The sequence below is a fragment of the Acipenser ruthenus genome, chromosome 34 (genome assembly GCF_902713425.1).
Source record: "Acipenser ruthenus chromosome 34, fAciRut3.2 maternal haplotype, whole genome shotgun sequence".
NCBI classification, from domain to species: domain Eukaryota; kingdom Metazoa; phylum Chordata; class Actinopteri; order Acipenseriformes; family Acipenseridae; genus Acipenser; species Acipenser ruthenus.
In genome coordinates this window covers 12,844,311-12,906,722 of record NC_081222.1, presented here as the reverse complement: position 1 = coordinate 12,906,722, position 62,412 = coordinate 12,844,311, and the positions used below count along the sequence as shown (strand labels likewise).

The window sequence follows — 62,412 nt, the reverse complement described above, 5'->3', positions numbered from 1 at the left end:
TAGACTTAAAAAAGAGATATCATAGAAAGGGGGGGGGGTGAGAGAGAGAGGTGGATAGGGATGGAGGGGGAGAGGAAGGAGAAGGAGCGATAAAAACGCAAGGGTACAGTGAGACAGAACAAAAAGTGTCCCTATTTTAAAATCTTCATATAAATGTACAGAGCTGCGCATTCTCCCGCTGTCACCCGTCACTACAAACCTCTCAATGCTCGTCTACATGTACTATACTAACTGAACAGACTGACACTGCATTGGAGACGTTTGTTTTCGTGTGCTCGGTGCTGTCCTGGGTGTGGTCGACAGAACACATCTGGAATGTGAATCTGGGGGGGCTGGGGGCTCGTGCTGTGTTTAGCGGGTTACACAGCTGTGGAGGGGGGGGGAGGGGGGTCTGCAGCTTTAAGAAAGCCGCTTTGCATTTCATTCTCGTAGTTTTTTTTTTTTTTTTTTTTCCTGTCCCCTTCAGTTTGTACGATGCTCTGATAATTCTGTCGAGGTGCTTTGCCTGTGAGTTCAGGAGCTGCTCTTCAGTTCTGCATGTCAGCCACTGAACAATGCCTAGTGCAGGCAATTACTGACACAGAAAGAGCAGGCTAGGGGCAATTACTGACACGCAGAAAGAGCAGGCTAGGGGCAATTACTGACACAGAAAGAGCAGGCTAGGGGCAATTACTGACAGAGAAAGAGCAGGCTAGGGGCAATTACTGACACACAGAAAGAGCAGGCAGGGGCAATTACTGACACAGAAAGAGCAGGCTAGGGGCAATTACTGACAGAGAAAGAGCAGGCTAGGGGCAATTACTGACACGCAGAAAGAGCAGGCTAGGGGCAATTACTGACACACAGAAAGAGCAGGCTAGGGGCAATTACTGACACACAGAAAGAGCAGGCAGGGGCAATTACTGACACACAGAAAGAGCAGGCAGGGGCAATTACTGACACACAGAAAGAGCAGGCTAGGGGCAATTACTGACAGAGAAAGAGCAGGCTAGGGGCAATTACTGACAGAGAAAGAGCAGGCTAGGGGCAATTACTGACAGAGAAAGAGCAGGCTAGGGGCAATTACTGACAGAAAGAGCAGGCTAGGGGCAATTACTGACAGAGAAAGAGCAGGCTAGGGGCAATTACTGACACACAGAAAAGAGACACAGCAGCCCAGCCGTGTGACTGAACTGGGAAAACACCCTGGAGGCCTGAGGCGTGTGTCCTTCCATGAAGAGCACGAGCTGTTTATTAGGGGGCAATCAGAGAGTGTCGACAGAAATGAAAAGGGAAGTGGTTTGATTTGAAAGCAGCTGATTTCTAAGGGCGTTCACCCCGGCGCCTCAGCGTGGAGCCGCACTCGCTGGCTTTGACCCACAGCACAGAGGCACTGTCTGTCCGCATTGCCATCGGAGAGCATTTGAGAAGGTCGGCTGTGGTACAGCTCGGTCCCATTCTTTATCTCTCAGTCCATTTAAGAACGCGTTACAGTGGAAAGGTCACAATATCACATCTCAAGACAAAGAAGCAACAAATACATCTAATAAAACATTGCTTGACCACACAGGCCTGCGAGCAAGACGGCAGCCAGCTAGTAGATAAAACATGATAAGAACTGTTAGAACAACGGAATTCATCACCCATTCCGAATCACTGCAGGTTCCAGTTCCACAGACAGGTCTGACGTGACGTCATCCACAGCGTCTTTGTGACTGGAAGAGCCAGCACCATCTAGTGCAGAGTGAATAGGGAATGGGAGTGAATAAAGGGATTGAGGCTCTGGAAGAGATTGGTATTGATGCTTCTTATCTCTCTGGTGTTCCCTCCCCTGCACAGATCGTGTGTGTGTGTGTGAGAGAGAGTGTGTGTGTGTGTGTGTGTGTGAGAGAGAGAGATCTCTAAAATAAGAACCCTTGGATTCCCTTCTTTACACCCCGTACTGTATAGTGTTCACTGCAGTTTGCACTTTGCTGATTCAGATAACTATTTCAGCTCATCTTAATAATGATGATGACTACGTGTCAATTGAAAATCGGAACTCTGCTGCTCTGAGGTGAATCGAATAATCATGGTCTTCTAAAGGGAGCTTGAACACTGTGCTGCTGCTACTTTTAAACATAATGTCCAGTAATTATTATTATTTATTACTTAGCAGACTTACAGTTGTTACAAGATATCACATTATTTTTACATACAATTACATTATTTTTTACATACAATTACCCATTTATACAGTTGGGTTTTTACTGGAGCAATCTAGGTAAAGTACCTTGCTCAAGGGTACAGCAGCAGTGTCCCCCACCTGGGATTGAACCCACGACCCTCCGGTCAAGAGTCCAGAGCCCTAACCACTGCTCCACGCTGCTGCCCTAATTAAACGTCTATTGATTCTGTATGTATCGCTGGTGTGTCTATATAGTAAAAATCTCTGTGTCTTAAATCTTAAACCCATTTTGGACTTTCTGTCCTGTCCCACACACCACCATATCCAAAACTGCCTGCTCCCTCCTTCTCAGTTCCCTTTGGTCGTGTCGCCTCAATAGTTTTCCCAGAGTTCTCTGCTGTTTCCATTGCCAATCCATTATCCAGCTGGTTCTCCAGCTCCGCTTGGCCACCCTGGTGCTGCTTTCCAAAAACAACATGGTCACGTGACTCGGGATCCAGAGATGGACCTCCACCTCCGTTTTGCAAATCAAAGCCATGGTTCATCAGTTCAGGAGGTTGATCATCTCTGATTTCCATAGGAACCTGGTGGACCTTTTCAACCCTCCCCAAAGACTCCTCGTCCTCAAGGCACAAGCTGGGTCCAAGCTTGAAGGCATCTCCACTAGGTTCCTGACCCTTTAACCTGCTCTCCTCAAAATTCTGATGTTCACCTCCGTCTTCCATTGTTTCAGACGTCCCTCCTTCTTCCATAGCAACACGGCGACTCTCTTTGATGGGTAGTTCTGGTGTGTCAGTGCGGTTGCCACCAAGAGCCTGCTGGGGTTTATAAAACAGCTCTCTCGTGTCTGCAATGCTGGTGAACTCCAAGCACTGAAGATCACCTGCATGGAGTCTGGTGGGCTGGTCTTCGATGTGTGAGGAGCTTCCTGTTGCATTGTTCTGGTCTGTCTTCAAAAAGACACGTGCATTTTCACTATCTGGATCTGAGATTAGTCGATCTGATCCATGTTGGCTCGTGGGTCTTTCTGTCTTCAAGACTGATGTTGACCCGGTGCAAGTTTTTTGGGAAGCCTCCTCAGCTTGATCACAGCTCTTTTGCTCTCCTGGATCCTCCCCCAGGGTTTTGGGTATGTTGTCATAGGACCCAGTACTGGAGTCTGAAAGGTGATTGGATGATCCTCTCCAGGCAGTGGTCAGCTGGTTGTCCAATTGGTCGGTGCTGTCAGGTATACAGGTCAGAACTGCCAATCAGAAAAGGGCACAGTGAGTAAAGCTGCAATCTCATTGGCTGACTCAAAGGGGTTTATATAACTTTTATGCAAACAGAATTTTAAGTGGTTGTAGCTACCATTATCATTCTATAAATGTATAGAGACCACAACTGAAAAACACTTTTTTAAGAAGGTCAAATAAATGCGTTTATTCTGCACCGCCTGATGCCTTCCTTATTAGGCAGCGAGCGCCTTACCTTCATTGATCTCTTTCATCAGAGCCTGCACCACGATGTCTTCATAGATATTCTCGATGTGAATCACTGTGCTGTAATCTGCAAACACCATCTCTTCATACTGCGCCAGCCCCTGCCCGCCAAGCAAACACACTGATTAAGAACAGGGATTCTGCTGGGGGTTTTTAAAGGTCTATAGAACAGATTGTAGTGTTAATAACAAAACCAATGTGATACTCCCCTCCCCTCCCCTCTCTCCTCTCTCCAGTCTCTCCTCTCCCCTCTCCCCTCTCCCCTCTCTCCTCTCCGCTCTCCCCTCTCCCCTCTCCCCTCTCTCCAGTCTCTCCTTTCCCCCCATCTCTCCTCTCTCCCCCTGCTCCCCACTCTCCTCTCTTCCCTCTCTCCTCCCCATCTCCCCTCTCCCCTCTCACCAGTTTGCAGCTGGGTTCCAGCTCTCTCAACAGGACCGGCTGAGCAATCAGAAGCAGGGCCTCCTGGAACAGCCGGGTCTCAGCCAGCCTGCAGTCATGATCCAGCTTCTGAGAACACAGACCCACAAACAAACCGGCCAGTCAACAAAGCCTTTCTTCAATGCACATTAAAGTTCAACCATGGGATGGGATATAACAGTTATCCAAACTGTCATCAAAGTCCAGTTTACCTACGACCAGCGTAATGTAATCTTTATCCTGTTAAACGCAACTGCATCAGCAGCTGTGCTAGGAGAGAAGCCGCGTTTAACTGCAACCGAAAAGGACGCTACCTTTGCCACTCTGCCGCGGACCCTGTGCAGAGTGCGAGAGAGCTGGGAGGGGCTCCGGGACTCACTCAGCTGCTGACAGAGAAGACTTCTGAACGTGTAGACTGCACTGTCCAGGAGCTGGAGAGGAGAGGGAGAGGAAGAGGAGAGGAGAGGAGAGGGAGAGGAGGAGAGGGAGAGGAGGAGAGGGAGGGAGGGAGGAGGAGAGGGAGGGACAGAAAGAGAGAGGAAGAGACAGAGGGGGAGAGGGGGAGAGGAGAGGGAAAGGAGAAGATAGGAGAGGAGATGGGAGGGGAGGAGAGGCAAAGGAGAGGGAGAGAGGAGAGAAGAGAGGGAGAGGAGGAGAAGAGAGAGGAGAGGAGAGACAGGGAGAAGAAGAGGAAAGGGAGAGGGAGAGGAGAGAGAGGGAGGAAGGGAGAGGGAGAGGAGGAGAAGAGAGGAGAGGAGAGAGAGGGAGGAGAGGAGAGAGGGGGAGAGGAGAGAGAGAGGGAGGGAGGGAAAGGAGAGGAGGGAGAGGAAAGGAGAGGGGAAGGAGAGGGAGAGGAGAGAGAGAAGAGAGGAGAGGAGAGGGAGAGGAAGACGAGAGAGAGAGGGAAAGGGAGAGACTAGCAATCAGTGTCATCAAGTATTTCAAGATCCACAGTTACAATAACTATGCAGTGATGAACATCAAAAAGGGGTGTCAGCCTAAAAAATAAAAAAAATATCTGTTCTAATATACTTGAAACATACTATATAACACTTAACATTGGTGATGTGGGGTGCCGTGTGGCACAGTGTTCTCCAGTGTGTTCATTCGTCAGCCCCCCAGTGTCCCGTACCTGCTGCAGTGTGTTCTGGGCCCGCAGGGTGATCAGCGGCGCCCCCTCGACCCCCAGCCACTCCCGTAGGACCCCCAGCCTCTCTGCAAGGAGCTCCAGCAGCTCAAAGCTCTGTCCACTGCTGAGCTGAGACAGGGGGGCAGCCAGCTGGACAGACGAGAACCATCCAGCCAGTTAATGAGAAGAGAGAGCTGGTCTCACAGAACAAACACACGTGTGCCAGAGCGCCGGAGTGCGAGCTGGGCTGCTATACCTGCTTCCTGTTCAGTTCAGGACTCCCTTTGAAATCCTGCTTACTACTTAGAAACAGTTTCTGCTACAGCGGTGGCACAGTGTAGTGTAGTATAGTATAGTATAGTATAGTATAGTATAGTAGAATGGCTTTATTTCATGTTATGTTTCAGTTCAAATGGATTCCAGTGATACCATGTACAATATGTTTTCCCTCTCAGGCTCTCCTGTGGTAATAAAATCAGAAGCCCCACCTCCTGCGCTGATTGGCCACAGCGCCCAGTTCTGATGATGTCATCGCAGGCGTCTGTGAACAGCTGTCTGATGCCGATGAAGCCGGATCTCAGGGGCGGGGCTAATTTCTGAAGGACCAGTAGGAGCGAAGGGGAGACTGAGCGTGTCACACCCCGCTCAATCACTGCAGACATGTGATCTGTGACACACAGACATGTGACCTCGTGTTAGCCGTCCCTTTCGTTCCAGTATAATTAGCAGTTCCTTCAAATTCCTTTAGAAAGGTTGAAGTATCCCATTTAAGACCCTTAATGGTTTTAAAAAGACTCTGTCTTATGTACCTTGGTAAAAGGGTAAAAGCATAGCAATGTGTAATAAAGCCCAGTGAAAGCATGGTGAAGCATAGGTAAGCATTGTAGAGCCCAGAAAAAAACATGCATGGTAAAACTGAACACCTTTATATGGGTAGAAGCAGTAAAAATCCACTGCCCCCCCCCCCTCACCACCACCCCCCCTCACCTGCCAGCCTGCCTGCAATGTCTTCCTGCAGCTCGACGATCTGGTCCAGGTTGGGGCGAATCCTCCCGACCAGCAGGGGGAGCTGCAGAGTGTCCTGTTCCTTCAGAACCCTCAGCTCCACAGAGACCTGCTGACTCACCCGGCTATGCACCTCCCAGACCAGCTGTGGAGACACACAAACACACACCCCCACCCCCATCAACAGAGCAGCGACTCAGTGTGTGTGTGAGAGAGAGAGAGAGAGCATCTAGCAGGGGGCGCTGCAGATCCAGAGAGATCTGCTATAACTCTCCATGCTATACAGCTCAGTACAGCCTAACTGCCTGTTGCCTGTGTGCCATTATGGAAGTCTACATTATAGGGCTGTACCTCTGTCTGCCTCCATTGCATAAGATAGGAGAGAAGCAGCATGACAGTAACCTGCTGGATCACTGTATGGCAGCAGTCTGTTGGGCTGTATGATCAGGAGGGGGTGTTGGGGGTTCTCACCTGTATCCAGGTGCTGCTCCTCCTCCCCTGGGACACTCGCAGCTGGGGGAACACCTGGGTCCTCAGCCAGGGCAGCAGATCCTCCATAACCAGGTTACTGAGAACCTGAAGGGAAAGCGGACAGACAGAGCCCAGGTCAGGGAGCTGAGGACTGGGGAGGAATCAGGGAGATGGGGCTTCTCTCCTCAGAGAGCCACACATGGCTACGTGGCTTACTAAATGCATCACGCCATGTAGAAAACTGTAACAAACCATCTACAGGCACTCACCTCCTCCTCTGAGCCCAATGTCAGGACCCCGCTCCCATAGCTGCCCTTCTCCTGCCTGTAAAAGCGGACAGCCTCCAAGAGGGCCTTGGCTTCGTAGCTGTGTCTCCTCTGCAGCGCTGCGACAGAGAGGTTCAAACAGGGGAGAATCACTGGGTTTACTGGGCCTATTCATTGCCATGGGACATGAAAATACATTCAAATGTGTCAGGGTCCCCGAGGGTCTCCTCTGGTGAAGGCACGGCCGCGTGGTGTGCAGGGGGGTGTCACACAGTCAGGGGAGCGCAGGGGTCCCCGAGGGTCTCCCCTGGTGAAGGCAGGGCCGCGTGGTGTGCAGGGGGGAGTCACACAGTCAGGGGAGTGCAGGGGTCCCCGAGGGTCTCCTTTGGTGAAGGCACGGCCGCGTGGTGTGCAGGGGGGTGTCACACAGTCAGGGGAGCGCAGGGGTCCCCGAGGGTCTCCTCTGGTGAAGGCACGGCCGCGTGGTGTGCAGGGGGGTGTCACACAGTCAGGGGAGCGCAGGGGTCCCCGAGGGTCTCCCCTGGTGAAGGCAGGGCCGCGTGGTGTGCAGGGGGGAGTCACACAGTCAGGGGAGTGCAGGGGTCCCCGAGGGTCTCCCCTGGTGAAGGCAGGGCCGCGTGGTGTGCAGGGGGGTGTCACACAGTCAGGGGAGCGCAGGGATCCCCGAGGGTCTCCCCTGGTAAAGGCACGGCCGCGTGGTGTGCAGGGGGAGTCACACAGTCAGGGGAGCGCAGGTTCCTGTCTATGTGAAGTTGTCAGTCTTTGCTGGGCATTCCACAGGAAGGGAACACAATTGGACTTTCTACACTGGGTAGAAAAACAGGGGCACCCAGACAGACAGACATGGTCCAATTACTGTCAATATCAGCAAGTTTAATCTCAATCAGATTGGCGTTTCTCTGGTCGCTTTCACAATCCTCTCTCTGTATCCTTTCAATGCCTACCTGAGCTGTGGTGCCTTACTGCGCTGCCCAGCACTCTGTGCCACCCGCGCTGGTCCTCTCTGGAGCGGGCACATACACACACCGGGGCGCAGTAGGGGTGCAGGAGGAAGACGGGGAACTCAGAGGGGCAAAGGGGCAACTCACCACCCCCTGGAGAGACAATACAAACAGGCAGGGACTCAGAGAGGCAATGCACACGGACTGTGGCTCTGTACTGAGGGGCAGTGGGTGGAATGGGTCCCCAGTGTGCTAACTACCCTCCTCAAACCATCTTCAAACAAATAAACAGAGGCCAAGACTTACCAAGGCTTTAAAACACATTCTCTTCTGTGTTATTAGCACAAGCAGCATGATCAGCGACCAAGGGTTTCAAAATCATTCCTGAAGGCATTAGCGAAACTCTTCTGTCAGCCTATAGTCTAACGCGGGTGAAGGCATTAGCTGGCATTCTGAGTTTTAGTCTAATTTTACACTGATGAGCTGCAGTTAAATCATCGTTTACGGCTTCTTTCAAAAGCAGTTTTAGGCTGACTGTGCTCAGCTGGTACCTGTGGTGTAGTGGCAGGACTCCTCCAGTAGGAGGTGGAGTTGCTGAGGGGAGGTGCAGATCTGACAGGCTGACAGGAGCAGTGTGGACCGGGCCTGTAAACAGAGGGCAAATGAAGTAACTGAGGAATGTCATGACCAAGTTTCACCGGAGTGATTTAGCGCCACCTACTGGGCTGTACTGTGGAATATCTCTCAGTAGTGAGGAAGACAGACAGCTGTGTAGATGTACATGGGTTAACTAGCGGGCTGAATAACACAAGTGCCGACTCTGTGACGTGCGTTCTAGAATGGAACTGTGGAAACTAAGGAAACTGAAGAACTCTGTGACGTGTGTTCTAGAATGAACCTGGGAAACTAACAAAATTGAAGACAAAAAGGATTTTATATCAAAAGACTAAAAGAAAGGTAATCGCTTATAAACTATACATGAGTTTTGGTTCGTTAGAGACCGCATTGCTTTGTTTTATTCTGTTTAATTGATGCCTAACAACTTAAAGCACACTATTCAGAAAGTTTCGTCACAGCCCTAGTAAAAACAGCCACATCACATGGTTCTATGAAAACCCTTTTTTTAAGCCTTTTACAGCCTCGTCACACTGTGAGCCCAGTCTCAGAGAAACGCTTTGCTAACAGAGAGACGCCAGCCTGTCCTTCTCTGCTCACCTCTTTGGAGCCATAGCACTCCACTGTCAAGTCTCTGGTCACCTGCAGATGGCGCTCTTTCCACTTGTGATCCTGGAACAGCAGCAGGGTCCCCTCCCGCAGCACCTCCCCCGGGGGCACAGCATCCTGGGATACAGGAGGAAAGAGACGCCTCACATGTTTCAAAATACCTGGAGAGAAACACTGTGTGGACTCCCCTCCTCTCTATACCAGTGAGTACAGCAGCTGCGTGGACTCCCCTCCTCTCTGTACCTGTGAGTACAGCAGCTGTGTGGACTCCCCTCTCTCTGTACCTGTGAGTACAGCAGCTGTGTGGACTCCCCTCCTCTCTGTACCTGTGAGTACAGCAGCTGTGTGGACTCCCCTCTCTCTGTACCTGTGAGTACAGCAGCTGTGTGGACTCCCCTCCTCTCTGTACCTGTGAGTACAGCAGCTGTGTGGACTCCCCTCTCTCTGTACCTGTGAGTACAGCAGCTGTGTGGACTCCCCTCCTCTCTGTACCTGTGAGTACAGCAGCTGTGTGGACTCCCCTCTCTCTGTACCTGTGAGTACAGCAGCTGTGTGGACTCCCCTCCTCTCTGTACCTGTGAGTACAGCAGCTGTGTGGACTCCCCTCTCTCTGTACCTGTGAGTACAGCAGCTGTGTGGACTCCCCTCCTCTCTGTACCTGTGAGTACAGCAGCTGTGTGGACTCCCCTCCTCTCTGTACCTGTGAGTACAGCAGCTGTGTGGACTCCCCTCTCTCTATACCTGTGAGTACAGCAGCTGTGTGGACTCCCCTCCTCTCTGTACCTGTGAGTACAGCAGCTGTGTGGACTCCCCTCTCTCTGTACCTGTGAGTACAGCAGCTGTGTGGACTCCCCTCTCTCTGTACCTGTGAGTACAGCAGCTGTGTGGACTCCCCTCCTCTCTGTACCTGTGAGTACAGCAGCTGTGTGGACTCCCCTCTCTCTGTACCTGTGAGTACAGCAGCTGTGTGGGCTCCCCTCCTCTCTATACCTGTGAGTACAGCAGCTGTGTGGACTCCCCTCTCTCTGTACCTGTGAGTACAGCAGCTGTGTGGACTCCCCTCTCTCTGTACCTGTGAGTACAGCAGCTGCGTGGGCTCCCCTCCTCTCTGCTCCACCTCATTGCGGACGTGCTCCAGATAGGCAGCTGCGCTCTGCCTTTGATAGTGTGGGATGAAGTTCTTCAGAACTGCGACCGTGCGACCTGCAAGAGATCACAATGAGACTCAGACCCGGATCTGCAGATGATGCCGTATTAAGAGGCTCTGTGTTTGAGTTGAGGGGGATCGGAGCGTCTTTTTAATCTGTTATGGTAGCAGATAACAAGCTTTGCAATGAGAAGAAATGTTTTGCTATATGAGGTACAGATCTTGACCGGATCCCCTAATCAATGGAAATGCAAGACCGGTCCAGTTTGTCTCTAGAAGATTCTGTGGTCCGATGGAAAGTCCTGGTCAGCCCAGCTCTGTGTGTGTTTCTGGGCTCCACACAAAGACTTCTCTCAGCTCTGAACTCTGTCCTTCCCGAAGGGACGCTGGAGAATGTGACTCCAGACACCACGGGGGAAACAAAACAGCAAAACAACTTGAAATCCTGAAAGAGGGCTTTTGTGCACAAAGAATACCAGCGTTGGGACAGAGTGGGGAGGAAGGCTGGCACTGAACCAGACTGCAGCCAGCGTTTCTGCTTCTAGTCCTGTTTGGTTTTAAAGACCTTGTGTGATGCACAGTTCTGTCCTGGCGCTCATAAACCTCCAGACAGGGGGACTAGGGGAGTGTGGGGTCAGCAGGACTCTGTAAGGCAATTTTCAAAGTAAAATACCTGCAGATATCAATTTGATACAGCCACTTAAGATCCACAGCTAAGTTTGACAGCTCGGCACTGCCTGGATTCAAACCTGCTCTCACATGACTGCATGACACACCCTGATGAAGGCACAGGCGAATCACTACTGATCTGAAACAGGATCTGTTTCCTCTTATAACCAGAGTCTGTTTAGTAAACAGCACAGCTAGGACTGTCTGCATGAGGCAAGGTCAAATCACAAACTCGTATATGTGACATCTGTATATGAGAGACGCTCTCCTTCAATCTGTACCCCTCTATAGTGTAACACAGCCCCCAACTCTCCCTCTGTCTGCACCCCTCTATATTGTAACACAGCCCCCAACTCTCCCTCTGTACCCCTCTATACTGTAACACAGCCCCCCTCTCCCTCTGTACCCCTCTATACTGTAACACAGCCCCCAACTCTCCCTCTGTACCCCTCTATACTGTAACACAGCCTCCAACTCTCCCTCTGTACCCCTCTATACTGTAACACAGCCCCCAACTCTCCCTCTGTACCCCTCTATACTGTAACACAGCCCCCAACTCTCCCTCTGCACCCCTCTATACTGTAACACAGCCCCCAGCTCTCCCTCTATACCCCTCTATACTGTAACACAGCCCCCAACTCTCCCTCTGCACCCCTCTATACTGTTACTAAACTAACTTGAATTACTCAATCCTAGCCTGCAGACATTATGAAAAGCTGTGTAAATGCTTGACAGCAAATCGCCTACAACTGAAACTTGTATGACAGCATTTGAGTTTGCTTCAGTTTCTCCGCAATACCAGCTAGTATTAAACACCAGTTTCTGACACTTACCTGCTAGGTACTTGCGTTGCTTCGCATCCAAGTAGCTGGAGTGAAACACGCCCATTTTAACACAGGATCCCAAATCCCATTCACTGATTCCAGTAGTTTTTAGAAATGCTTTATTTCTTTAAGAAAACATCGTTTTTTGTTCAGCCTCTCAGAATCAGACCTGACAGCACGGACGGCATCAGCGAGCTGTCTTTTCAGCGTGTGTTTACTGGGCAGTGCGTGAGATTAATTCTCGCTCTTCAGATACTTTGAGTTTCAGTTTGTCCTGGTGGACTCCAACCGGGCTCAGTGTTCCCAGTCCTGCGTCTGTCCCCTGTCTCTCTGCCTTCCTTCCACTCCCCTTCATAAAGCCAGTTATCCACTGTAGTCTTTTCCAACACTTTCTCCTCTCTCCCTCTCTTCTCAGTATCTGTCTTTGACTTCTCTCTTCCTAAAGTATCACCTAGTCTAGTTACTGTTCCTGTTTTGTTTATGTATATATATTGTTCTCTCTCTCTCTCTCTCTCTCTCTCTCTCTCTCTAAGGCACTGGCACAGTCCCTCTCTCGTCCTCCCTCGCTTTCTTCACCTACAGATCTCTCTGCTAAGTTACTGCAAATGTAACACATGCGTTGTTGGCATGATCTCACTGCCTCTCTCCGTTTCTCTCTACTGCTGTGACGGTCCTTTCCTCTCACCCGGGTCCAAGTCTCTAGGGGCTGGCAAACAACCGTCACTCCTCCTCCAGTGACTCTGAAACTGAGAAGCATTCTTCCTCAGCCAGCTGTACATGTTGAATTAATATTGGCAACCATTTCCAGTGTTTGTAAGCTGCAATATAATTGAGGAGTATTTAGTCCTGTCCTCTACACTAGACACAGGGTCCTCCACAATTAAAGCACGACTTTTAGTTTGTTCCAATGGACCCCCCTTGACTCTGCAGACAGCAGTTCTGCATCCCCAGGGGCTCGGCTCTCTCCCGCGGGGGATTCAAGTGAAAAGCTGTCACGGCCGTTTGGGCTCAGTTCTGTTTTCTGTGTTCAAGTGAAACTCTCAGAGCAGGTGGGTCGGGGGAGGTGGGTGGGGAGACTGTGTGTTACAGAGCAGCGAGGATGCCGTGTACCGTGTCTGACTACGATCTGAGAATAACGCAGTGAAGCATGCAGCCTCTACAAAACCAGCAGGGCTGTTTGAATGATGATCCGCTCCCTCTCTCTCACCCCCTGAGAGAAAGGGTGCTCCCTGCAGTCCAGGGCAGGCTTGAGGCACGGAGACTGAACTGCTCCCTCCCTCACCTCCCTAAGAGAAAGGGTGCTCCCTCCAGTCCAGGGCAGGCTTGAGGCACTGAGACTGAACTGCTCCCTCCCTCACCTCCCTAAGAGAAAGGGTGCTCCCTCCAGTCCAGGGCAGGCTTGAGGCACGGAGACTGAACTGCTCCCTCCCTCCCTCACCCCCTAAGAGAAAGGGTGCTCCCTCCAGTCCAGGACAGGCTTGAGGCACGGAGACTGAACTGCTCCCTCCCTCACCTCCCTAAGAGAAAGGGTGCTCCCTCCAGTCCAGGGCAGGCTTGAGGCACTGAGACTGAACTGCTCCCTCCCTCACCTCCCTAAGAGAAAGGGTGTTCCCTCCAGTCCAGGGCAGGCTTGAGGCACGGAGACTGAACTGCTCCCTCCCTCCCTCACCCCCTAAGAGAAAGGGTGCTTGAAACAAAAAAGAAACAACGCACCAATATTCAGTAATGTGTTTATTACAAAATACACACAGTATTCTGCACCAGTTTACACTCATTTTGTTCATACTGTAGAGCAGACTCTTGTCTTGGTCCTAGTCTATTCAAACTGAATCACAAATTCAATCTACTAAAACAGACCTTCACATCCACTCGCTCCAAAAAGAATTGGTTTTGAAGGCTCTGGGTTCAACAGCGCCCCCTGCCAATGGAATGTGTGCAGTGTGCAGCTCTGTATTCGTCACAGTGCCCTCTGCTGGTCACAGTGCTGCAGCGCAAGTTGGTCTCTCCACACTCAGGGTCAGGCTCCCTGCAGCCGAGTCGTCCAGGAACCAGAGCAGCTCTCCAGGGGAGGGGAGAACTCGAGCAGCAGGCAGGGCAGGGGCCTCCTTCCCTTCTAGCACTCGCTGTGAGGAGAGAGAGAGAGAGAGAGAGAGAGAGAGGGAGAAGGGAGAGATTATTGTCGATCAGAACCCGTCCAATATTGCACTTTGATGCAGGGTCGGAGTCTCACCTTGAGCACGGCTGCTTTGCTGCCCCCGGTGGTCACGAAGGCGACACAGCGCGCTGCGTTCAGGACTGGCAGAGTCAGGGTGACACGCTGGGGGGGAGGTTTGGGGGAGTCCTTGAGACCAGCCACCAGCTTCTCACTCTCCTGGAGGAAAGAGAAGAGCAGTTCACAGCCCAGACACCAGGGGGAGTTCTTCACAAAGGCATTTCTCTGTGTTTCAGATTCTATTGTGTCGCACGGGCTGCAGTATCACCTATGGGCTTCAGTGCACAGCGCAATGCTACTACGCGCTTGGAAATAAATAAAATACCTGTTTGCTATAATATGTGTTTCTTTCAAAACTGTGCACAACCGTGGTGAAATTATTTTGGTGTCCTGCTCTTTTACCTCCAGCAGGGGGTGCTCTGGGAAGAGTGAGCAGGTGTGTCCGTCCGGCCCCATGCCCAACAGCAGCAAATCAAACACCGGGATCTCCTCGCCTGGGAACGCCTACACAAAGACACGGCCAATAGAAGACGAGCAATGTGACGTCATCCTCCAATTGGAAAGCAACGTTTGGACACGACAGGGGAGAATTCTCTTTCTTTTTGCTGTTATCTACAAATACTTTAAAGTGTGTCAGGGACAAATCTGCATGCAGTCAAAACAAAACAATAACTACTGCTGTTGAAATGACAGCGGACAGGGTTAAGCAGAGCTGTAAGCGTGCAGGTAGCGAGTGGTGGAGCTCAGGGCAGCAGCGTCACCTCTCGGAGTTTCGTGGCGTAATCCTCCGCGGCCTCCTCCACAGGCAGCGAGGGGTTAATTGCCAGCACCTGGCTCTCTCGAACGGAGATCTTCGGCAGCAGGCTGGTCTGAAAGAGAAACGAGGAAGAGTGAAGGGCAAGCATGCAAGTCCACTTCGATGAACTGAATCTCATTCTCGGCTGTTTTAGAGAGGGCTACATGCTTATTCTCACTTTGCAAAGCACTGTCCAACCTCAGAGAATGTCCAGAACACTCGTCAAACAAACGCACTGTGGACAGGGTCGTGAACTTATAAACCTGCGTGCCTCACGCACGCTAAACCCCGTTTCAGAAGCGCGTGTGTGGCGCTGGGACCGCAGCAGGGAGCGTCTGAATATTCTCTTATCTTGTACAGTCCGTCAGGGAGCGTCTGAATCTTCCCGTACCTTGTACAGTCCGCCAGGGAGCGTCTGAATCTTGCCGTACCTTGTACAGTCCGTCAGGGAGCGTCTGAATCTTCTCGTACCTTGTACAGTCCGTCAGGGAGCGTCTGAATCTTCTCGTACCTTAGACAGTCCGTCAGGGAGCGTCTGAATCTTCCCGTACCTTGTACAGTCTGTCAGGGAGCGTCTGAATCTTCCCGTACCTTGTACAGTCCGTCAGGGAGCGTCTGAATCTTCACGTACCTTGTACAGTCCGTCAGGGAGCGTCTGAATGTTCACGTACCTTGTACAGTCCGTCAGGGAGCGTCTGAATGTTCCCGTACCTTGTACAGTCCGTCAGGGAGCGTCTGAATGTTCCCGTACCTTGTACAGTCCGTCAGGGAGCGTCTGAATCTTCCCGTACCTTGTACAGTCCGTCAGGGAGCGTCTGAATCTTCCCGTACCTTGTACAGTCCATCAGGGAGCGTCTGAATCTTTCCATACCTTGTAGAGCCCGTAGCTGCTCTCTGGGTCCTGGAAAGGGACCAGTCTCTCGTCACAGAAGCCCAGCAGCCACTTCCTGCAGTCCAGGCCCGGGACAGCAGGCAGGTCCCGGGACAGCATGGAGACCAGGCTCCCTCCAGAGAGACCCAGCGTGAAGCGGGCTCTCTCAGAACCACAGCTCTCCTGCGCCCGCACCGCGATGAACCGGGCCAGCGCCGGACCCAGCTCCGAGGAGGAGGGGAACACGAGCACCCGCTGAGAGGCAGCAGCCATGCCAGGACCTGAGGGGGCACCCGGGAGAAGCGACAGGGAAACAAACTAACAGATTCATTCTGTGTGTGGTGCTCGAGACAGAAAAGGGTTCATTGATCTCCATTAGGGAGCGTCGCTAAATTATCCTCCTTCTCATAGATACCGTTTTTATCCGTTAGCCTTATATCTGTAGTTATCTAAAACAGTTTATAAACAGCTAGTGCAAGTTTAACATACATTATTTTAAATGGCCAGTCGAAAGTCGAGTTTAATAACTTACATACAAGTCCAAAAATCCGTACTTTATCCCAGGGAGTGTCGCCAAAGGTTTTTATTTGTTTGTGTGTTTGTTTTTTTCTGTGAGTTTCATTAATTCGTCTATATTCTACTCTTAAACGGGATTTATTCAGGCTGCATCAATGCGATTCAGAAACCCGGAGTCGTCTATTCTACATGGATAACAGGTCAGTTTATAACAGTTCAGACGTTTCGTTTTCACAGATGACACACGTGCGCTAGGGTCTCTAATAAAACATATGACGTAGTTCAACTGCCTGTTGAACTACGTAAATATTTTCCTATTTTTACTAACCTGTGCAACGCTTTCTTTCCGGATCGAAACAGCTGATTATTTCTCCGCACAACGTTTCCTCATCAATGTTGAGAGACCGTGTAATCTGCAGGACCCGGTAGTGCAAAACTGTGCACGAAATAAAGCCCGCCCCCAGCCAGGCACACTGCGAGCCAATCACACGGTCGGATCTGTCAGCACCGCCCACACAGCAACGCCAAGCTCATGAATAATTCATATCCGGGCGTGTCATCTCTATATACATTATTCAGCAGGTCCCTCCTTTAGACTTGCATTATATGACGCAAGAAACCACCCATAATAACTGTAAGCACCGAATTTCATCCATGCCGGCTGACACAAACCCCGCCCACAAAGCATTTGATTGGAGCACGGCTCCTCACTCTTACCCTGTCAGAGCCTCTCAATACGAAGCAGCGTTGCCAGACGTACGATAATTATCGTATTTGTACTATAATTTCAATCCTTGTACGATGTACGATCAATAATGGCAAAAAAGGCCAAACATACGATAATTCAGGCATGTTTAAATTCCTTAAAACTTTTCTCACAGTTGTGCAGATTATGAGCTACGTCACCACGTCTCTGGCTTCAGCAGCACGTGGTGACGTAGGGCAGCAGTGTGGAGTAGCGGTCAGGGCTCTGGACTCTTGACCGGAGGGTCGTGGGTTCAATCCCAGGTGGGGAACACTGCTGCTGTACCCTTGAGCAAGGTACTTTACCTAGATTGCTCCAGTAAAAACCCAACTGTATAAATGGGTAATTGTATGTAAAAATAATGTGATATCTGTATAATGTGAAATAATGTATAATGTGATATGTTGTAACAATTGTAAGTCGCCCTGGATAAGGGCGTCTGCTAAGAAATAAATAATAATAATAATAATAATAATTGTGTACTACTGAGGCTTTTCACGTGACGTCACCGGCTGCTGAGACGCTGGGTGCGTTCACGACATGCAGACTTTCGTCATTCTGCGCAGAATCTGCACAGAATCGGAGCAAGTAGCCAATGAATTTTCAGAATCTGCGCAGACTTAGCAAAGTCTGCCTCTGGTGAACGCACCCACCATGTTAAGAGTTAACACGCAGGCAGGCACGCACTACGTATGTTGTTAATTAAGCGCGACTGACACTCGCTACCTGGAGGCTGGGCGGTAGAGACGTGTGACGACCAAGCTTAGCACAGTAAAATAACAGCGATTCCGATGTGGAATTGGACAAAATTTAATACTATACAGTTATATTATAATTTAGAAAACGATTGAGTGTCAACAGCCAATCAGCGTCCCCCGCTGGAACGTTGAAGTGAAATCAGGATAAAACTATTAGAAAACCTTTTTAAAAAAAATGTTGTTTAAAGTTTCTATCTTATAATAGCATCTAATAGTCTCGTTATGTTAACTGTAGTAGGCGGGCGTTACCACAAGATTACGTGTGTGCTGTATGTCGTTTCTTTTTATTCATACATGTAAGGGAAGTTGCAATAGAACACAGTTAATCCAAATGTCTTGTGATCAGCGCGGTGTCAAGCAGTTCAGTGCAGTGTTTTTTTGTTCATTTCAGTGTTGGTGATGCAGTTTATCAGGTAATGTGATGTCACATATTAAGGATGGAAAAATAACACATATATTCTTAAAGTTTTACAGTGTACTATAATTTTTCTGAAAATACGATAATTCTGAGGGTCCAATACGATATGTCAACATTTCAGATCTGGCAACGCTGATACGAAGTGCCGCGCCGCTGACGCAACGAGGAGCACGCTAGAGTTCCTTCCTCGTACCTGTCGCGCTGTGTCTATCAGCGCGATGTACAGAACCGCTACAGGTGCTGCTGTAAGCGGAAGTGATCGAGACACACTCAGTTTCCTACAGTCGCGTTTTCCATGGTTATTATTTATGTATTTGGCAGTCATATTAGGTAGTCCAGGATTAGTCACCTGTCCCTGTTCTTCCTGGATCGTCCCGGTTTTGAGGAAGGTGTCCCGGGACATTAAATGTCAATACCATAAACTGAGCAACTCAGATCAATCAGGACACAATATCACTGCAATAGAAGCGCAATATGAATGGGTTATCAGCACTATAGCAGTGAAATTATTACTGTTTTCCATTGGATCAATAGAGGCTTTCTAAAGAGTTTAAACTTTTAACAATACAAAAAATTAGCAAAAAACACGTCAACGTTTAACTGGACTTATCTTTAGTACTGTCCTGTTTTAAGCCTTTTCTTGCAAAAAAAAAAATTTGCACAGTGCATGGACTGCACCACTGAAGTTAACATACATGCTTTTGTATTGAGATGAATGAAGAAAACCACAAACACAGTCCACACAAACTTACATTAAAATTTTAATCAACATGAATTCGTCAGTTAAAAACAGGTAGTTAAAAATTCTGTCAGTTAGAAACTTATTTTAAAATGTGAACGAGAAAAAGAAAACATTCAGCACCCTTTCTCTTAGGGGGTGAGGGAGGGAGCAGTTCAGTCTCCATGTCTCAAGCCTGCCCTGGACTGGAGGGAGCACCCTTTCTCTTAGGGAGGTGAGGGAGGGAGCAGTTCAGTCTCCATGCCTCAAGCCTGCCCTGGACTGGAGGGAGCACCCTTTCTCTTAGGGGGTGAGGGAGGGAGCAGTTCAGTCTCCATGTCTCAAGCCTGCCCTGGACTGGAGGGAGCACCCTTTCTCTTAGGGAGTGAGGGAGGGAGCAGTTCAGTCTCCATGCCTCAAGCCTGCCCTGGACTGGAGGGAGCACCCTTTCTCTTAGGGAGGTGAGGGAGGGAGCAGTTCAGTCTCCATGCCTCAAGCCTGCCCTGGACTGGAGGGAGCACCCTTTCTCTCTGCACTGCAGGGAGCACCCTTTCAGTCTCCACGCCTCAAGCTCCTAGTAAATGCAAGGCCACAGCTTCTCCAAGTTTTAGTGTAATTAACGAGCATCTCTGTTTGAGACGCTCTCGTTCACTATAGCAGTTTAACCAGCCCTGCAGATTCAAACCTGGCGCTACACCTCCCAACTCCACAAACCCTTGAACACACGGACCCATCAGTTATACAGTGTGGAAACTCAGATGAAAGAAACTTGAATTTCACACGTTCTGTATAATACATGGAAGCCCTAAATACTTGTCTGAATGTTGTCGTCAAGGCAACATCCTGACGGTAGCATTTATACCAGGTGTTGCATCAACTAATGTTTCAAAAATAATAATATATATAAAAAACGAGTTAAGAATCCAGTATTTAACAGCACTTTCATTTAATCAAGTTAAGATATTTCACTATTCCCTTTTTATACCCGCTAACGTTGGCACATTTTAAAAAGTAAAAATGATACAAAACAATTAATTTGTTCCGGTCGTTTTTCTTTTTAAGGTTTGGAAGTCTCTCCATCAGAGGAGACTAGCAATCGAGCGCAATGCTGCCCTCTAGTGGATACTGATAAAAGTGCACATGAGACATTTTAGCATCAGTTGCGTTGCATGTTAGGGTTCAGCGATTATTATTTTTGTGACCGACAGGCAGTCCGTCTGTCAGTTTCTGTTTTAATGACGTTAACATGTACTTCTTTCCTTCTATTAGCTCTCAGGAAGGACAAAGCGACGGCAGTGAAACACGGTCTGTGCGAATATCGACCTATACTTGCTGAAGTACAGCTTACAAAGCCACGTGAGTAACCTGCAGGCGCGGCCATCGCGTCACACCGATCTCACGTGATCCATTAGAAAAGACGCTCCCAGCATGGGGAAGCTGCTATTCATAGAGCATGCTGCTGTGTTTAAACAGCAGCTTGGCCTGGCTCTGGAGTATCACAGGCATCTTATCCAATGTCGTCTTCTTGTTTAGAATCACTGTGCGTGTGTTTGGGAGGCAGTGTGGTCCAGTGGTTAAAGTCCAGTGCTTGTAACCAGAAGGTCACTGGTTCAAATCCCACCTCTACCACTGACTGTCTCACTGTGTGACCCTGAGCAAGTCACTTCACATGAATGTGTAGTATTTTCGGATGTATAGGAATTGTTTTCTTCAGTGTTATTTTATTGAGTTTGGTCTCCTAGGTCTCTCTGTATCAGTGCTGCACTATTGAGATATACCTGTGCTGGCCCTGCCTGTGGACACACAGTGAATACACTAACAGACTGAACTAAACCAGCCTGCCCCCTTGTGGATGTGAGAAGGTTGTATTTCTTCCACCGGGGGCAGTGTTGCAGGGGGGGACATGCTAACGGTTACACTCTGGTGTGCCTGCTGTACTCAGAGAGAAGACGCGTTTGCGAGCTCTATAGAGGACGCAGGGGAGCGTTAAACTTCAGGGATGAACGACAAACACAAAACGACACACAGTGACTCTAAACAACATGACCCATGCATGGCTTAAGACTGCTGTGTTACTCCATGAATACAGTGAATTGCACTTGAGATTTCAATCTGCTCGCAGACAGGGCTCTGCAGGGGACAGTATTTGGCACGTATCGATGTGAAAGCAGGCTGGTGTCAGGGGACACTATTTGCCAGGGGTCAGATTCTGGCTGCAGTGTGGCGCAGTGCCCCTGTCTGTCTGTCTGTCTGTCTGTCTGTCTGTCTGTCTCTCACACAGACACACGCCCCTCCAGTATGGCTCTGTGCAGACCCTCATCCAGGGGATCATAGCGTCCCGCCCGCGAGTTCAGGAAGTAGATCTGGTCGGGGGAGTGGCGGGGGTCGAACCCCTCCCTCTGTAAACGAGTCTTCTGGATCTTGAAAGTGCCTGGGGGAGGCAGCACAGAGAGGGGGGGTCACGTAATCAGTGCAGGACACATTGAAATGAACACACAGTCAGAGAGCCCGCGGGCCTGAGAGAGGCAGGGCGCTGCGGCCCACTGTCCCTACCTGTGGTGGCCACCTCGGGGGAGATCCTCAGGAAGACGGGCCGGGCGTACGGGGGCAGAACCTTCTGGATCTCTGTGTAGAACTGAGCCGGGTCAAAGAGGCCGTCCTGCACTGCAATAGAGACCATGCCTGCCTTCCCCTCAACACCTAGAGAAGAGATCAATACAGAGATATAGAGAGAGAGACACACCTTCAACACCTAGAGAAGAGATCCATACAGAGATATAGAGAGAGACACACACCTTCAACACCTAGAGAAGAGATCCATACAGAGATATAGAGAGAGAGACACACCTTCAACACCTAGAGAAGAGATCCATACAGAGATATAGAGAGAGACACACACCTTCAACACCTAGAGAAGAGATCCATACAGAGATATAGAGAGAGACACACACCTTCAACACCTAAAGAGATCAATACAGAGATAGAGAGACACACACACACACAAATAATATCAAAGCACTGAATAAAATGACCTCCCATGGTAGCGCACTGATCACAAGACCCAGATAACCAGCTTGACTGATCCTGCAGGCTGGTTCAGGATGCTGCAGTCAATATCAAACCTGACTTCAGATTCATTTTCATCCGACAGCGCTGGCCACACATTTCCACTCCACAGGGTGATGCTGTACCTGGCACAGGGACCCCGTACACGGCCACGTCGGCCTGGTTGAGCAGGGAGCTCAGGGTCCCCTCCACCTCTGTGGTGGAGACGTTCTCCCCTCGCCAGCGGAACGTGTCCCCACTGCGGTCCCGGAAATACATGTAGCCCAGCTCGTCCATCACCAGCACGTCTCCTGAGAGAGAGAGAGACAGAGAGAGAGACAGAAAGAGAGAGAGAGTGACACAGAGAGAGAGAGCGAGAGAGAGAGAGAGTGAGAGACAGAGAGAGAGAGAGAGACACAGTGAGAGAGAGAGAGATGGAGAGAGAGAGAGACAGAGAGAGAGAGGGGGAGGGAGAGGGAGGGAGAGAGAGAGAAAGAAAGAGAGAGAGGGAGAAAGAGAGAGACAGGCAGACAGAGACAGGGAGGGAGACAGACAGACAGACAGAGAGACAGACAGAGAGAGAGAGAGACAGAGACAGGTATTTCTATTAAAATTGGCTTCAAATGAAAGCAGTGAATAATCACAACAATTATTATGTCTCTAAAATATCAATTCCAATTCCTTCAAAGGGATTAGAAATGGAACTGGAATTGATTTTAAAAGGAATTGGAATTGGAATTGATTTTAAAAGGAATTGGAATTGGAATTGATTTTAAAAGGAATTGGAATTGGTTTTAAAAGGAATTGGAATTGGAATTGATTTTAAAAGGAATTGGAATTGGAATTGATTTTTAAAAGAAATTGGAATTGGAATTGCTGCAGGCCTGTCCTGGGGGTTTGCAGAAGGACAGAGTGCTGACCTGAGAGGTACGCTGTGTCTCCCTGTTTAAACACGTTGTTTCCGATCTTCTTGCTGGTCGCTGCCTCGCTGGCGTAGCCGTCGAACCTGCGCAGGGGGTCCTGCTGATTGATCCGACCCACCAGCAACCCGGGCTCTCCTGCAGACACGCAGAGAGAGAGACCGTCACACAGAGAGACACACAGAGAGACATGCAGAGAGACACCTTCACACAGAGAGAGACCATCACACACACAGAGACACGTAGAGAGACCGTCACACAGAGAGACACGCAGAGACACCATCACACACAGAGAGACACGCAGAGACACACAGAGAGACACGCAGACACAGAGAGACACACAAAGAGACCATCACACACAGAGAGAAGCACAGACACGCTCACCAGGTGTGCAGGGCACGCACAGCCCGTCCTGGCCTCTGATCAGCTCCATGGTTTCCTCGTTCACCTTGACCAGTCGGATGGGGTAGACATTGGGCAGGATCATGCTGTTGAAGCCACACGATCCCACCTGAGTCAAAAACACAGCACTGTCCACAGCCGAGTCAAAAACACAGCACTGTCCACAGCCGAGTCAAAAACACAGCACTGTCCACACCCAAGTCAAAACACAGCACTGTCCATGCGTTGAGACAGCGGCTCACTGCCTGAACTCTGCTCAGGACACGTACTCACTGCAGAGAGAGGGAGGGGGGGGGGACTCACCTTGCCGTCCATGTTGGCGATGCTGCAGTTACACTCTGTGGCCCCGTAGAACTCCCCCACTTGCTTGATGCTGAATCTCTGAGTGAAGGCCTCCCACACGCTGGGCCTCAGCCCGTTCCCCACGGCCAGCCTCACGCGGTGTCTGCTCTCCGGGGCTCGGCGCGGCTGGCTCAGCAGGTAGCGGCAGATCTCACCGATGTACTGCACCACCTGCAGCCACCACCAGGGGGCAGCACAGACAAGCTGGGGTTTATCCCTTAGGCAAACGTTTCTGTGATGCCACCCCTTTGAACGGATTCATTTTCCAATTCAACTGAAAACTGCAGAAGGGGAGAGAGAGGAGGAGGGAAAGAGAGAGAGAGAAGAGGGGGCAGAGAGAGAGAAGAGGGAGGGAAAGAGAGGAGAGGGGGCAGAGAAGGAGAGAGAGGGAGGGAGAGAGAGAGAGAAGAGGGGGCAGAGAGAGAGAAGAGGGAGGGAAAGAGAGGAGAGGGGGCAGAGAAGGGGAGAGAGAGAGCGAGAGAAGAGGGGGCAGAGAAGGAGAGAGAGGGAGGGAGAGAGAGAGAGAGGGAGAGGGAGAAAAAGAGAGAGAGGGAGAGTGAGGGAGGGAGGGAGGCAAGAGGGGACAGAGAGAGAGAGAGAGAGAGAGAGAGAGAGAGAGAGAGAGCGAGGCAGCGGTGATACTCACAGTGCAGTCGTATTTGATGCAGTCCTCCCAGAATTTGCTGGCTGAGAATTTCTTTTTGATGACGACAGTGAGACCGTTGATCAGACACTGCCCCACTCCCATGATGTTCCCTGAGAGGCAGAGGAGACAGGGAGAGCAGCCGGTGTCAGAGAAGTGATCAGAGAAGCACACCGAGACCAACAGCATGGCTTAGAAAGGCAGGCAGGCAGGCAGGGTACCTGCGGAGTGGTAGAGAGGGAGGCAGTCGTACAGCACATCATCAGGGCGCATTCCAAAGGCGTGGTACCCGAAGGCAGCGATGCGGTAATACCTGCGGGACGAGGGGGGCACAGACAGCAGCACGCTTTAGGATCGGGAGCATTGCAAAGTCACAGAGCTGCATTACAAGGACGCGTGTCTCTGCACTCACAGCCAGGACAGCGCAGGCTGTGACTCACCTGCTCTGCACGACGATGGCTGCTTTGGGCAGGCCGGTGGTACCAGACGTGTAGATGTAAAAGAGGCGATCTGGAAGAGAGGGGGAAGAGTGTGAGAGAGGGAGGGAGAGGGAGAGAGGGAGAGAGGGAGAGAGAGAGAGAGAGGGGGGAGAGCGAGAGAGAGAGAGAGGGAGAGGGAGAGAGGGAGAGAGGGAGAGAGGGAGAGAGGGGGAGAGGGGGAGAGAGAGGGAGAGAGAGGGAGAGAGGGGGGAGAGCGAGAGAGAGAGAGGGAGAGAGAGAGGGAGAGGGGGGAGAGAGAGAGGGAGAGGGGGGAGAGCGAGAGGGAGAGAGGGAGAGCGAGGGAGAGAGACAGGGAGAGGGAGGGAGGGAGATAGAGGGAGAGAGACAGAAGGAGAGAGAGAGGGGGAGAGAGAGGGAGAGGGGGGAGAGTGAGAGGGGGAGGGAGAAGGAGAGAGAGGGAGGGAGATAGAGGGGAGAGGATGAGAGGGAGAGGGAGAGAGCAAGAGAGAGGGGGGAGGGAGCGAGGGGGAGGGAGAAGGAGAGAGGGAGATAGAGGGAAAGACAGGGGAGAGGATGAGAGCGGGAGAGGATGAGAGCGAGAGAAAGGGGGAGGGAGATAGAGGGGGAGGGAGAGAGAGAGCGTAAGAGGGAGGAGAGAGTGAGAAGGGGAGGGATACAGGAAGAGAAAGGGGGAGAGGGAGGGAGGGAGGGCGAGGGAGGGAGGGAGGGAGGGAGGGAGAGGGTAAGTTTCTGCTTCCCCTGGTCAAACATTCATATCAGAAGTGGAAAATACACTTTGCCTGGCTATTGATTCTGCTTACAAATGGTTGGTGATATTTTTTGTTTTACGCTTCAACATTTCAACTGGGAAAGAATTTGGTACTTTGAAAATGTTAAGTAAGACCGTTGCTTTGTGCAGAGTTTTCCAGCACTGTGTCCCAGTATGAGTGATCCAGTGTGTACGCCTAGACTGTCACATGAGAGTGATCCATCTGAAACCTAAGAGACTCTTATATAAGCAAGAGATCGATTACAAAGCACAAGCCAAACTGGACTTCCGCAACACTCAATGGAAAACAGCACTAGAAGAATCTTCTTATTGAAACGCACTGCGCTGCTCCTTTAAATCATTCGAGACACACAGGGACAGACCACGCTTAACTGGGCAGTGACTGGGCACCGAGAAGTGGGGTGATTGAGCCAGTGTGCCAGGCCTGTGTGTGAGAGAGAGAGAGAGAGAGAGAGAGAGAGAGACAGAGAGTGTGTGTGTGTGCGTGCATGTGAGCGTGTGTGTGTGTGTGGTTAGGACAGGCACTCGTGTGCTGGCACTGTGGGACAGCATGACTGTGATGAAACTGGGGAAAAGGTCAAACTGAGGTACATGAACCAACCAGAGCTGTCCACAACGCTGCCCGACCAAAAACCTTCCCAAACAATTCACAAGAAGCACTTTGGTTTTTGGTAAGTTTCGCTGCTTTGCTCCTCCAGTGAAGCCAGTTTGCAATGTTGAAGTGTTTAGTGATGAGCGCACATCAAGTGTGCAGAGCATTTCTCACGCACGCTGGGTCATGTCTGCTCTGTCACACTAACAGAAAGTCAGAAGAATGAGTTACAACAGTTACTGACAGTACAGATCAACGGTCTCGAGAGGGTTTAACCCATGAAGTGCCTCTGTCCTCATTCAGGACAGGATGCTTTGTCATTATTTCGGAGTGTCTTTAACTGGCCTCTCCCTGCTATTTAAATGTTCTCTTTAACTATATTCACTGAAATCTCACTGGACTCTCCTCCAACACATGCCATGTCACACTTGTAAAAGATTTCAGCGTTTGAGAACGGAAGCACACTGAATTAGAATGCATCACATTCCAGAAAGACAGTTTGGGTTTTGATTTCCTCAAAGAGAAACGTATTTGGTACTTGAAGGCGCTGAGCGTTCGTTTTTTTGTTTTTTTTTTGTGAAAGCTACTACCCTCCAACAGAATGAGTTTCCGTAGCAACCTGGAGTATCCCAATATTCCGGGGTGATTTCGCTCTTCAGTTCACAGTAACAAGGCTAATTATAGGAGCTGAATCAGTGGCAGTGTGTAGGGTTGCTGTTCTCAGTCTGTCAAAGTGTGACTGTGTGGGTGAGAGGGGGGGGGAACTAGGGGAAAGGTTACATTCCGAGCGAGTGCCTGTCAGTTTGTGGAGAGAGAGAGAGAGAGAGAGAGAGAGAGAGAGAGAGAGAGAGAGAGAACTCTCTCCACACAGGAAGATGTGGTTCTCTCTAGATTGTATACAAATATTTGGACCCTTTCAGATACTGTGTGAATATCCTGAGATCTTGAGGAGGCTTCACCCTCAAAATCAGGGCCTCTAGTGTTTGTAAAAGTTGCTCCAGAAATGGAAAGAACAGAAAACATGTAAACATTGATAAGTCTGATCACACACAGCTCTGCCCTCCACGGCACTCTCAAACTCAACCCCAGTCTGATGTATAACCATGGTGCTGTCCCACCTGCACGTTCTGTCCTGTGTGGGGGTGCACGGCACTCTCAAACTCAACCCCAGTCTGATGTATAACCATGGTGCTGTCCCACCTACATGTTCTGTCCTGTGTGGGGGTGCACAGCACTCTCAAACTCAACCCCAGTCTGATGTATAACCATGGTGCTGTCCCACCAATTCTTAGTGTTTCTGCGCTTGCTTCATTAACACCATCAGAATATTCTACCAAGCCTTTTTTAATTTTTTTATTTTCATTTTCAGAAATTTGAAAACAGTTTGTGTGAACGCTACAGAGTTTGAGAAGTTACCAAAACTTTGAAAATTATAAAATAGATCCTTACAGCCCTGGCCAACAGTGCTGCATCACCCTCTAGAACAAACTCAGTGTGCTTCATGAAGTGGAACAAAACCTGCTGAATGATGTGACTGTAACATATTGAATTACACACCGCTTTGGAGTTTCCCACATCATAAAAAAAAAAACTGACAAAAAACTGAAAAATGTGACATTTCGAATTCTAACATGACTACTAGACTATTATTCTGGCTTCCAGTAGACTTTTGCGATCTAAATTAAGTTCAGATCATGTTTTCTTGTTGTTTTTTAAATTAAGTGTCAATCCTATAATTGTTTGGGGCAGAGCTGCAGATAGGAAATGTAGCAACAGGATGCCATGCTGCACACAATGACTGAAGAGGGAATGAGGGCAGCAGAGTGTGGCAGTGAGACAACCAGGGTGTGTGTGTGTGTGTGTGTGTGTGTGTGTGTGTGTGTGTGTGTACAGTGTAGTGAAGGGTTCTCTGTCACACTGTGTGTGTGTGTGTGTGTGTGTGTGTGTGTGTGTGTAGGGTAGTGTAGTGAAGGGCTCTCTGGCACACTGTGTGTGTGTGTGTGTGTGTGTGTGTGTGTGTGTGTGTAGGGTAGTGTAGTGAAGGGTTCTCTGGCAGACTGTGTGTGTGTGTGTGTGTGTGTGTAGGGTAGTGTAGTGCAGTGCAGTGCTCTCTGGCACGCTGTGTGTGTGTAGTGCAGTGCAGTGCAGTGCAGTGTAGTGCAGTGCAGTGCTCTCTGGCACGCTGTGTGTGTAGTGCAGTGTAGTGTAGTGTAGTGTAGTGCAGTGCAGTGCAGTGCTCTCTGGCACGCTGTGTGTGTGTAGTGCAGTGCAGTGTAGTGTAGTGCAGTGCTCTCTGGCACGCTGTGTGTGTGTGTGTGTGTGTAGTGCAGTGTAGTGCAGCGCAGTGCTCTCTGGCACGCTGTGTGTGTGTAGTGCAGTGCAGTGCAGTGTAGTGTAGTGTAGTGCAGTGTAGTGCAGTGCAGTGCTCTCTGGCACACTGCGTGTTTGCTGCACTCACCGTTGAAGCCCTTGCTGTGTGTGACTGGGGGAGGCAGTTTGGAAGCCGAGGCCAGCAGAGGATCCAGGGGCTTCGCTCCGATCTGAAGCACTCGATCAGGGCTGACATCACCAGTGCAGAGGCACAGCATGTCTTTACTGAGGGAGTCTCTCACCTCCCACATCGCTGACACAGAGACAGAGAGAGGAGAGAGCCAGTGAGGGTGAGAGAGAGGGAGAGAGAGAGAGAGAGAGAGGAGATACAGAGAGAGTCTGAGATTGCTACTAGTGATCCACTTACCTCCCACACTGCAGAGAGAGAGGGAGAGTGTCTAACAGATACAATACAGAATACATGCCAAAGAAACCACAGCAAATGAATCAGCTCAAATATTCACTTTGACTGCGACTTAACTGGCAGCTTTCCTCTCACACACTCGCTCTTTTTCTCTGAATGCTTTTCACTTGTAGAGTTTTTAATATAAAGCCAGAGCACTGTTTCTCACATACAAGGACTGTTTTTCCAAGGAATTTCAGTGTTAAAAATGGTTATTTCAAGAGAAGCAGAAATATTTTCAATTCAATATCAATTATACTGCCGAAACTAGGATAAAGGGATAAAGACAGACAGACAGACAGACAGACAGACTCCACTCACCCTCTGCTAGCTCCGCCCCAAAGATGACAGCCCGGGCCCCGGACACGCCCACACAGTGCAGCAGCGAATCCCGTCGCAGGTTGAAGTTGATGAGGGCGGCCTCCACGCCCACCTTGGCCATGCCCAGCCACAGAGCCACGAAGAGGGGCCGGCTCTCCATGAACACAGCCACCACGGCCCCCGGAGCCAGTCCCAGGGACAGCACAAGCTGGGCCACCCCGTTGGACATCTCGTCCAGCTGGGAGAAGCTCCACACCTCCCCGGTGCCCTCCTGGATCAGGGCGGGCTTGTCCGGGTGCCTGCGGGCCGTGGCGCTGAAGATGGAGGGGATGGTGCTGCCGGCCCGGAGGTGTCTGTAGAGGCAGAACTTGACTCGTAGGAGCACGTACAGACCACTGCGGAGGAAAACAGCAAAGGCTGGAGAGGTTACATATCTGTTGGTGGTTATTATAACTGGGGGTGTAATGTAATAATCCTTGTGTGTGTGTGTGTTTGTACTCGCATGACGTCTCTCTTGGTTGTGTTACAGTAACGCTGGTGCAGTGCAGTGTGTTCCTGTGTGTGTGTGTGTGTGTGTTTGTACTCGCATGACGTCTCTCTTGGTTGTGTTTCAGTAACGCTGCTGCAGTGCAGTGTGTTCCTGTGTGTGTGTGTGTGTGTGTTTGTACTCACATGACGTCTCTCTTGGTTGTGTTTCAGTAACGCTGGTGCAGTGCAGTGTGTTCCTGTGTGTGTATGTGTGTGTGTGTGTGTTTGTACTCACATGACGTCTCTCTTGGTTGTGTTTCAGTAACGCTGGTGCAGTGCAGTGTGTTCCTGTGTGTGTGTGTGTGTGTGTTTGTACTCACATGACGTCTCTCTTGGTTGTGTTTCAGTAACGCTGGTGCAGTGCAGTGTGTTCCTGTGTGTGTGTGTGTGTGTGTGTTTGTACTCACATGACGTCTCTCTTGGTTGTGTTTCAGTAACGCTGGTGCAGTGTGTTCCTGTGTGTGTGTGTGTTTGTACTCACATGACGTCTCTCTTGGTTGTGTTTCAGTAACGCTGGTGCAGTGCAGTGTGTTCCTGTGTGTGTGTGTGTGTGTGTGTTTGTACTCGCATGACGTCTCTCTTGGTTGTGTTTCAGTAACGCTGGTGCAGTGTGTTCCTGTGTGTGTGTGTGTTTGTACTCACATGACGTCTCTCTTGGTTGTGTTTCAGTAACGCTGGTGCAGTGTGTTCCTGTGTGTGTGTGTGTTTGTACTCACATGACGTCTCTCTTGGTTGTGTTTCAGTAACGCTGGTGCAGTGCAGTGTGTTCCTGTGTGTGTGTGTGTGTGTGTTTGTACTCACATGACGTCTCTCTTGGTTGTGTTTCAGTAACGCTGGTGCAGTGCAGTGTGTTCCTGTGTGTGTGTGTGTGTGTGTGTTTGTACTCACATGACGTCTCTCTTGGTTGTGTTTCAGTAACGCTGGTGCAGTGTGTTCCTGTGTGTGTGTGTGTGTGTGTGTTTGTACTCACATGACGTCTCTCTTGGTTGTGTTTCAGTAACGCTGGTGCAGTGCAGTGTGTTCCTGTGTGTGTGTGTGTGTTTGTACTCGCATGACGTCTCTCTTGGTTGTGTTACAGTAACGCTGGTGCAGTGTGTTCCTGTGTGTGTGTGTGTGTGTTTGTACTCACATGACGTCTCTCTTGGTTGTGTTACAGTAACGCTGGTGCAGTGCAGTGTGTTCCTGTGTGTGTGTGTGTGTGTGTTTGTACTCGCATGACGTCTCTCTTGGTTGTGTTTCAGTAACGCTGCTGCAGTGCAGTGTGTTCCTGTGTGTGTGTGTGTGTGTTTGTACTCACATGATGTCTCTCTTGGTTGTGTTACAGTAACGCTGGTGCAGTGCAGTGTGTTCCTGTGTGTGTGTGTGTGTGTGTGTTTGTACTCACATGACGTCTCTCTTGGTTGTGTTTCAGTAACGCTGGTGCAGTGTGTTCCTGTGTGTGTGTGTGTTTGTACTCACATGACGTCTCTCTTGGTTGTGTTTCAGTAACGCTGGTGCAGTGCAGTGTGTTCCTGTGTGTGTGTGTGTTTGTACTCACATGACGTCTCTCTTGGCAGTCTTGACCACGATGCGGAGGTAACGCCAGCCCCCGGTGCCCAGGTAGACCCCCAGGCTGACGGCCAGACCCCAGGACCAGGGGACCCCGAAGAGACGGAGCAGGCTGAGCGAGCCCGCGGACAGGGAGGCGCTGGCCAGACCCCGCATCCTGAATCGGGACAGAAGAGTTACGGGTCGGGTCAGCACCTGTCCCTGCTTTCCCACACGCCTTCCCTGACGCTGAAAGGCCCTGGTTGTGAATCTTATCCTGTTCTGAATCTTATGTTTCCACATCCATGCATGTAGATTACTACAGCAACACCGCAGAGTGAGCACAAGTTAGATGAATCAAGATGCAATATCACAGCAACAGACGCACAACATTAACTGGCTGTCAATACTACAGTAGTAATATTATCTGTTGGATGACTGGAGGATTTCTAGGGAGTTTAAACTTTCATTTGTCGAACTTGTTTTGCTGGGTGAGGGAGGGTGAGGTTGGGCATGCTGTCATTTTGACATGACTTATTTTTCCCTCAACCTGTCCATACCTGTTCACTCTCCATTCTTGCTAATTATATATATATATATATATATCCTCACAACTAATGCCCTTCATAGAAACGTCCATGTGTTTCTTATTACAAACAAGGGGAGTAAGTGCACATTTAATTATGTGTTTATTTCAGCAGACGCCTTTATCCAAGGCGACTTACAGAGACTAGGGTGTGTGAGCTATGCATCAGCTGCAGAGTCACTTACAACAGCGTCTCACTTGAAAGACCAGAGCTCAAGTTTGTTAAAGTGACTTGCTCGGGGTCACACAGTGAGTGAGCCAGGATTTGAACCGGAGACCTCAAGCCCTTTTCTTTAACCACCGGACCACACAGCCTGCATTTCCAACGCATTAGCCGACCAGCGTGCAACCCACGTCAATATAACAACATATTTAGGCTCGTCGTTTTGTGGTTCAGTTCCACAGTAAAGTCCACCAGTCGTAGCAGTCTATACACAGCTGGCTTTGTTACAGCCCCGGTACTACACCGTTCATAAGCCGCGATCCAGGCACCTACCTGACGGATTTACGGATGTCCTTTCCGATGGTCGTAGTGTGCTCGTCTTCCCCGGGTCACAGTGCTACTCTGCCGACTGCCCTACTCTGAAGCACCCGGTTTTTGTCGATGCCCGTTTTGGGTAATAATAATTGCGGATTTCATAAACAAAGTTTTCCTGCAAAAACGTCCAGCTGCAGTCTTATTCAACTCCGGGTTACAGCGTTTTCTGTTGTTTTTTTAATTTCCTTCTGGAAGTCTAGTGTTACCTGATCTCTCTAACTCAGCGGGTGTTAGCTCACTACCCCCCCCCCCCCCCATTGTCCAAAGCAGAGTCGCCGCCCCTAGACTGATTCTATTGGCTAGTGTTACTCCCTCACACCCTTCGTAGGCAGACGAGTTTAGAACGGGCGTGTTTGTCTGCCGCGTGTGCTTATGGGAGTTGTAGTTTTCAGAAAGAGCCGCGTTATGTAGTATTGAGGCGCCACTTGTCGGGCAAGGAGTGAGATACAGCAGAAGAAACGGGCAAGGCAACTGTCAGCCAAGCTGTTTGGTGTCTTTACCAACAGTCAGGAACAGTTCTACATAAAAAAAGTGAAACCGACAAACAGACAAACAACGCAACAGGTAAAGTCGCTTTTATCTTTATTTTTCAAAATGCTGCGTGCGGCAGTTATGTTGACATTTGAATTGTTAGGGAACATGTCGTATGGTGTATAATTATGAAACGTGTACTTTCTACTGGTGAAATTATTATTATTATCATTTGGTTTTGTACAGAGATTTTTTTTCCCTAAAATTAGTCAATATACTTAGTCCTACTAAAAATAAATGTAGGAATACATTTCGACAAACATCTCGACCATGTATTTTGCCAGTCTTTTTAGCCAGTATGTTTTATTACTAAGGTTATTTTTTCTTCTTCAAATATATATTCAGTATTTTACAATTTTTTTTTAAGACAAGAACAAATTGTCTAAAGACATCTTTAACGAAACTAAATGAAGACGCGTCCCATTCTTTGAGCTACAGACACGTGCAGCTACAGACACGAGACACTGACGCTGTCGCGTGCGGTGATGAACGCTTTTGCTTTATTATAATAAAGCACTTATTCGTGCGCATGCGCAATTGTGCAGTCAGGTTACATTATTATTATTATTATTATTATTATTATTATTATTATTATTATTTAAAGCTTTGCAGGAGGCGTTTTTAAAATTTGCAATATGATAACAAGCAGCCATGGGTGCACACACAGTACTAGGCAGATAAGGAAGTCTGCAAACCAATAAATACTAGGAATTAAAATAAGAATTTTATGAACGCAGTAACACACGAGAAGGCGCGGGTTCTGCAGCCAACAGTTCAGTAGAATTCAGGACTTCAGCAGCGTCATTACACTTATAAAATAACTCGCTGTCTGTGGCTATGGAGCTATGAAATCCAGGCTGTGGGATATAGACCTGGTGCAGATCCTACTGCTTCCTTTCCCAGGGAGGGTTCATGAAGCACAGCTGAAGATGGGTGTGCGCAGGTGGGTCAGACCCGCTTCATGACTCTCCCTTCACAGCTCTGGAAGGAGCTGGCTTCCCATCGTCCCAGCTTGCTGCCCTTGAGGTCTCCCTGCCTGATCACAATCTGGTAGATCTTCCTCAGGACGGCCCTCCGCAGCAGGATATAGACCCAGGGGTCCAGGATCTGGTTCCAGGAAGCCAGCCGCACGCCCAGGAACATGAGCCACTCGTAGTGCCGCACGTCGTACTGTGAGCTGCTGAGCGACTGGCTGACTGACAGAGCCACGGAGATCTGAAACAGGAGGGGGAGAGAGAGTGGCGCATCCCTTATACATTCATGAAATAAAAGACAGAACAAACAGGGCATGCTAAATGCAACCATCGTCTCCCCCCAAGTGTCATTCCTACAGCTCTGGACAAAGGTTTTCATCACCCTATAGAATTAACTCACTGTGCTTCATAAAGACAAATGAAACCTGCTGAATAATGTTAGGTTAACATATTGAATTACACACCGCTTTGTAGTTTTCCATACACTTAACTGACACAAATTGAAAAATGTGACATTTCAAAATCTAACATGAAATACTGTACTACTATTACTATTAGACTTTTGCGATATCATTTTGCAGTTTCTGTGAATACATCATGTTAAATAAAAGATCTAAATTATGTTCATATTGTTTAAAATGTCTCAATCCTGTAATTCAAGGTAATGCTAAACTTTTGGCCGCAGCTGTAGTGTTTGCCTCCCTTGTGGGGAACTAACTAGAAACACCTTGAAATGGTTTTTAGGATACAAAACATTGCTGTGAACCCTCAGACTTGAAAAGGATGTGATTAAAAAACAAAACAAAGAACTACCCGAAGGATTACGTCTGTGAGTGAACAAATTCATTTTGCACATGGACTGTGTTCTACCTTTACACTGTACGACAGGGTCTGTGTCACCAGCTGTCTGGATCTTTAACTTGGGCATACGTCTTGATTCAGAAGGAAGTAAATAAGGAAGGAATCTGTGGTGGTAACTCACCAGGAAGGGGCTCCAGCAGACACACGACACCAGGGTGACTCCCAGGAGCTGGACCATCATCTCAATATCGAGGGACGTGCCGGAGCAGGCCTTGGGCTTGACCATCCTGGCCTGCAGGAGAGCCAGCCCGCTCAGGGAGTTACACAGCAGGGAGACGGCGAGCGAGGCGAGGCCCAGGCCTGAGAACACCAGGGTCAGGCCTAGTTCGGCTCCAGTGAGAGGACCGTGGACTTGGAGGAAGCACCAAGTCTGAGGAAACTGCCTGGAGTAGTGGCCCACATTGAGCACAGGCAGGGCAGCCACCAGGAGAGCGAGGGAGCAGAGGAGAGCCACGGCCAGCCTGCCATGGCCGGAGGTCACCACAGAAGAGTGCAGGAGAGGCCTTGTGAGTCCGACGCAGCGCTCCACAGCCATGGCGCCGCCCAAAAAGAGTGGGCACAGCCCGAAAAACACCATGCAGCCTCCAAACAGCTGGCACAAGACTCCCGAACGGTCAATAGAGTCCCATTGCATGCGGGCCGCGTATAGCCTGAGTGCGAACGCCCCAGGAATCACATGGCCAGCGAAGTCGGTCAAAACCAGAGTGCTGGCCAGGAAGAGAAACGTAGCTTTGGTTCGACGGCGGTAACGACTGTAGGATCGGAGCAGGATCCCCAGGGCGAGGATGTTGGAGACAGCACCGAGGGTCATGGTGAAGATGGGCACTGCGATGGAGAGAGAGGAAGGGGGGAGGCTGCTGTTGAAGGCTGGGTCTGGAGGGCTGATGCTGGGGGAGTCGCTGGTAGGGGTTGGGGTGGAGAAGATTGGCTCCAGGGTTGGGGAGGACATCTTCCAAGCATGTGGAGTAGAAGTCTTGACCGGGAACTGAAGCTGAGGATGCATACAAGAGAATGAGGAGCCAGAGAAGAAATCTCTTTTTCATTTTGTTATGTTCGTTATTTTAGGGAAGACAGCCCTTGAAAAACAATTTCTTAAGAAGATTATTATGGCCAGGGTTGATCTCGTTAATGCAGTTTTATAAAAGCAAGGGTTGGGGTTATAGCGTGCATTTATAACTCTGCATGATAACATTGTAATGATGTGTAAGCACACATGTATTCACTAAGTAACCACCATGTCAATACACAGTCATTAGAGACATGTAAAGTGCTACTGACAACAGGATACTAGAAATGAAATATTATTATGCAGAAGATATTACAAACATCCCTTTAAATGCACACAGAGCAGGTTTGATGAAGTGTTACAGTCAACCCCAATTCCATTCTCCTGACCACCACAATAAAAAAAGACAGGAGTTCAAAGGGTTAAGCCAAGATAATGCACTGCAGCACTTTAACACTATAATAAACAGAGAATAGTTTCAAACACAAAATATGCACATGCTAAAGCAGGTAATCACTTTAAAATGTGGCTGGAATACAAAAAGCCTTGCAGGTAGAAACAGGGACTCCAGCTCACCTTCCTTTCAGCAGCTTGTTCAGTTCAGCTCTCCTCTACAGCTTTTCTCTGTCCTCCCTCCCGCTTCAAATGCCTTTCTGAATAAAGACTATCACCCTCTCTCTCTCTCTCTCTCTATCTCTCTTGTTCTCTTTCTCCCTCTTTCTCTCAATCTCTCTTGTTCTCTCTCCGTCTCTGTCTCTCGCTGTCTTGTTCTCTCTCTCCGTCTCGCTCTTTCTCTCTCTCTGTTCTCGCTCTCTCCGTCTCTCCCTCTCTCTATCTCTCTTGTTCTCTCTCTCCCTCTTTCTCTATCTCTTGTTCTCTCTCTCCGTCTCTCTCTCTATCTCTTGTTCTCTCTCTCCGTCTCTGTCTCTCGCTGTCTTGTTCTCTCTCCGTCTCGCTCTGTCTCTCCCTCTCTCTATCTCTCTTGTTCTCTCTCTCCCTCTTTCTCTATCTCTTGTTCTCTCTCTCCGTCTCTCTCTCTCTATCTCTTGTTCTCTCTCTCCGTCTGTCTCTCGCTGTCTTGTTCTCTCTCCGTCTCGCTCCGTCTCTCCCTCTCTCTATCTCTCTTGTTCTCTCTCTCTGTCTCTCTTGTTCTCTCTCTCCCTCTTTCTCTATCTCTTGTTCTCTCTCTCCGTCTCTCGCTGTCTTGTTCTCTCACTCTGTCTCGCTCTTTCTCTCTCTGTTCTCGCTCTCTCCGTCTCTCTCTCTCTCTTTCTCTCTTTAAAACGCTGTACCACGCTTTCCCTGTACTTTATTACACTTTGCTATGCTTTTACTATGGGACTCTTTTAGAAGGGTTACCCCAGTCAGATTGCTAAAAGGGCAGACCTCTTGTTTTTTTGTGATTTCTAAGACATTAATTTGCTGTGTAGGGTCTTTCTGAATAAAACCCACAGTAACTTAAACTTGAACATATACAGTGTCTCAATTCTGGGGTCTCAATATGATGTGAAAAAGCGGAGGAAGATGAATATTCATGTACTTCATATTCATATTTCTTCTGGGTTGATTAAGGCATTCATATCGGTCTCTTCTAGTTTCACACTGATCATTCATCACGTGTCTACTGGGGGTGTGTTAAGTAGCTGAGTGGCTCAGAGAATTTCCCCCGCGCTCAGATCACTGCTGGGGTCTGAGCTGCTCAGGGGGAGCAGGACTGAGCGTTTCACAGGCTTCAGATTTCATCTTGTTAAAGAAAACGTAATGCAACGAAACATTAACATAATGTAAAAAAAAAGTTCACTTCACACAACCCCCCCCCCCCTTTCTAATGTACGTGTTTTCATTATTCATTTCTGATTGTGCTGGTAGGATATTTTGTCTAGCGGATGAAGCTTCGTAACGCGATGGTCCCCGAGGGAAAATAAGTGCATGATAAGAATGTATTCATTTATTCAGCGTCTCATTGAGATGTAATCATCCGTGTCCTCTGCCTGGTATTCCACACAGCTAGCTCGCTACATTACCATTCTGTTTGCCTCCTCAAGTCCCTCCATGTCGCAGGGGGAGCAGCAGGGCTCCACAACCCCAGCCAGCTTGTTTGTTAAGTGGAGTATGATGCTGTGAGTTCATCAGCTCCCTGCATAGCAGCAATGTTCAAGAAAGAGAGAAAGAAAGAATGAAAAGCTGGGTTACCTGCTCAGTCTACATCAGTGGCGTTTATTGAAAGGAGCTTTTAAAGGTGTTACTGTACTAATGTTTATCTAACGAGGCCAGCTTTATTTTATTAGCTGATGCATATTAACTATGAACACAACATGAAAACTAGTTACTGTGTTAGTAAGCTAGGTGTTAACAGTAATAAACTTACAATTTGACCATTTGTTCATGAGCCAGTGACTTTTCGAAGAGGCTTTTTATTTGCAAAGAGAGCTTCATTTGATCACCTTTTACCTTCTAAGCCACGGCTGGATTTTTCTTTGAGTATTTTACAGCACCCTGGATTGCAACCCCCATTTATGTTTCAGAGGTTTTACAATCTAATGTGATTCCCCAGTGCTGTAAAATGCTCTGTAACATGAATATACATGTAATTGCACTGTAATACCAATGTAATTACATTGCAATATGTGTTTAATTGCCGTGTAATTACATTGTTGTAACCGTGTAATTGCAATGCTTCTGCTCCTGCAGGCTAACTACTGTGCAGTCACATAGACATGACATTGTGTAATGACATGGTAAACAGTTATTACCATATTATTAAGTATGCCCTATAATTAAAAGTGCTACCAAATGTTTGAAAGCAGATGTGGTTTCTTATGGTATATTAGATGTGGTTTATTATGCTATGTTATATGTGGTTTATTATGCTATGTTATATGTGGTTTATTATGGTTTATTAGATGTGGTTTCTTATGGTATATTAGATGTGGGTTATTATGTTATATTATCTTTTTCATGTTTTACCTGCTGCACTAGTCTAGGACTTCCTTTCTCTCTCAAAGCAATCCCAATTTTTCACAGCATTGTTGGCAAGCAACACCATTCTACCACAGGCTCCTAGCCTTCCATCAGTGCGTCTGGATCAACAACTGCATGCAAGCCCGTCATTTCAGTCCTGAGATCTACTCGAGGAAAATAAAACGTCAGAGCCGGCTGTTTTTTTTAATAGCTTTTGATAATCATGACTGAAGACAACTTTGACACCTCAATCGACTGTCCTTTTCTGTCAGAATTTAGCGTGCAACATTTTGGCATGTGTGTTGAGACACTGCTGCTTGAAACTTGGTAAGGCGTTACTTAAGTAACTCCACCCCCCCACCCCCCCCTCACTCGGGTCACTGCTGGGGTCTGCTCTGCAGCTCTGAGCTGCTCAGGGGGAGCAGGACTGAGCTGCTGGTAAGTTGCTGCTCTGAGCGGATCTTTGACATTTTCTTGTCGGTCTTTTCTTCATTGTGCAGAATCCTCGCTTCAGGCTCCCAGGATTTGACAACAAACACAATCACGAACATTTAGGGGTTTTTATTTTTTATTCACACGCGCATATCTTACAAGCACGTATTAAAACATTTAAAAAAAAATCATATTAACAAGCTTAACAGCACCTATACAATCTGAAAACATTTTAAATAAACAGAACGTCATAACCAAACGTTCAAGAATCATCCTTGTGAAAAAGTATTAACATCTGTTGTCTGTACACTGCAAGTTAACCAATAATTAACCAATTATTTTTTAAGCTCAGCTCACCGCTACCACCCCTGCGCTGACTCGGGAGGGTGAAGGCGAACACACACTGTCCTCCGAAGCGTGTGCCGTCAGCTGACCGCTTTTTTTCACACTGCGGACTCGCCGTGCAGCCGCCTCAGAGCTACAGCGTCGGAGGACAACGCAGCTCTGGGCAGCTTACAGGCAGGCGCCCGGCCAGACTACAGGGGTCGCTGGTGCGCGGTGAGCCAAGGATACCCTGGCCAACCTAAGCCCACCCGCCACTCCAGGGCGCTCGGCCAATTGTGCACCGCCCCCTGGGAGCTCCCGTCCACGGTCGGCAAAAGGAATAGCCTGGATTCGAACTCGCGACATCCTGACTATAGAGCGCATCCTGCACTCCACGTGGAGCGCCTTTACTGGATGCGCCACTCGGGAGCCCCCTTATTTTTTAATTAATTCCACATTTACAAAGCTTTTGTTAATACTGTTAGAACACATTCTCTTAACGATATCCAAGCAGAGGAGAGAATGTTTTAATTGACGCTGAGCCCTGTGGAAGTGTCCTGTAATGATAATCTAAGGCATGGAATCTGTACTGTGGGTCAAAGAGTATCACTCTTCCAGGCAAACAGTACGCTTCCTCCTTTCCTTTACTCTAAAAGATGTGCACCCAGGCTTTCCAATCCAGCTTTCTATCAGCATGAGCATCACATTCGAATCTTTGCTTCTGAGCTTATCTCTTTATTTCTAATTTCGGGCAATGCAGGATTTCTGTAAAACGCTAAACAGCACGTAAAAAAATATCTATAATCAGCAACATCCTGGTACTTATTCACACATGCTCCGATTTCATTTCGACCGCTGGAGTGTACCTGACCTACAGCAAAGGAAGTGGTTAGGTGTTGGGACGCAGCAGCGCGTTTCTATGTTGCTGTGTTTGAAATATACGGCCCTAATTACTGAAATGAAAGAAGGTCAAAGAAAGTCTATTTTTAGGACTAATACACAGCTTGAGATTCCGGTGTCACCTGCAAAGAGAACACATGAACTACCTTGTACAGAGTCCGGTCCAGTCCATTCAGTACCATGTGAATAATTCATTATTCTAGTAGGATAAAGCTGCTGTCTGTGGAACACACTGTAGGGTGGATCCAGTTTAACTTTACCAGCTTCACACAGTCACTCAGACAGGCCCTCGCAGCCACAGCAAACTGAAGCATAAGAACACTGTGTTATATAAAATTTAAAAAAATAAAAAAATGAATGTATAATACAGCTCTGAAAAACATAGCTTTTTATGGAAGTGTAAAAATATAAAAAGTAATAACCAGAAAAAAATGTGCAAAGCTTTTGGGGTTTTTTTTTTCTCTTCCCCTTTTAAAAAAAAAAAAAGTACACAAACAGCGGAGTCAAGCAACTGTGTGTGCGAATCTGCTGCAGCCCCACGAATCCATGATAAACCAGTCCTGTGGAAGCAAACCAGCTTCAATCTCCAGTCCTGGTCGAATCCAGCATCACAGCATTCCAAATGACAAGAGGAGAGACGAGGTTGCCCCCTAGGGGCCAGGGGCGTCAGCAGCGACAGGAAAGCGTCCTTGGGTAATCCCAGCAGCATCTGTAAAGAGGTGGCTTTAGCGCCCTCTTGTGTTCACAGCAGAGCGAAGCAGCAGACAGTCGTCTCAGGAACTGAAGCCTCTACATCTGGGACTCCCCCGTGTCTTGCTGGCTCTTCATCCCCTACAGGACGACACAGAGCAGTGAGGAACAGCATCCCCTCTCTAGCACTCTCCAGGGGACTCCTACTGCACAGCAGCTTTACCCATTCCAGGTTTTAACACAAGCTCGATTAGACTCAGAGCGTACAGGTGACAAGTTCAGGTATGTCTTATTAAACTCATCGTAAAAACCAGGAATGGTTCAAACTGTTATGCAGTGGGAGTTATGAAATTGAACATCTTGCTTTCCCCCGCTCCCCTCCTCCACCCCTCTCTTGCTCTGCCCGGCTCCCTTCCTCCACCCCTCCCTCAGTGTACCTGTGAGCTGGCAGACTGGCTGGTGCTGCTGAACTCAGAGTACTTCTTGGAGCTGCACACAGTGGAGAGCAGGTTCCTGTAGTCATCCCGGACCTGGACAGGGCGTGCAACACATCATGAGTCAAGTAGACTAGCTAATGCCTTCATCAGTGTGAAACTAGAAGAGACTGAGTCTGCAGACAGAGGTTTGGGCTCATGGCTTCATCAGTGTGAAACTAGAAGAGACTGAGTCTGCAGACAGAGGTTTGGACGGCGCTCCCAGCTCACCTGTTTGCAGAGCAGGCAGTGCATGATGAAGATGAAGACTCCCTGGAAGCTGTTGAGCACAGTGAAGATGTAGGACATGGCGAGGCTGCGCGAGTCAAACTGGAAGCAGCCAAATATCCACATGAGACCCAGGATACAGAGCTGAGCCACTGCAGTGCTGGTGAACACCCTGCGCACAACCAATACAAACCAGGAGCGTTACTGGAGAGACTGGGGATTGTACCAGCGGCACACACTGTATCGAAACAACAACGTTCAATATACAGCTGTGACCTAAAGTGTTGCATCACCCTACGTAACTAATTGTGCCTCATAAAGTCCAGTGAAACCTGCTGAATAATGTGAACATATTGAATTACACACCGCTTTGTAGCTTTCCATCTGCTTAACGAAAAAACTGACAAATTGAAAAATGTGACATTTCGAAATCTAACATGACATACTGTACTACTATTATGAATTCCGGTAGACTTTTTTTTGCAATATCATTTTGTAGTTTCTTTGATTACATGATGTTTAATAAAATATATTTTCAGAGAGTTTTATTTTTTTGAATGACTCTCTCAATTCTAGGTGAGGCACAGCTTTTGGTCACAGCTGTAGAATGATAGCGGAACAAAAGAGTTAACTCCACGTTTCCCTTCATTCACAATCCCCACAAAGGACAGGAGGAGGAGACGATGTTCACTTACTGGATTTTCTTCAGGGTCGACAGGTCAGGGTTCACACTGCTGAACTTCTCAGCTAGTTTCCAAATCGTGATCACGAAAAACAAGATGTTAAACTGGGAAAAACAGGGATAAGGACACACAGTTAAATCTGGGGGTGTATCGCAATAGATGAGTTATTTAACAGTGTCTAATGTATTATACCTATTTAATAAGATTGCAAACATGCTGTTTTGCTATGACAGTTTGCTGTTATGCAGTTTAGCACTGGATTCTGTTACATTCACATTTAAAATGATGACAGTCATTATCATTGTATTTATTGATTTAAAAGGGGAATGCACACGTGAAGCAGAGTTGCTGGCTTTGTGGAGAGACTCATTTCCAGCCAGTCTCTGAATGCTTCAGTGCAGGTTGGGATGTACAGCGTTGCCTGTGCTGGTCATCATTTGGCTCCCCTGGATAAGGTGGGATCAGTCCGGGGTACTCACCAGTATAATCACACAGACTGGGCCAAAGAAGCTCCATATGAAACCATTATCAAGAGATAGCCAGCAGCTGCAATGAGGCAGAGAGAGAGAGAGAGATAGGTGGGGTTAATACTGGTCTAGACTGTGAGGATTGTCCAGTACTAAAGATTATCAGCTACCCAGGTAGCCTCCGTGGAGCACTAAGACAGCTTGGGACAGTCCAGGATTTTCAACTCACATCGCAATGCATTCTGGTACGTTTCACCTGTCTCAGGTACCTTTCACAGCAGGACTACACTTACCAGAATGCATTGGGGTGTGAGTTGAAAAGCCTGGACTGTCCCAAACTGTCACAGAGTCTTATGGCAGCCCTACTATTATAGGAATGGTATTTTTAAACATGAAGTAAAATGGATATGTGTTAAAGACATGGCTCCAGGTTCAAACAATGCGTTGTTCATTTTCACGGGAAAACACCTTTAATGAAACATAACTGAAAAAAACAGTTTTGCATCACCTATAAATTTTAGGATTGAGATATAAGTAAAAAAAAAAAAAAAAACTATATAATATATAACTATAATTTAGGTCTTTTAAATCAAAGAAAGTACAAAATTAAATCACAAAAGTCTACCAGAAGCTGTAATACTAGGTCACTATTTCATGTTAGATTCCAAAATGTCACGTTTCAATATTTGTTAAGTTTTTTCATTAAGTATATGGAAAACTACAAAGCGGTGTGTAATTCAAAATGCAAACCTAACATCATTCAGCAGGTTTCATTGGACTTTATGAAGCAACATTAGTTCATTCTCTAGGGTGATGCGAAACTTTTGTCCAGAGCTGTAGAACACGTCTGTGCAGCACAGAGATACTCACTAGCGCTCTGTGCCGTATCCCTGTCTGTTTGCTGCCGCAGAGATGCCCACGATGAGCGCAGGGATGCCGTAGCCGAACAAGAACATGTAGCGTCGGGGCAGCGTGGCGTTGAACACCGTCACCACCATGCGGTACAGCTGGATCCCCTCCAGACACATCCAGGTGAACACAGCCAGGAAGAAGAAGTGAAGCAGGCCAGCAACCAGAGCACAGCCCCCCTGAGAGAGAGGAGCAGAGACACACCGTCACCACTCTGAGAGAGAGGAGCAGAGACACACCCCGTCACCACTCTGAGAGAGAGGAGCAGAGACACACCCCGTCACCACTCTGAGAGGAGCAGAGACACACCCCGTCACCACTCAGAGAGAGGAGCAGAGACACACCCTGTCACCACTCAGAGAGAGAGGAGCAGAGACACACCCCGTCACCACTCAGAGAGAGAGGAGCAGAGACACACCCCGTCACCACTCTGAGAGAGAGGAGCAGAGACACACCCCGTCACCACTCAGAGAGAGAGGAGCAGAGACACACCCCGTCACCACTCTGAGAGAGAGGAGCAGAGACACACCCCGTCACCACTCAGAGAGAGAGGAGCAGAGACACACCCCGTCACCACTCAGAGAGAGAGGAGCAGAGACACACCCCGTCACCACTCAGAGAGAGAGGAGCAGAGACACACCCCGTCACCACTCTGAGAGAGAGGAGCAGAGACACACCCCGTCACCACTCAGAGAGAGAGGAGCAGAGACACACCCCGTCACCACTCAGAGAGGAGCAGAGACACACCCCGTCACCACTCAGAGAGGAGCAGAGACACACCCCGTCACCACTCTGAGAGAGAGGAGCAGAGACACACCCCGTCACCACTCTGAGAGGAGCAGAGACACACCCCGTCACCACTCTGAGAGAGAGGAGCAGAGACACACCCCGTCACCACTCTGAGAGAGAGGAGCAGAGACACAGATAGAGGGCGCTCTAGCACAATGTATAGCTGATCAGACAGTATGTTACAGATAGAGGGCGCTCTAGCACAATGTATAGCTGATCCCTGCAGTATGTTACAGATAGAGGGCGCTCTAGCACAGTGTATAGCTGATCCCTGGCAGTATGTTACAGATAGAGGGCGCTCTAGCACAGTGTATAGCTGATCCCTGGCAGTATGTTACAGATAGAGGGCGCTCTAGCACAGTGTATAGCTGATCCCTGGCAGTATGTTACAGATAGAGGGTGCTCTAGCACAGTGTATAGCTGATCCCTGGCAGTATGTTACAGATGGGCGGATCTCTGGATCCCTGGCAGTACCTTGTTGCTGGTGCTGCTGATTCCTGCCAGGAAAACCAGGTCTGCTATGAAGAGGCTGATGCACAGGTGCAGGTGAATGGTGCTGCGAGTTCCCTTGACAGAGCGGCAGCAGCTGAAGGTCAGGATGCTGAGGATCAGGCAGATCAGAGACAGACCCAGCCCCACCCAGGTGATCAGCTGCAGCTCAAATGTGTCCTGAGAGAGAGGGGGGGGGGGGAGGAGGAGGGGAGCAGGGTTAACAAACACACACTGCACTCCCTCCTGGGAGCAGGGTTAACAAACACACACTGCACTCCCTCCAGGGAGCAGGGTTAACAAACACATACACTGCACACTCTCCAGGGAGCAGGGTTAACACACACACACACACTGCACACTGCACTCCCTCCAGGGAGCAGGGTTAACACACACACACACACACACACTGCACACTGCACTCCCTCCAGGGAGCAGGGTTAACAAACACACACACTGCACACTGCACTCCCTCCAGGGAGCAGGGTTAACAAACACACACACTGCACACTGCACTCCCTCCTGGGTCCTGCAACTCACACATTCCCAAAGACTTGGGGATCTCCCAATAGAATGAACTAATGTAGCTTCATAAAGGTTGAATGTACTGTATTGTATTGTATTGTACTATACTGTATTGTATTATGTTGTACTGTATTGTACTGTACTGTGTTGTATTGTATTCTGTTGTACTGTACTGTGTTGGGTTGTGTACCTCAGGCAGCGTGCGTCAGTGTTTTCTGGTGCTGGTTGAATACCTGGATCTCGTACAGAGCCATGAGCACGGCGAAGCTGCTCAGGTGGTAGCAGCGGCAAACGGTGTGGGTCCGATTGGCACCGACAGTTTCACAGCCGTCTTTGGACCAGGAGCCTCCAGAGCTGTCGTTCTTCCAGTAAACACACACGGCTGCGTGGCTGCTGTCGTTCAGCTGTGCAGAAGCAATGAGAAGGGAAGCACTTTGAGTGGAAGGGCCTGTCAACATGCAGCTTGTCGCTTTCATCTGCGGCTACTGAACTACAGGGAGCCCACACAATCCGATAGACACCGCCGGAGTAAAACTGACCTACAGCACAGGATGTGATGACACCACAGAGCAGAGGTGAATTCAGAATCATTTAAAATCCTTTACAAACAGCAGTGCAAAGCGACTCGAGCAACAGCAATGGTCAATACGATTCCAGGGGCATGAAGCCCCTGTTGGGTCCCAGTTGCCCGAGCGCTCAGGGCTGACCTGCAGGTGTGAGAAGGTGAAGTCCACAGGGATGGAGAGCCGCTCTGGCACGGCGTTGCTGATTGCTGCGCTCACGACCTTGGAGTTGAGCTGCACGGAGGTGAGGGTGTGGTTCTCTCGCGCCAGGGCGTCTTCATCGAAGGAGTGGTTCAGGGATTTCTCCAGGTTGTAATAGGAGATGAGAGCGGACGCGGCAAAGCCTGAAAAACACAAGGGCGACACTTCTCAGCAAAACACGCATCGAATGTCAGAACTGGAGCATGTGATCGCTCGATTCTGAATCATGAGCTGATCTGTCAACTTACAGTTACAGCCAAAGGGTTAGCATCACCCGAGAGAATGAACTAATGTTGCTTTATAAACTGGAATGAAACCTGCTGAATAATGTTCACATATTGAATTACACACTGCTTTATAGTCTTCCATATACAATTCAATATCGGAGCAGATAACAGTGTCAGTGATAGTTACATGCTGAACTACTGTTGTGGCTTCCGGTAGACTTTTGCGATCTCATGTTGTAGTTTCTTTGATTACATGATGTTAAATAAAATATCTAAATCATGTTCATATAGTTTTTTTTTTTTTGTGTGTGTGTGTCTGTTAAAAGTGAGACCGAGGCAGAGGGGAGAGAATTACCTGAGCTGTTCTCCCCTGCCACTGTGCTCCAGTCAGTGCTCAGAGTCACGTTTCCTGACCCCAGGGTGACTGGACCTTGGGGTGACGCAGTGAAGCGGGAAAGCCGGATCTCTACTCCTGCAAGAAGGGGGGGGCACGTTCTCTTCATTACAATATATCAGTATATCTGTATCTCTATAGCTACATAGGGAAAGTGTGTTTGAAAACAAACAGTGGAGGTATATAGGCTTTGGATATAGTTTGTTTTCTTTACTTTCCCTTGGCAAAGGCATGATAAACATACCGATATATATACACACATGCACACATATATATGAAAGACATAGATGTATGAAAATAACAAGGCAGAGCTGTCAAAATGTTTTGGGTAAAAGAGCCACAATGATAACTACATACAATATATATATATATATATATATATATATATATATATAGGTGAGTGCTCCGTGCTCAGTGAGGAGGAGGGTCCTGTACCTAACGCTGTTCCGTTTATTTGGGTTTGTTCTTTATCCAGCAACAACGCGGCCCTCATGACCGCGTCCTCCACAATCTGAAAGAACTTGGAGATCTTGGCCTTGTGCAGAGGACCAGCGAGCAGCAGGTCAGTGATCCTGAGAAGATCCTGCTTGGGAGAGGAACCAACGCATGAGAGGAGAGCTGAGCAAGACTTCAGCATCCATCGTGTCATCTCTCTACCCTGAGAGGAGAGCTGAGCAAGACTTCAGCATCCATCGTGTCATCTCTCTACCCTGAGAGGAGAGCTGAGCAAGACTTCAGCATCCATCGTGTCATCTCTCTACCCTGAGAGGAGAGCTGAGCAAGACTTCAGCATCCATCGTGTCATCTCTCTACCCTGAGAGGAGAGCTGAGCAAGACTTCAGCATCCATCGTGTCATCTCTCTACCCTGAGAGGAGAGCTGAGCAAGACTTCAGCATCCATCGTGTCATCTCTCTACCCTGAGAGGAGAGCTGAGCAAGACTTCAGCATCCATCGTGTCATCTCTCTACTCTGAGTTATGGTCCTATAGTTTAAGAAAAAAAAACACAAATCTGTACCTGTAAAAATTGTTTGCCATCAGGGGATCCCTGGTCACTTTGCTGTAAACACGTTTCTCTCAGTATTCTCTGGATTTTTCCCAAGGGAGCTGATGACTAAAATAGAGAAGACATTGTTTTTCAGCTGTGGAATGCAAGCCCTGTCTGCAAGATTGGCGCAATGTTTCTGCAGGGGTGCGTGTTCATGCAGGGGTGCGTGTGCACAACATTTAGAAGTTTTTTTACTCTATGGCACATGCATTTGGACTCAACAGGGATGGAAAGAAGACTCCCATTGCACAGCAGTTTGATCCATTCCTGGTTTTACTATGAGTTTAATAAGACACACCTGAGCTTGTTACCTCTACACATTGTGGCTAATCAAGCTAAGTGCTGTGCAATCGGTCTTCTCTCCATCCTTGTACAAGGTATTGGAAGAGCGTGTTTTTTGTTTTTTTTAAAAACATACCTCATTTTCAGCAGGGCCTTCAGAACAACTCAGCTCTGAAACAGTAACAGAATAAAGTGTTAGACAAAGCCAAAAAGCAAGTGGAGGCTGGGGAGGAGGCTGGGGAGGAGGCTGGGGAGGTGGGGAGGAATATGCCGAGGAGGAGTAGGAGGAGGCTGGGGAGGAGAAGGCTGAGGAGGCTGCTGAGGAGCAGGAGGATGAGGCTGAGGAGGAGGATGCTGGGGAGGAGGAGGAGGCTGAGAAGGAGGAGGCTGAGGATGCTGGGGAGGAGGAGGCTGGGGAGGGAGAGGCTGGGGAGGCTGAGAAGGAGGAGGCTGAGGAGGAGGAGGCTGAGGAGGAGGAGGCAAGCTCTGGTGCACAGCCGGGACATAATGGATTAAGGGAAGATATAAATCCCTTCCTTGCTGATCACTGGACGTGTTGTTTATTGAAGGACAAATAGATACTAGCTATTCGACTGACGATTGATCTGGTATTGGAAGCGCTTAAATAATCTTGATGTTTATGTGATTTGATCGAAGGTTACAGTGAGTTCGCTGCCAGAACCACCGCTTTGCTTAACAGATTTTGAGAAAAGTACAGACACAATGACAAAAAGATGCCAAGCTGTTACTAATGCCAAAGGTGGCCAGACTAAATATCAGCATTGAAGACACTTTCAGACATCGCTGTGTTTTTAGTTTTGAATTTAAGATGAGTTTCCAAAAATGAATCATTTCTGTAATAAATGAACCGTTGTTTTTTTTTTGTTTTTTTGTCAATAAATGACCAATCTTGAGGTGTTCCGATACATGTTCACGTTACGTTACTGTACGTGTCTGCCTGAGGATCATGTGCCACAATAAGGGTTTGAAGTCCTGTCCCTTATTAATACCTACCAATGCACTTTGAGAAATTGGGGACCCATTTGATTCCAGTACTGGGGAAGGTTCCAGTTTCGCACAGGCACTGGTAGCCCCCCATCTTGTTGGTACAATTAACAGGAGAACAGATATGGGGTGTTTCTGAGCACTCGTCAATGTCTGAAAGAAAACATGACCTCTGTTAATCCAGGATTCAAGTCCTAATCATGGCTTTAAACTACAGCTGTGGCCAAAAGTTTTGCATCACCTAGAATTTTAGGATTGAGATCTTTTATTTAACATCATGTAATCAACGAAACTACAAAATGATATCGCAAAAGTCTACAGGAAGCGATAACAGTAGTCCAGCAGTATCTTAGATTTTCAAATTTTATGGGAAACTACAAAGCGATGTGCAATTCAATGTGTTAACGTAATATTATTCAGCAGGTTTCATCAGACTTTATGAAGCCAGATGAGTTCATTCTATAGGGGGATGATGCAACACTTTTGAAACAAAACAACAGAACCAGTGACTGAGACCAAGGGGGTGGTGTCACACAGCTCCACATGCTAGCTTTAGCTGGGTTGTTGCCGTTTGGTACTTTGTTGAGTAACACTGAGATATTGGGACATGCAGTGATGCTCTGGCAAGGCTTCTCAGTTCGCTTGTCTTTCTGGACAGCAAGATGGGTTTTGTAAGAGGCTGACACCTAGTCCCACATCAAACCAAACTCAATTTAAGAGACCAGAACACCATGTTAAACACTGCTTTGTAATGCAAGTATCGTAGTCCATCAGTCTCTCTTCCAGGTAGAGCTCTCACCTTCACACATGCTTACGTTCTTACGGTAACTGAACCCTTGGAAACAGGTACAATTGAAGCTGCCTTCAGTGTTAATGCAGGTTCCATTCTGACCACAAGCAGACACACACTCATCGGTATCTGAAAAGATACAAACGCCAGCGTTAACTAGCGCTGCACGTCTACCGGGACACAGCGGAGGCTTCCTGAGGAAACGCACTGCACAGTTAAATGCCTTTGAAGCTACAGCTCTGGCCAAACGTTTTGCATCACCCTACAGAATGAACTCATTTTGCTTTAGAAAGCCGAATGAAACCTGTTGAATCATGGCACCTTAACATATTGAATTACACACCCCTGTGTAGTCTTCCAGGTACTCATCAAAAAACGGACACATTAAAAAATGTGACATTTCTAACTCTAACCTATACGTACTACTAGTACGGCTTCCGGTACACTTTTGCGATATCATTTTGTAGTTTCTTTGATTACATGATGTGAAATAAAAGATTTATATTATGTTCATATAGTTTTTTTGTTTTGGGGTTTTTTTTTTTAAATTATGTCTCAATCCTAGGGAATGCAAACATTCTGGCCAGAGCTGTGGGGTCAACTACAGCAGCCTAATGTATTCTCAGTGACATGCCTAACAGGGGGGTTAAGTGAGTTTGGTCCACTTGCTTGGGCTAACGTTAGTACTGTACAACTGAAGTGTAATTTGAATGGCAAATCAAGGATTTTGGATACCCCAGTTAAGAGAGACAAATTCAAACTGTATTCAGCCACCCCTGCATGTCATTATTATTATTAATAATAATAATATAAGGAATAATGCAAATCCAGCTGTGCACAATGAGGCTGCGTTTCTAGAGATGTTTTCTGGTAACACGACAGTGTTATTTGAACAGTTTGGGTGTGTATTATTTGTTATAATACATGGTGACGTAACAGATTGCAATTGCAGAAGTAGCAAGCTTTATTTAACAATTGAAGAAGTCTTGAGACTAGTTCAGTATTTTCTTTTATATTACTATATTTTTGGGCGGGTGCGGTGGGGGCGGGGGCCTAGGAATCAGAGTAGAAAGTTTGCTTTGCTCGTTTGGAGGGTGGAGTTGGAGGATTCCTCGTCACTCAAGAGCCTCTGCTTTCTGAGGGCCACCGGTCTACACTGCCCAACATCCTATAGAGGGAATGTGGCTGAATCAGCGTTCTCCAAAACTCAGAAAGTTGATCATTTTCGCTGTCACTTTCATTCCTATCCGTCTCCTCATCCATTATTCATTCTTATCCATTCTTTCGGGATGCTTTAGAACACTGCTCACCATTTCGTTCAATTCTACAAATTTTACAAATTGAAAAATGATCAGAAAATGGGAAGAAACCTAGATCCGCTGTGCGCAATGCTGCGCTCTCCATTGCAATACATGTGGCTCTGTGTACTTGCGCACATCGATTACTCTTCAGTGGATTAGGCTACAAACAAAGTCGAGGTATGACTGGGAAGCTTGTGACCTCCCCTACAACGTGATCAGGGAGACTTCACCATCAAACAGACTGTTGTAAGGCCAGAGGAGCGAAACGCACAGCTACTCGATCAGAGTTGTTTTGAACTGTGATGGACTCGACACATTGAGACGGGGATATCTCAGCGGTGAAATGACGGATTCAGAAAATTCCTTCGCTGTTTGACGGTAGGAAAACAACATTTCTGATATTGTCAGCTTTTTTTGCTCTTTTGCTTTTGTAGTAATATTACAGATGATTTATGATATATGATGTGTAATTGCAGTACCATGTTCCGCCCGCAGGACAGGGCGATGTAAGAGGTTAAATGGTTTGTCCAAACCTGGGTGGAATCTGTATGCATAACAATCTACCCCAGTACCTGTACAGTTGCTTTGTCCGGCCGTGAAGTTCTCCTGCCCAGAACTGGACCTGAAGCCTGCCTTGCAGGAGCAGCTGTAGCTTCCAATTGTGTTCCGACACCAAGCATTCCGGCCACAGAGGGCGCTGTTCTCTTCACACTCATTTATATCTACAGAAAAACGAGAGGAAGAAAACATTCTTTTTTCAAAGCCCCGTGAAGCGAGTTCTCATCATTTTAGTATTTTCATATTATCCAACGACGAGAGATCTCGTCAAAGCGTGACATTGCTGGAAGCAGTAGTTGTGTGAAATGAATACATTTAAAGATCTGAGGCACACAAACTCTTTTTTTTGGTTCACGTGGGGTAGAGATGGTGCAGATTCACAGCACACTCTCATTCAAAACACACGTGCCTTTGTGTGATTTGATTTATCAGTCTGCTTTTGAAAAATGCGACGATGACAAAGTACAACCCTTTTAAATGTATAAAACGCATTTTAGAAAGCCTCTCTCCAATAGATTATTTTATTTTATTTCTATTTTTGTTTTGTAACCTACATCTATTGGGTCAATTGCAGCAACCTCATTTATTCTAACTGATGTGCCCAACAGATGGATTAAGTCTGATGCACCTGCTGGGGCTAACGTTAGAACCATTGCAGCGTGACAAATGCTCATTAACTCACTGAGATCCTCAGTTAAACTAGATCAAGTTTAGTACCAACCGCAGCAGACTAAAGCAGACCCTTGCGGTCAAAAAAAAAGATCCACATTAAGTGGATTAAGGCAGTCCTGTGAAGTTAGAGACTATACTTGCTTGCTTGCTGTGATTCGCCCCCTCTTATCAATATCTCCATGCAGATCTGTTTACTAGAAGTTACACACATGAACGCTGTCTATGTATTTGTTCCTTATGCTTGTGTTTCTCGTGGTACACTGTCAGGGGAGTTTGACTCAAAGAATCAGAACACAGGCTCTCCTTTGCTCTATTTTATAATACAGTTAGCCTATAGCAATACTGTATCCTGTGTTGAGTCTAGAGGTATTGGGAACAGAACAGATGGTGTAGTTTCACTAAGATGTATCTTTGACTGGGAATCGGAGTAGAAAATTCGCTTGGCTCGTTTGGAGGGTGGAGTTGGATGATTCCTTGTCACTCAAGAGCCTCTGTTTTCTGAGGACCATCGGTCTACACTGCCTAACATCCTATAGAGGGAATGCGGCTGTAACGAATAAAAGGTATCCAATTTATAAATGTTTCAATATATTGTGTAGATTAAAGGATTTGTCCAAACCTGGGTGGAATCTGTATGCATAACAATCTACCCCAGTACCTGTACAGTTGCTTTGTCCGGCCATGAAGTTCTCCTGCCCAGAACTGGACCTGAAGCCTGCCTTGCAGGAGCAGCTGTAGTTTCCAATTGTGTTTTGACACCAAGCGTTCTGGCCACAGAGGGTGCTGTTATCTCTACACTCATTTATTTCTACAGAAAAACAAGAGGAAGAAAACATTCTTTTTTCAAAGCCCTGTGAAGTGAGTTCTCATCATTTTAGTATTTTCATATTACCCAACGACGAGAGATCTCGTCAAAGCGTGACATTGCTGGAAGCAGTAGTTGTGTGAAATGAATACATTTAAAGATCTGAGTCACACAAACTCTTTTTCTGGTTCACGTGGGGTAGAGATGGTGCAGATTCACAGCACGCTCTCATTCAAAACACACGTGCCTTTGTGTGATTTGATTTTTCAGTCTGCTTTTGAAAAATGCGACGATGACAAAGTACAACACTTATAAATGTATAACATGTTTTAAATTTGTAAACAAAAAGGTAGCGGATCTTCTCATTAAGGAAGAGGGAGAGCGAATCTGAGACTAATCTGAGGAGCGCGAGCGCTACGGTTTTTAGGGTTTTGCTACATATCGTTACAGCACATTTTCATCAGTCAATTCATGGAACAGGAAAGAGTTTGATTTGATTTTATGTTATGTATATTGATTGATATTATGTTTTATTTTTCAACACTTTTGAAAACTGTATATAATTCTCGCCTGCCAGACACACAGGTACCGGATCTGGCACAAATCAACCCGATAATAATAATAATAATAATAATAATAATAATAATAATAATAATAACAACTTGTTGGTAGTTGTGATTCCAGATTCCAGTGCTCTTACCTTTACAGAATGTGTCTTTATCTGTATCTGTAAAATTGTGTTTCCCTGTTGATCTGTACCCTGGCACGCACTGACAGTAGAAACTCTCCAGTGTATCGAAGCACGTTGAATTTTCAGGACACACGGCTACGGGATCAGCACACTCATTTCTACCTGAAGAATCTGAAGAATTAAAACATCAATTCTGAAATGCACAAACACACGCCGGCCCACACAGCTACAGACACAAGTGTTGCATCTCTCTACAATTTTAGGAATGAGACAGAATTTTAAAAAAATAAGAATTTAGATCTTTTATTTAACATTATGTAATCACATGTCCATTTTTTTCCCATTTTTGTCAGTTTTTCGTTAAGTAGATGAAAAACTACAAAGCGGTGTGTAAGTCAATATGGTAACGTGACATTATTCAGCAGGTTACCATCACATGACCCACTAATAAGAGACGAAGACTTACTTGAACACGCCACCTGATCCCAGGCTGCGACAATGCAAATACCTGCAAAGAATTCAAAACAGTAATCACTGACTTCATCCCACGACGTTACTGTTTAAACAGGGCAAGCAGTGACAGCAGCATCTACAATACAGGGTGCAGATCAACTGACCACAGTATACACAGGGTGCAGATCAACGACTGACCACAGTATATACAGGGAGCAGATCAACGACTGACCACAGTATACACAGGGTGCAGATCAACGACTGACCACAGTATACACAGGGTGCAGATCAACGACTGACCACAGTATACACAGGGTGCAGATCAACGACTGACCACAGTATATACAGGGTGCAGATCAACGACTGACCACAGTATATACAGGGTGCAGATCAACGACTGACCACAGTATACACAGGGTGCAGATCAACGACTGACCACAGTATATACAGGGTGCAGATCAACGACTGACCACAGTATACACAGGGTGCAGATCAACGACTGACCACAGTATATACAGGGAGCAGATCAACGACTGACCACAGTATACACAGGGTGCAGATCAACGACTGACCACAGTATATACAGGGAGCAGATCAACGACTGACCACAGTATATACAGGGAGCAGATCAACGACTGACCACAGTATACACAGGGAGCAGATCAACGACTGACCACAGTATACACAGGGTGCAGATCAACAACTGACCACAGTATATACAGGGTGCAGATCAACGACTGACCACAGTATATACAGGGAGCAGATCAACGACTGACCACAGTATATACAGGGAGCAGATCAACGACTGACCACAGTATACACAGGGTGCAGATCAACGACTGACCACAGTATACACAGGGTGCAGATCAACGACTGACCACAGTATACACAGGGAGCAGATCAACGACTGACCACAGTATATACAGGGAGCAGATCAACGACTGACCACAGTATATACAGGGTGCAGATCAACGACTGACCACAGTATATACAGGGTGCAGATCAACGACTGACCACAGTATATACAGGGTGCAGATCAACGACTGACCACAGTATATACAGGGTGCAGATCAACGACTGACCACAGTATATACAGAACCGTACTCTGACCACAACTGTTCTAAATGCTGAAATGCCATCATGTTTCTAAACAGACCTAGCATGAAGAAAATGCATTGCATCTTCTGTGAGAGCTGGAGACACTTTGTTACAATGCAACGTTACTGAGCACAAGACTGCAGTTGAGCACTGATGTGTACCTGAAAAAAACTTTTGTAGTGTTATTATTATTTATTTATTAGCAGACACCCTTATCCAGGGCGACTTACAATTGTTACAAGATATCACATTATTTTTACATACAATTACATTATTTTTTTACACATTATTTTTTACATACAATTCCCCATTTATACAGTTGGGTTTTTACTGGAGCAATCGAGGTAAAGTACCTTGCTCAAGGGTACAGCAGCAGTGTCCCCCACCTGGGATTGAACCCACGACCCTCCAGAGCCCCTAGAGTCCAGAGCCCCTAACCTCTAATCCACACTGCTGCCCTAAATAAAGTAAATATGAAGTGAATAACCTGACACTGCACACGTCCTGCCCTTTAAAACCCTCCAGCTGTGTTTTTGCCTACTTATTTCTGACAATGTTAAAATGTTTAAGAAAAATTCTAAAACACTCAAAGCTATTAAAATGAATATCAACTCCCTAATTTCGTTCAACTGACTGGCGCGTTTTCTGTTCCGTCTTTCCATGGTTTATATTACTTTGTGAAATGTCTGTCAGGTTTTGCATAGTCCCCTAGTAACCCCTAAAATAAACTGCATATAGCCTTTCCGTCGTAAAGCCATCGGGGACGGATAATCCCGTCTGCTTAAGTGGTATTACCAAAATCCCTGCGTTGCAAATGATTTTAACCAGAGGCAGTGAGCGCGGGCGTTCTATTGTCCCTGACTCCTGCATTACATCAGTCTTGTGCCAGTCTCTACGGCATCCGCTCAATTCATTTTGAACCCACAATACTGCACCGATACGAACATATGAAAAGTTACAAACAAGAGGAGGCCACTGGCCGACCATCTAACCTAGTAGCTGATTGATCTCAGAACTTTGTCAAGTCGGGTCTTAAAGGATCCCAGTAATTCAGTCATTTCTATGACTGATAAATATGATCGCTATGAACGTGACGGTAACCAAGTTGTCTGTTTCCATGGGTCAGGCATGTTGCGATTTGTTCAGATTGTAAAACAATGAAGACACATTGCAAGTCAAACTTTCAACATCCGTGGCTGGCTGTGGCGCGCTACAGTTTGTATGGGATATGCGGGTCCAGCGCGGCTCCTGAGGTTTGACAAACTTATGCCAGCTGTCCAGTTTCATTCCTGCCAGGCAGCGTCAGTGTAACACACGAACACGCACACACACAGTTGTTTGAGTAAATACTTTTAGAACTTACCCAGCAGCAGAAGTCGGCAGCTTGCCTGCATGACTGCAGAAATCCCCGTGCGCCCAAAAACCACAGCGCTGAAGAGTCAGCCGCACCCCCACCAGCCCTTTTCAGCAAAAAACACGAACAATTCCCGTATTCTCCAAATCAAGAAAAAGCTGCTTTCAATAACTCCAATACACCATTCACCTGGCACCTTCTCTTCGGCGCAGTATACCACTAACCCGCATACAGTCCAATATAACGGAGGACTCTCCCCGTGTGATAATAAGGCTCACAATAGCGGCTCTGTCTAAGACACGGATTTCCAGTAATATCCCTGGCTGGTTGCGTCTCTCCGCCTCTCTCTCAGCGCACTGAAGCTGGCAAGCAGCGCAACAGCAGTTATTCCGCCGACACGCCCAATGGGTCCTTTTAGAGGAAACTCCCGACAGAGTGGAGCTGTGGGGGAGTTAGAAAAAGCTCGCTCACACTATTTAAAGCTGTGTCAAACAGCTTGGACTGGACGCCTCCCTTATTAAATGTAATGTTTACAAGTTTAAGAATATTGTCACCTCACGAGCCCTTTAAAATATCGGCTTTTTATCCAATGTGCCTCTTTAGAAAGTGTTCTGGGGACAAAAAAAAAACAACATTTAAGGAGGGGTCGCGCGGATCTTTTTGTTTTTCTTCATTTTTTCCATTTGTTTCCATTTCAGTTTTTGCTTCCCTCGGCTAAAATAAAAGTGAAACCGCTTTAAAAAAAAATAGTACTCGTTCTCAATTCTAAAGCTAAATAAAAATATAAATAACTTTTTTTTTTAATTATTATTTTTTTTTTGTTTTCATTCGGGCCTACATTCTTCCTTTGTGTGATTTATAATTAGTTCACACGTTGGGTGACACACAGCCCTCCAGAACCTCTCAAACTGAGACGCCATCTCCTATACAATAAAAAGCCACTCAACAGATGAATTATTAACGTGCACAGCTGTCGTGTTAGATTTAAAATGTCACATTGTTCCATTGCTGTCATTTTTTCGTTAAATATATGGACAACGACAAAGCGGTATGTAATTCATTATTCATCAGGTTTCATTCGACTTTATGAACATGTGTTAATTCTATAGGATGCTGCAACACTGTTGCCCACAGCTGTGCGCTATTCTTGTCTGTTTCCTACATTGTATAGTTTGTGGGACAGTCTGAGTTGACAGTGTAACTCTAGTAATGGCGGTACAGTATTGGAAACGTTGCTCACTGATGACACAGATGTGGGTTGGCCTTTGATTTGTTGCTACGGTAACAGTTCTGATTATAATTAAAAATAGCTGCTGCCAGAGAGATTGGGACCAGCTGGGAGTTTGAACACAGGCTCCTGAAACTTTTTTGAAGCACAGTGCTGTTCCAGTGACTGCCCTCCCCTCCCTTTGCAAGTAGGTTCATTCAGGTCTCAGTGTGGAGAATGGGCAGTAAAGCACCGTGCTGTTCCAGTGACTGCCCTCCCTCCCTCTGCACGCAGGTTCATTCAGGTCTCAGTGTGGAGAATGGGTAGTAAAGCACCGTGCTGTTCCAGTGACTGCCCTCCCTCCCTCTGCACGCAGGTTTATTCAGGTCTCAGTGTGGAGAATGGGTAGTAAAGCACCGTGCTGTTCCAGTGACTGCCCTCCCTCCCTCTGCACGCAGGTTCATTCAGGTCTCAGTGTGGAGAATGGGTAGTAAAGCACCGTGCTGTTCCAGTGACTGCCCTCCCTCCCTCTGCACGCAGGTTTATTCAGGTCTCAGTGTGGAGAATGGGTAGTAAAGCACCGTGCTGTTCCAGTGACTGCCCTCCCTCCCTCTGCACGCAGGTTCATTCAGGTCTCAGTGTGGAGAATGGGTAGTAAAGCACCGTGCTGTTCCAGTGACTGCCCTCCCTCCCTCTGCACGCAGGTTCATTCAGGTCTCAGTGTGGAGAATGGGTAGTAAAGCACCGTGCTGTTCCAGTGACTGCCCTCCCTCCCTCTGCACGCAGGTTCATTCAGGTCTCAGTGTGGAGGGATGAAGAACCAACAGAGAGGTTAGGACAGTCTTTAGCATTGAGAGGATGAGACTCTAGGGGTTTACAGTGGCACCCGATGCATCAGTCACACAATTGCAATTTCACACCCATCAAACCACTTGTTTCATTCGAATGCATCTTGCTAAGGGCCTTGTGTAGCTCTAGTGATTAAGAGTAGCAGAATCTGCAGGTATGTGAGGGGCTGGCTGTCTGTCACACTTGACTACTCCAGAGAGCCGCTTGTCCAGTTTGTAGGAAACTTGGTTCAGCAGGAGCAGTGAGAGTTTCACACCGCGCTTGCGAAAGGGGAAGTAGCTTGGTTAGTTGACGCCTCATGCACAGACGTTATTGCAGTCGGAGTTTTGTGCAAGCAGCCAACTTGCGAAAGAACACAGCGTTCTCCAGTAAGGCAATGGAAGGGCAACCCACTGCTTCACTGAGGCTGGGGCACGGACTGTACCAACAGAACTACCCCAAAACTGAAATCATTTCTATTACACAAAGAGAGAGCACAGGCAGGTTACTTCTCAGTAGAGTAAAATGATTGACTATAGCTGTACACTTTTCAGAACGCACTTGTGCAAGAAATGTAAAAACTACAGTCACTTATTACATTTAGAGTCAAGCACTTAACACAGCTATAGAGAGGTTTCATTAATCAAACTGAAGTGTGGTGTCCAGTGGTCTTCGTACAGCACAGTCCATTCATACAGAAGTGAGGTAACCGCTCCATTTTCGCTGTTTGCAATGACTAAGAAAACCGCTTCAGGAGAACTGGCTTCTATTAGTTTCCCATTTCAGCATTTCCCCTCCCCGCTGCAGACTGCCACGAGGACTCAGATAAAGGCATCAGCGGGTCACCATGGAGGTTTCTAATTCAGTCACTTGGGTTGGAACAAACTGTTGTGAGGCTCACTGTCTGGTTAGATTTGGGGACTGTACACAGAGGGTTACCTTCTGGCCATAGTTTGTTTACTAGGGTTGGTAAAAAAAAAAAAAAAAACCAAAATGGAAGCTACTTGCTTTTTTATTTTCAAATACGTGTCAGTGTTTGTTAGATGAATTACAAGGTTGTAAAGTACATTGAAAACACCCGCCATAACACTGTCAGCAAGGTGGAGCACTTTACGGACTCAGGGTGGAACGAAGAATCACTCTATTATACCCGCAGTGTGCCACTTCAGAGAATAACGGCTCACAGCTCTATAAGGAGACGTGAAATGAGTTTCGATATGTCAGGGATTTCCAGGATCATCTAGTGACAGTTAAATGTTTGCGTGGGCTTCTGATTCAGTGCCGTTTGGTATCAATTAAACCGAAAGACATTGCTTGATTGACTAGAATGTCAACAGCATTAAACTGGGAGACCAGCGTGATTCACTCATCATGACTGAGACCTAACCAGGGGAAAGCCGATGAATGAAACTGATTTAACTTGGATCTCAATACCAGCGCCACTGTAAAGGACTCCTCAGCAACTAACTAGAAGTTCATACACTGTGTGGACATCTGTGGCCAAAGGATTTGCATCACGTAGAACTGTAGGATTGAGACCTCATTTAAAAAACTACGTGAACATAATTGAGATCCTTTATTTAACATCGTGCAATCAAAGAAACTACAAAATGATATCGCAAAAGTAGATGGGGAGTTATAAAATCAGAAATACTATAAGAAATGTAATGAGAAACGTTTCGACTACAAGTCTTCATTGGAGACACTGAGAAAGGACTTCTGGTCAAAACGTTTGTCAGGGAACGCATTTATTTTCTGAGTTGAGCACTACAGAGGTAGGATATAAATCCCTTCCTTGCTGATCATTGGGTGTATTGCTTATCAAGGGATGAATAAGATACTAGCTATTCGATTTGATCTGGCATTGGAAGCTCTTAAAATATGCTTGATGTTTATGCGATTTGATCTAAGGTTAAAGTGAGTTCCCTGCCTGAATCTCTGACGTGTCTGTCCGGTTGCTTGCTGTGCACTTCGCAGGAGTAGGTACTTTGCTTTGGCGCTGACACTGGGAAGCAGGCAGCAGTGGAGTGAGTCATGCTTGGCAATGAAAGAGCAGAGCTAGTGGATGTTTGACGGGTTTAGCAGATTTCCTCTCTGTGACGCAGCAGCCGTTGGGTTGACTTTCAGAGAACTGCTTTTATTGGCATGTCAATATCAGTGGTATTGCCAAAGCAGTTACAAAATAATAAATGAAAAGGAATGATTAAATAAAGAGGTAGGAAAGTAAAACTGAACGCTGAACACAAGTAGACAAAACAAACGACACCTCCCCCCTCCTGTCAGTGCCCCCCCAGTGTGCTCATTGTGTTTCCCTTAGGCTGTGTGTCCCTCCCCAGTAGGACTGCCACTCTCTGTTGGACTGGTCATGTGTGGGAATTATGGGAGAGAAATGTCATTTTTTTTTTAAAGAATAACTTTACTGCCAGTGCCCAGGTCTGACACAACTGCTCTAGCAGTGCCAGGCTCTGCTGCAGCCCCTGCTCTGTGGGTGACAGCAGGACCAGGTCATCTGCATAGAGCAGGAATTGAATTTCTGTGTCGTGTAAAGTAGGACCAGGGACTGCAGACTGATTCAGCACTGTAGCCAGCTCATTGATGTAGGTGTTGAACAGTGCTGGGCTCAGACTGCAGCCCTGTCTCACTCCACGACCCTGTGTGAAGAATTCTGTTCTTCTGTTAGCAATTTTCACACCGCACTTATTTTCTGAATACATCGATTCTATTACGTCATACACTTTACCCCGTTGTGCCAAACTGAATCAAATGCTATATTTTTTAAATCAATAAAACATGCAAATATTTTTCCTGTGTTTGTTCGGTGGACGTGTTTGTTTATTAGGGTGTGCCAGGTGTAAATGTGGTCAGAGGTGCGGTGGTTTGGTAGGAAGCCAATCTGACTCTCTCTCTCTCTCTTTCTCTCTCTCTCTCTCTCTCTCTCTCTCTCTCTCTCTGTCTCTGCCTCCCTCCTTCCACACAGGAGTTCCCCTGCAATTCTTCCAGACAGACTCCACTCCAGACTCCATTTGAAATCAGACCTCAGAGGGGCTCAGTTCGCTTGTATACGTAACATTTATTTCGGTTCAGTGCCAAGAAGCACAGGCAAGCACAGATTGATTTGCAATTGGAAGCGGATGCGTGTTGTGCGGTACATTACCGAAACTGAGCCGACAGAATACTGCAACATCCTCCCTTCTATTTTGGAAGCTAGAAATCAGCCCTTTATTTAGAGACTCTGACATGAGCACGGCCAGGTGCCAGATGAATGTTATTGGTTTGATTTCCGTACAGAATCCCATATTTAAAGAAGGATTGTTTCAGATGTGAACACACTTCCTTTATTAGGAAGTCTAGCCCTCCCCCCTTTGAAAACACATGTAGGAGGCTGTGAGAGGTGTGTCCAGCCACATAGAACCCCTTACAGGGAATACAGATATACTGCGCTGGGCTGGGGATATCGGATAGTTCATTCACT

At 47.5% G+C, this 62,412-nt stretch overlaps 5 protein-coding genes across 8 annotated transcripts; all 5 read right to left on the bottom strand.

Moving 5' to 3' along the window:
• Positions 1–2,089: 2,089 nt before the first annotated feature.
• On the bottom strand, positions 2,090–12,540 carry LOC117409776 (protein Niban 1-like). The gene is made up of 14 exons (XM_034910343.2): positions 11,751–12,540; positions 10,174–10,304; positions 9,093–9,218; positions 8,429–8,522; positions 7,881–8,030; positions 6,919–7,034; positions 6,650–6,754; positions 6,161–6,323; positions 5,662–5,840; positions 5,177–5,323; positions 4,359–4,475; positions 4,027–4,134; positions 3,617–3,728; positions 2,090–3,389 (listed from the first exon to the last, which is right to left on the bottom strand). Exons 1-14 carry the CDS (start codon positions 11,803–11,805, stop codon positions 2,425–2,427), a joined length of 2,568 nt encoding a protein of 855 aa, XP_034766234.2. The 5' UTR covers positions 11,806–12,540; the 3' UTR covers positions 2,090–2,424.
• A 917-nt stretch (positions 12,541–13,457) lies between these two features.
• Positions 13,458–16,601, bottom strand: LOC117409781 (6-phosphogluconolactonase). The gene is made up of 6 exons (XM_059007200.1): positions 16,465–16,601; positions 15,621–15,901; positions 14,715–14,822; positions 14,356–14,457; positions 13,972–14,112; positions 13,458–13,864 (listed from the first exon to the last, which is right to left on the bottom strand). The coding sequence occupies exons 2-6, from the start codon at positions 15,891–15,893 to the stop codon at positions 13,718–13,720; spliced, it is 771 nt and encodes a 256-aa protein (XP_058863183.1). The 5' UTR covers positions 15,894–15,901; positions 16,465–16,601; the 3' UTR covers positions 13,458–13,717.
• A 2,204-nt stretch (positions 16,602–18,805) lies between these two features.
• LOC117965647 (long-chain fatty acid transport protein 1-like) lies at positions 18,806–32,473 on the bottom strand. The gene is made up of 13 exons (XM_059007000.1): positions 32,181–32,473; positions 31,109–31,276; positions 29,044–29,438; positions 28,408–28,572; positions 24,568–24,637; positions 24,349–24,440; positions 24,131–24,240; positions 23,446–23,655; positions 23,125–23,251; positions 22,741–22,878; positions 21,967–22,131; positions 21,329–21,475; positions 18,806–21,206 (listed from the first exon to the last, which is right to left on the bottom strand). Exons 2-13 carry the CDS (start codon positions 31,273–31,275, stop codon positions 21,049–21,051), a joined length of 1,944 nt encoding a protein of 647 aa, XP_058862983.1. The 5' UTR covers position 31,276; positions 32,181–32,473; the 3' UTR covers positions 18,806–21,048.
• Positions 32,474–32,787: 314 nt separating this feature from the next.
• On the bottom strand, positions 32,788–36,796 carry LOC131705078 (prostaglandin E2 receptor EP1 subtype-like). Its single transcript, XM_059007269.1, has 3 exons — positions 36,171–36,796; positions 34,710–35,579; positions 32,788–33,968 (listed from the first exon to the last, which is right to left on the bottom strand). The coding sequence occupies exons 2-3, from the start codon at positions 35,535–35,537 to the stop codon at positions 33,702–33,704; spliced, it is 1,095 nt and encodes a 364-aa protein (XP_058863252.1). The 5' UTR covers positions 35,538–35,579; positions 36,171–36,796; the 3' UTR covers positions 32,788–33,701.
• A 2,292-nt stretch (positions 36,797–39,088) lies between these two features.
• On the bottom strand, positions 39,089–57,421 carry LOC117409826 (adhesion G protein-coupled receptor E1). 4 transcript variants are annotated; one of them, XM_059007011.1, is made up of 20 exons: positions 56,915–57,418; positions 54,467–54,508; positions 54,010–54,171; positions 53,163–53,312; positions 51,847–51,996; positions 49,983–50,102; positions 49,193–49,336; positions 48,315–48,349; positions 47,867–47,962; positions 47,285–47,432; positions 46,811–46,927; positions 46,172–46,371; positions 45,698–45,868; positions 44,925–45,119; positions 43,623–43,840; positions 42,765–42,831; positions 42,298–42,389; positions 41,606–41,774; positions 41,339–41,431; positions 39,090–41,042 (listed from the first exon to the last, which is right to left on the bottom strand). In XM_059007011.1, the coding sequence occupies exons 1-20, from the start codon at positions 56,943–56,945 to the stop codon at positions 41,001–41,003; spliced, it is 2,442 nt and encodes an 813-aa protein (XP_058862994.1). In that variant the 5' UTR covers positions 56,946–57,418; the 3' UTR covers positions 39,090–41,000. The 4 variants fall into 4 exon arrangements, with proteins under 4 accessions (XP_058862996.1, XP_058862994.1, XP_058862995.1 ...); XM_059007013.1 differs by lacking the exon at positions 51,847–51,996 and having other exon boundaries at positions 39,089–41,042; positions 56,915–57,421; XM_059007012.1 differs by lacking the exon at positions 49,983–50,102 and having other exon boundaries at positions 56,915–57,410.
• Positions 57,422–62,412: the final 4,991 nt, after the last annotated feature.

Bases quoted from the DNA above. Each gene is read 5' to 3' on its own strand.
- LOC117409776 (XM_034910343.2), bottom strand. From the start codon at position 11,805: ATGGGCGTGTTTCACTCCAGCTACTTGGATGCGAAGCAACGCAAGTAC. The intron at 8,523-9,092 runs GTGAGCAGAGAA...CTCTGTTTACAG, and splicing joins AGTGCTATGGCTCCAAAGAG to GCCCGGTCCACACTGCTCCT. The intron at 8,031-8,428 runs GTACCAGCTGAG...TTGTCTCTCCAG, and splicing joins GTCCTGCCACTACACCACAG to GGGGTGGTGAGTTGCCCCTT.
- LOC117409781 (XM_059007200.1), bottom strand. From the start codon at position 15,893: ATGGCTGCTGCCTCTCAGCGGGTGCTCGTGTTCCCCTCCTCCTCGGAG. The intron at 14,113-14,355 runs GTAAAAGAGCAG...TCTTTCCTCCAG, and splicing joins CAGAGCACCCCCTGCTGGAG to GAGAGTGAGAAGCTGGTGGC. The intron at 13,865-13,971 runs GTGAGACTCCGA...CTCTCCTCACAG, and splicing joins GCAAAGCAGCCGTGCTCAAG to CGAGTGCTAGAAGGGAAGGA.
- LOC117965647 (XM_059007000.1), bottom strand. From the start codon at position 31,275: ATGCGGGGTCTGGCCAGCGCCTCCCTGTCCGCGGGCTCGCTCAGCCTG. The intron at 24,638-28,407 runs GTGAGTGCAGCA...CCTCTCTTCCAG, and splicing joins ACACAGCAAGGGCTTCAACG to ATCGCCTCTTTTACATCTAC. The intron at 23,656-24,130 runs GTGAGTATCACC...TGGTGGCTGCAG, and splicing joins GCATCAAATACGACTGCACT to GTGGTGCAGTACATCGGTGA.
- LOC131705078 (XM_059007269.1), bottom strand. From the start codon at position 35,537: ATGTCCTCCCCAACCCTGGAGCCAATCTTCTCCACCCCAACCCCTACC. The intron at 33,969-34,709 runs GTGAGTTACCAC...CTCCTGTTTCAG, and splicing joins TCTGCTGGAGCCCCTTCCTG to ATCTCCGTGGCTCTGTCAGT.
- LOC117409826 (XM_059007011.1), bottom strand. From the start codon at position 56,945: ATGCAGGCAAGCTGCCGACTTCTGCTGCTGG. The intron at 51,997-53,162 runs GTACTGGGGTAG...GTTTTTCTGTAG, and splicing joins CGGACAAAGCAACTGTACAG to ATATAAATGAGTGTGAAGAG. The intron at 50,103-51,846 runs GTACTGGGGTAG...GTATCTTTTCAG, and splicing joins CGGACAAAGCAACTGTACAG to ATACCGATGAGTGTGTGTCT.